Below are 72,089 nucleotides of genomic sequence, written 5' to 3' on the forward strand. Positions count from 1 at the left end.
GAAATCCACACACACTCAAGAACATGAGATAGAGTTTTTAGTTACTTTTTCTAATATAGTATGCTTGGATTTACAACATGCTAGTATTTCTTTACGTGAATTTTTGTAAGTATACGCTCAACTTACTTTTGGCTAATGCTTGTATATATTTGTGTAAATCCTTTCATTGTTTCGATTGCTTTGTTTGCTATCTCTTGACTGTTTGTTTGAATATACTAATATGATCTTGAGTAAATCTATGGAAGGAATTAAATGCTTCGGATTTGTGATGAAAATGCCATGAAATATTAATATAAGTTTCAGTTTTCACTTGATTAAGGTTGATGGTTTATGCAACATGATGTTTCGGTTTGAACATGTCTTGGAAGTTTCGGACCTTGGTTAAAAACCTATGATTTCATGTTTTGTTTCACTATGTTTTGATTTCTATATTATATGCTTGAAGTTTGGAACATGTTTAATTGATGATTCTTCTTGTTTTTGTGCCTATGAGTTTCGGCCTAAGCAAGTTCTCATGATTCCATGTATGTGTTTTGATATCTCATATGGTTTATGTTATCATGCTATGAAATGAACATGTTATGCTTGGTTATTTCATGCACGACATTTTGCATGTCATATGTCAAGTGTAGGTTCGCATGTTATAAGTCTCATGTCACATGCATTTGGGAAAAGTGTTTTCAAAGAAAAGAGTTTAAAAGTTTTATCACGACCCCAAGTGCTAGGGCGGGGGAATGTCCTAGTAGAACTCCTCTGTCCACTCTGGTGTGCTTAAGAATGGAGTGGTAACCCCTGTGTCGACAAAGTACCATCGATGAGCCTCGAGTGGATTCTTTTCAAAGGATACCAGAGCAAGGAAGTGCCTAATGTTAGTGGGTGCGTAAGGCATGCAATCTGACGAAATAAGGTCGAGTTAATATGAATATCTGTTTATGACGTATTCATCGTAGTGTATGGACAGTTGATGGTGCAGTAACTATCAGGAACACGCGATGCTAAGGGGAATCGTGTTGTGTCCACCCTCTGAATAAGAATATGAGCCTATGTGTTAAGGATCACTCGATGCAAATCTTGTGACATGTTCTGATAAGGCAAGTTCTGATTAAGTTCACGTGATTAAGAAAAAGTTAAGAAGTTTTATGAAAAGCTAAAGTCTCTGTTACAAGTCTCTTGAAAATGGTCAAGTACATAAGTCAAGTTCTGGTCAAAGGCATAAGTCAAGTACATGTCCATGCACGCATTTCATGATATACTTTTTGTATGCTTGTGTTAACTATGCTATGTTGTGTGATTATATGCTGAGATTTCTTAATATCTCATTGTGGTAGTTTCCACTACCATTTCTCAACTGGAATGGTAGAAGTTGTTACAGGTACCCCGGATACCCAGGAAACATGAACCCAGATGGTTCCTTGATAGAGGGCGAGTACACTGTTCAGGCTTGTTATGACTACACTGTTGATGCATTAATACATACAACTAAGCTTCTCAGGGAGATCTTAAATGGTATTAGTGAGACCGAGATCGATGCTATGATCTATCAACCCTCAAAGAATCTAAAGTTTTGGTGGAATATGAACCAGCTGTCTACTTATCTGGAGCGAGCCTCAAAGGCCTCGGTTGACGCAAAGGTCGTGGCAAAGGAATTAGGTTTAATACCATCCGAGCCTTAGCGATCCCATGTGGTCTTTTGGTGTCTGTCTCCTGATGGGACAATGTTTATGAAGAGTACGGGAAGTTGAGTTATTTTATGGAATAAAGAAGAAGGAAAACAAGACGTATGGTTTTAGACCTCAACTTTTGTGGAACTACGTTTTGAGGAGGTCCCGTGTTTTGGGAGTGTTAAACTATATTTGGGATGTTATACCTTTATGATACATGTTTACGTTTTGGACAATGTTTGGGATATGATATTAGTACGGTGCCATGTGCTTTGCAACTGCTTATCGCGTTTCTTAAATTATCTGAATTTTGGTGTTTTTTCACTGCTACGTTATTGCATACTGCTAGTGTACTTAGGTGCATAGCATATTACCTGTCATGTATGAGGGGTGTGTAGTCTTGTGTTACATGTCCTTGTGTCTCAGTCACCATCCAATCCGAAGCGGAGGCTGGGGGTGCCACATGAACCTCAAGGAGTAAGGAAAGCTTGTCGATGGGTGCCTCCTGATCAAGGAATCCTGAAGCTACATGTGGATGGGGCATTGTTTGCAAACCAAAGAAGTGCAGGGGTGGGAGTTTGTTCTAAGAGATGCAAAGGATGAAGTAATCCCCTCGGCTTGTAAACAGGAAAATGAGGTTAGTGATCCTATTGAGATTGAGATGCTAGCAATCTTGAGAGGCTTTCAGATATGCTTTCCTCTTGGGATAACACAATTGGTTATTGAGAGTGACTCTTTGCTTACGGTGAATGGAGTACAGAATGAAAGAGCATCAATATCACTTCATGGAAATCTTGTGCTGTAGATCATGCAACTTATGATGAGACTTTCAAACTGCTTTATACAACATAGTAGCCATTTAGGAAATGATGCAACTCATGGGATGGCTAAACATGCTTGGAATATTGATGATTTGATATTTTGGTGGGGTTCTTATCTTGATTGTATTGTCCAAGTTATTTTGTCTGATTCTATGTTGTAATCTTTTCAAAGTATTGAATAAAGTTTTATGTTATAAAAAAGAAGAAGATATTTACATCCATGAAAGACGAAAGTAACATGCATTGGATAGGCTGAAGCTGTGCCAGCATAAAAGGTTTTTTTTTTTTTTGAAATAGTATACTGCATTGGATTTTAATTGAAGAGAAAGTATAGATTTGATACATATAGGGATCTCATCAGCAGAGATGATGCTATGAGCATTTTTGCTTAAAACATGTGCTAGGGAGTTGAAGGCTTTTGTTGTATGCCTCACAGACCAATTGGTGAAGGAGTTGAAAGTAGATTTTGTATCCTTGATCAAAATTCCAACATATGAATCTGTAGATGTTGTGGCCTTGAGGCAGTTAACTAGTTGTAGAGAAACACCTTCCATGATTAGTTCCTGCCACCCTAGTGACTTACAGAAGAGGGATGCTTGAAAGGCAGCAAAGGCCTCAGCTAGCAAAGAATCTGGGAAGAGTGGATAGTTCATTCTAAAGGTGGCTCTCACCTTACCTTCCCAATCTCGGATCACGGCCCCTGTCCCCACCTTGTAGTTGGTTTTCTCGAGGGCAGCAGCCTAGTTGAGGTTCAGGTGGCCTCTAGGGGGAGCTTCCCACTGAGAAAGGCTACTACAAGCAGTAGAGGATTGGTTGGTTAATTGTTAGACCTGGTTAAAAACTTCAAGTAGAAGCTTGACTGATTGGAGAACATGATGGGGATGGAGGAAAACATTATTGAAAACAACCTCATTCCTGCATTTCCAAAGCTTCTAAGCAGTGAGTGCAAATTCCATCATCTCCTCATCTTCTAAGATTTCAAGAAACATTTCCATCAAGCTTTTGAAAGACTGAGCACATAGGTTGGATTTTTGGATTTTCTTAACACTGTGGCTCCAAACATCCTGAGCTAAGGAACATGTCCATAGAGCATGTACAACTGTTTCAGGATGTAGCTTGCATATTGGACATGACTCATTAGGAATGGCCCTTTTTTTATAAAGATTGGCTTTGGAAGGGATGGCATCAAGACAGGCCCGCCAAAGGAAAGTTTTAATAGCATTTGGGATCTTTATTTGCCTGAGTTTGGTCCAAGGAACTACCTCCTTGAGGGGATCAGAGCACTGACCCCATTTTTGTTGCTCCATCTCCAGCTTAAGGTAGTCAGCAATTTTGATAGTAAATTGGCCCAAGGGGGAGCATCTCCAAATCAGTTTATCTGGGCTTGAGTAGGGTCTGAGAGGAATTTTTCTAAGTAGCTTTGCTTTTGTGCTAGTGAAGATGGCTTTGACTAATGGTAGGTTCCATTGGCTGGAGGACTTATCAATAAGTATAGCAACTTTTGAATCAGCGGGCAAAAATCTGAGTGTGCTCTATGGTTTGTAGGTGGATTGCTAAAGTAGCCACTTGCCATTCCATATCTCCACAAATTCTCCATCACCAATACGCCATATAAGGCCTTCCTCCAATAGATGTTTTGCAGAGATAAAACTCTGCCACAGGAAAGAGGAGTGGTGGCCTTTATGGGCAGTGAGGAAAGAGCCATTCTTGAAGCATTTCTCTTTTAGTACCCAGACAGCAAGAGAGGTTGGGTTGGAGATGATTCTCCAACACTGTTTTTCTAGTAGAGTACAATTGACAATTTCAAAATCCTTAAGACTTATGCCTCCTTTTTTTATTTTATTTTATTTACTCATCTGTTTTCTTGAGGCCCAATGGATCTTGTGTTTTGGAAATTGTTGTCCCCACCAGAAAGACCTCACCTGCTTGTTAAGATCTTGGAGTAACTACTTGGGTAATTTGAAATTTCCCATACTATAGGTTGGAATGGCCTGGATCACTGATTTGAGTAAGATTTCTTTACCTGCTTGTGAATGCAGTTAATTTTCCAGCAACTCAGTTTTGCTTGTACTCGATCTAGATTACCTTTAAAGGATTGTGCCCTGGAATTGCCAACTAGAGTTGGAAGACCCAAGTATTTCTCATACGAGTTAGTACCTCGAATGCCAGCAATATTTGTGACTATCTCTCTGGTTTGTTCTCTGGTGTTTATGCTGAAAAAGATGGAGGCCTTGTTTGTATTGAGTCTTTGGCCTGATGCTCTCTCATAGGTGTCCAGCAGATGGTAGAGTTGGCTCCATTGAATGGAATTTGCTTTGCAAAATAGGAGAGTCATCTACAAAAAACAGGTGGTTAATACGCAAATGATGTTTTCGAATTGGTAATCCTGAGATGAGGCCAGTCTCTTCAACTTTGTTAAGGAGGCAACTTAGAGCTTCTATGCATAATATAAGAGATAGGGAGAAATGGAATCCCCTTATCTAATGCCTCGAGTGAGACTGAAAGAGGGTTGGGGCATACCATTTATGAGGAGATCAGAGTTAGGTTACAGAAGTAACACATCTTATAATGAGATCTATCCAAGTTGTTGAGAATCCCATAACCTGCATGACAGATTACAAAAACTCCAACTCAATTTTATTATAAGTTTTGCTCATATCAAATTTTAAAGCCATATAACCATTATTCCTTTTTAGCTTAGTCTTCATAGTGTGTAGAGATTCAAACGCAACAATGACAGCATAGAAGTGGGATGCATGCGCATTGATATTCGTGAATTGGATTATTCTAGAGTAGTAGTAGTAGTGGAGGAAAATGATCAGAGGCTATCATATTGGAGATCACTTCTTCGGTGCATCAATGTGATTGGCCATTTAGCAGGTGTGCGTACGTACGTCATTACCACGTAATGCATGACGTCCTTTGGTAATGGATCAAGAAATTAAGGCGATCAGGATATATAGTGAAATTAAAAAAAAAAAAAAAAAAATCTATACGTTGTAAACGAACTTTTGAGCCGCTTAACAATCTTTCGCTAATTACTTTCGATTTGAATTGTAATTCCATTATGAATTTAAATTAGGATCTAACTTATGGTTAAATTCTGACTTGAGGAAGCGCTTCTGACCGATTGTCGTCTAGAAAACAATTTTCCGATTACCCTTCCTATACATACATGACACATACAATGCACCAGCTTCCGCGGATCATCTATAGTGTCAGATATTCACATGGACAAGTAAACATCGCCGCCGCTTCAAAACAAAAGCTTATCCACACAAACGAAAGGCTTATCCACATTCTCGTGTGATTGTGTTTTGCTGTGCACCATCTACCTATGTCCTACGCTTTCAGTTTCAACAAAATAATTATGTATGATCTCACTTTTAAAGAGGAATAATGATATTCTCTCTCAAGTTTTCAAGTAAAGATAGACATAAAAACTCTCCAAAAAATATTGCTAACCATATATATTTTTTAGACGACATTATAAATAGTTATGGTATAAATCAACCCATTTATTTTCAAGGTACCAATCTCGATGATATCATGATCAGAAGCTGTTTGCCATCAACCCATATATTTTCCATCATTCTTGTTCCTATATATAGTATAGTAGGAACTAGGAACTAGGAACTAGGAAGAGATTAGAAAATGGCTTCTAACATGGAGGATAGTATGATCCCTGAAATGGAAATGGAGATAATTAGGAAAGATTTGCTCAGAAAGTCTGTGAAAGGCGAATGGGCAGGAGTTATTGACATCTATGAGAAGCACCCTCATGCCCACAAGGCAAAGCTCACAAGGAATGAGGACACAGCATTACACATGGCTGTCTCCAATGACAAACAAGAGACTGTAAAGCAACTTATGAACATAATTTCCAGTCATCATGAAGAAGGCAAAGAGGCACCTGAAATTAAGAACAGGCAAGGGAATACCCCTCTCCATGTTGCTGCATCAATGGGGAGTGAGATTATGTGCGAGAGCATAGCAGGAACATGTCAACTTGGTTCATCATTTATAGCTGCTCGTAATTGTAAGGGAGAGACTCCCCTTTTCTTGGCAGTGCTATGTGGCAAAAAAGATGCATTCCTTTACCTTCACAATCTCTGTCAGAAGTATAAACTTAATGGCTATGACTTTTCATGGCGGAGCGATGATGATGACACTATTCTTCACGCTGCCATTACTGTAGAACGTTTTGGTAGGTATTATAACATCGCATTTAGACATCTGATCGTTTAGTTGTACTTCGTTTATTCTCAGTCACTTTCTTCTTGCAATAGAGATTTCATTATAGAGATGTTAGAATTCACGTTGTCTACATCCTAATTTATATATAATATATATATATTCTAAAACATGTATTTAATTTAATTTGCACATGGCAGATTTGGCATTTCAAATAATTCACTTGTACCCAAAACTAGTAGACTCCATCAATAAGCAAGGATTCTCTCCTCTCCATCTGCTAGCCGACAAGCCTTCCGCTTTTGAAAGTGCAACTATATTTGCATTAATCGCAGATTATATCATTTACAGAGGTAAGGATTGCTAAATTTTTTTTATGCATTAAGTTTATTTTAATCAGTGTATTGAATTCAATCATCTTTAGTAGTCACATCGACTTATGCGTAATATTTTTTAGTGGCTGCATAAGTCAATCACTTAAATGGAAACTCAGTTTAATTAATATATATATATATATATATATATATATATATAACAAATGAACCGCGCAAACGTACAACTTATTAATTAAGATGTTATTGAGAAACAAGGGTAGGAGTTCTTGATTGCTTAATTGCTAGCTGTAATGTTCTAATAGAAGGCCCAAATCACATAGTCTATACTCTAAAAGGACTAGTCAATAATATATTTAGAGTCTTATTGGAACCTTATAAATAGCAAGAACTTCTCATTCGCAAGCAATGTGAGATCCCATACATCACCTATCCTTATCCATATCATATTGGTTATTACACTAGCTACTGCCAAAATGCATTTTACAACAAAAATAGTAAAAGATCTTAGAATACATAAATTAGCCACATGGACAAATATGTAGGATCGGAGCACATGCAGATATTATAATTAAATTAATGTTTAAAGCAATATATATGGCAATTAATATCCGTATTGTAAGGCCAAATTTTGAGACAAAAAAAATAAATCTTCATAGGAATATAGAGAGTTCCATCTTGATTAATTTTTAAAATTTGGATGTACCTTTCGGAAATACACGTACTTCGACTAGGGAAACCGTATGTTCACATGGCCTCCTTTATGCATCTCTTTGTTGTTTTTTTTTTTTCTAAGTTACAAAATTCTTAAGATAGCGGTCTATTATATATATATATATATATATAATATATATATATATAGCTCCATTATCTTGATTGCTCTTTATTCATGGAGTTGGCTTGACATAACAAAGCTTTTCATTATTATGATCATGTGTATGCTATGTGCTAGTGATTAGACAATTAATCTTTTCTTAAATTCTAGTTACTATCAGATCAAAACAGAAACGAGGGCATACAAACTTAGAGAATCCTGAAATACAAAATGTTCCACATGAGCGAGGACATCAAGGTAAACATAGTCTACCGAGAAAATCTATTTGCTTATTAACACATCAAAGACGTTACTGAAGTTGAATTCTTCTACATCAGTTAACATAAAAATGTATTTGCATTTTAAATCTTTTATTACTATAATCGATTTAACAATAAATGGAGTGTTTACTCACAATTTTGTAAATAGGAGAACTCTATTCTATTTATAAGTAGGTGTTTTGATGAAAGGGATTTCTTTATCTTCTTTCTTTAGGGTGGTGGGGGGAAATGTAACTACCCTATTAAAAATAGCTTATCCATTGCTTAAAAAATCTAAGCTAATGATAAATGGTGGATTAGCCATTATTTTAGCACTATCGATCCTTCCAAAATTTCTCAATGAACAATGACATGCATGTGTAATCCAAACTTAATACCACTAGTGTTCATTCGTATGCTTCATGACATTTATTCATGCTATGTGACAGATATTCATGGCATGGCTAAAAAATCCCAAATATAACAATCATATAATTATAGCATGGTTCACTTATATGAAATTTACCATTTTATAGACTGTAATACACTAAGAGTAAGTTAGAAGCTAACTTATAAATTTCTTCATGCACAAAAATAGAACGGGCTGAAATTATAGATATTCTAAGGTTAGAAATTCTCATTTAACGTTGAAAAACAAAACTTACTAGTTCTAGAGCTTTATTTGTAAAATTGCCCATTAACTCTTGGAAATTTACAAATAGATCCCTAAACTTTCAAACATTACCAACGGCCCAAACTTCACCAAATTTCATATACTTCAAGTATTTTCCATTCTAAGTCCATCAATGAACTTAGAATTGGCAAAAACACACATCTAATATAAGACCCCTGCCATGGTCGAAACTTATAAACCCTATTTTCCCTTTATGTGATTTTTGGATCCTTGTTGCATACCATTTACACTCTGATCCGAATTTTATGTTTGACCAACATTAAAATACTAGTTTAGTAACATGTTAAGACACCATCCATACAATCATAATGCCATATACTTGTCATGTGAAGCAAACAACTCAAAACATAAAAATCATGCAACCTAAAACCTTAGTTTGGCATTTCTAGCATCTCTCTTGCAATTGACTTCAAGAACCTTAATAAAATCACAAAACCTTTCTTCTATCATTCTAAGCACTCATCCCTAGTTGACAATATATAACATCAAGCAATAAAAGTTCAAGATAACACAAGATAAAGATCAGTTTTGTGCCCTATACCCTAAACTGATTCTTTCATGCTTTGTTTTAGGCTATATTGACTAGATCCATAGGTAGCATGCATGTTTTCATGAGCTAAATCATTCACACACTTCATATACATGTCCTAGTTAGGTCTTAGTATCATTTTACAACATATCATAACAAATTCCAACATTAAAAAAAGCAACATACCAAGATCCTCAAAACATGCATCAAACAATATATCCTTGCATGTTCATCAAAACTCAACCTAAAAACCAAATAACAAGGCTCAAAATCCAACTCATATCATAGATTCAACTCTCATTAGAAAGAGTTTATAGGATCCAATCAGGGATCTAAGATTCTAGAGTTCAAAGAATCAGCTTAAATAAAGGATTTCATGCTTAAAGGTTTCGGTTTTCATCACCCTAACGAAGCATGCAAACTTTTCTAATAAAGCCTGTTGTGCTATTAATAAATCAAAATATTTTCACTCCAACAAAATACTAACTTTATTAGAACCGATATATTTGGGATCAAACAATACCTCAATACAAAATTCCCAAGGCATACAAAGCATGCTTTGTAATGCCCCGTTCCCGCATGGGGTCAGAGAGTTACCTCTTATCACTTAAACTCACATTCTAATAATATATTTATAGACTCCAAATTCTCAATATCATATAAAAATTTTGATTCAAACTAATTTCCTCAATTTAATCAATCTCCCAAAATGCCAAGTCATTAGTACACAACAAAAATTCTTAACAAAAATCACCAATACTCATGGAAACCATCTTTGCTTAATCCACTATGATTAAAACTATCTCACCTATACTCCATAATCTTGATCCTCAGTTGAAATATCAAAATCATCTGAAAAATATTGTTGAGATAAAGGGTGAGTTATCAACAACTCAGTAAGCAGAGAACATATACTAGTATGTAAACATGAGCATTTATAGAGTTTGGAATGCAAAACAAAATATTTACTTTCAGAATGCAAAATCAGAACATTTGCTTTTAGAATGCAGAATCAAAACATGTTATCAAAATATCAGAGTGAAGTTTTCAAAAAACATCTTATTCAAAAATCCTTTGGCATATCAAAAACTGAAACATCATCGTCATATCATATCAGAGCATCACATCGAGACAGATACCATGTTTAACCCCCGTGATATTGTTATAAACCACCATTATACCTGTGGCAGGGCCGTATGCCACTATTATACCCATGGTGGGGTTGTATGCCATTATTATACCCATGGCGGAGCCATATACCATGTTTAACCCCTGTGGTAGGGTTATAAACCATCATTATACCTGTGACGGAGCCGTATACCACTATTATACCGGTGGTGGGGTCTTAACAGAGATAGAACAGAAGCAACATCAAAACTGGATCATATTCAGATACAAAATCAGAAATTTATGCTAAGGTTTTCAGATGACACATCATATAAAAATAGAGCAATGAACAGATTTAAATCATTTCACATATTATAAAACCAATTCGGAAAATCCTTGCATTACATACACAAATTTTCATAAACTTCATACTCGCTCTTTTTGCATAGTTCAGAAACAAAATGAACAAAATTAGCTCATGTCTACACCAATCATGGCAAAAAATACTTTCTCTTATACATATTTCATGCATATGTAGAACACATATCTGAGATAGTTTTCAGATTTCTTTTCAAAACAAACATGCATATTTTCAAAATCAACATCGTTTCATTTTCTTTGTATGCAAAGTCTATTATAGGAACCTCGCTTACCTGAACTTCTTAACTCTTATGAATCTTTTCACTATTGTGTCGAATGAATATCAATTGTCACCTATACAGAATACTAAACGCTACTAAGCTTCTAAAAACACTTGTTAAACCTCACCATTTACTTAAATTCATATTACGAAAATAGTTTTGAAAAAATTATTTAGCTATCAGAAATCTAACAAATTCTCATCAGTCAAAGTATATTCTTAACTTATTATATTATAATTTTATCAAATATGGCTAAACAACTTAAATTCATTTAAAAAATTATCTCAATCATATTTAAAACTCATATATCTAATAACTATTATTGAAATTATAATTAGTACTGCTAACATATAATGTAGCAGGAAATCGAAAATTTCTTAAACAATAGTAATTCATAAAATATCTTTAATAATACTTATATTAAAAATCATTGCAAACAACTAATAATATCTAATTTAAAACCATACACGATTTATTTCATATAATAGGCTTAAAATGTTTGAAATAAAAGATCAAATACTTACAATTCACTAGCAAAATCAAATTGTAAAAATTTATAATAAGTAATATAATTAAAGTCTTTAAATATTTTCTGTGAAATCAAGTTTATGGCTAATATTTTTATTAGAATAAGATCATGCCTAATTTAAAAATACCAAAAAAAAAAACCTAAATTAAAATAATACATTAATCTCTTAATACAATAAAATAAAGTTCATTAAAAATCGTTGACATAGTTTTTGAAAAATACAACGAATCTAATTTAAACATCAAGCTCATATGAAATCAGCTCATTTAAAATATTTCATCAGTTTCTGAATTATAATTGCCAATCTATACTTTTAATTTACAACCTAATAAAATAATTATATCGAATTTAAATAATATAAATAGCTGCAAAATCATTTAGTAAGATAGACTTAAATCGGTTTTAAAGTATTTAGAATTAAAATCTTATTATTTACTACTGAAATTAGTTGTAAAATATTTAGTAATTTAATTTGAATACATAAATATAAATTCTTATATTTCAAACAAAGCCCACTTAAAACAAGTTTAATGTAAAAACCAGTCCTATATGAAACCATCTAAAATGACAAGGGCGTTATAGAAAAATAAAAACATGAACATGCATGTGCTCTTTGGGTATGGCTGGAAACAGGAAATACGTGAAGCAAAAGTGAAACGAACCTTGGACCAAAACTGTGCAATGCAGGAGACAAACTCACAGAGAGAGGATGAGAGGCGCGACGGGATAGTGAGCTGGGTAGAGGTCGATGGTGGTGAGCAAGGCGACATGTCATTGGAAGATAGAGAGAGAATGATGAGAGAGAGAGAGAGAGAAGTGAGATGTTACCAAGAGAGTGGTGGCTTGGGGTGGCGGCAGATCGTGGAGTGGCACGTTGGTGGCGGAAGGGTTGTTAGTTGGCATTGTTAAGCTTCACTGACATGTCACGGGGCTGCAAAATTGAGGTGGGGGAAAGTGGTTTTATTGCTCTGTTTCAGAGGTAAAAAACTGGGGACATGCAGTGGCTTGAACGGTGGCTTGATGGTGTAGGGGCAGTGCGGTGGATGAGTTCTTTGTTGCACCAAGGTAGAGCGAAAACTTCTGTGGTGGTCTTGCTGGCAATTGGGTTGTGGGGAAGAAATCGAGAGAGGGAGGAGGCGTGAAGGAGACTCATGGTGTCGCAACATGGGTTGGTTCAGGGGTGAGTGGCTGATAGTGCTTGAACAAGGCTGGGCTTCACGGTTGTACCAGTGGCTTCCGTCAAGAAGGTTGGTGGGTATCTCAGGTCCACGTCGGCAGCAACTGCTTCGTAGTGGTTTTCTGGTGGCGGTACATGTGGTGCAGCATGGCATTGCATGGTGTACGGAATGATTGTTGGAGGAGATTCACGGTGTAGAGCTATTGGCTAATTTTGTCGTGCAGTGGCAGTGGCAATGGTAGTGAACTGTGGTGGCTGCATGGCGCTCGGCGTCTCACTGAGTGGCGTTCGTGTGACTTTTCATGGCATGGGCATGCTCTGTTATGTGAGTGTAAAAATAGAAATGTGTTGTTCTGGTTGTTCCGTGCAACAGTAGTTTTTGTTTGGACCTAACGAGGTCGACAGTGCTATTGGTGGGTGCGATGCAAATCGACTTCAACGTGGGGGCTTGTTCCAGAGGAGGTGGTTTGTTGCGAAGAAATATGAAAGGGGCTTCTATGCGTTCAATGCCGACGATTACAAACTGATAACATGCATATCCATGATTTATGAAGAGGAACAATATGACACGGGTATATTCCACTACGTTCATTCTATTAAAGAATAATAGATAAAATAATAATAACAATAATATATGATAAAATAATTGAAATTTGATAAAATTCATAACAGTAATATATGAGAAAATAAAATATTTAAATAAATTACTAAAATAGCAAGCCCATAAAAATATTCGATATCGGCCAAAATATAATTTGGACCCACAATCAATATAAAAGAAATACTTGAAAATTTCTTGGGTTCTTCATTTGTATAAAACCCTTAAAAAAAAAAATTTCAAGAAACAGCTTGGTGCTGGACCTGGGTGTTACAAGCTAACCAAAACATCATGTCCATACCAACAATATTCAGCCATCAAAACTTTGAGGAAAATAAACTAACACACTACTAATAAGATCATGACCTAAGGTAACATAAAATAGAAGAGATGAGGTTAGAAGACTAGACTTACAAGTTTTGAGTATTCAAGAGAAAACCTAGCACCTTCCCCTCAAAGTTCTCACTCTGGTCGTTCTCTAAAATGCCAAAGTATGAAAGTTGGCCTTGTGTGTGTAAGTTAACCGAAATGGTATGAGGGACTGACGATAGGAGAAGAGGAAAGGCTGACTTGAGCTGGTTATGGTAGGTCATGCTAAGTGGGAGAGCTTGCTTGCAAGCTTGGACAAAGTATTGGGCGATTTTGGGCTAAGTGCTGGCCGAATGTGTGGGGTGATGGAAATGAGTGATGTAGCTGGAGTTTAAGTACACTATTTGGGCTGACATGAGGGTACAATTTGGTCATGGAGTGGTCAATCAATGGTGTCTTTCTTGTGGGAGGATCCAAGTGATGGAGGCCATTTGGTTGAAGAAAAGACTCTAACACCCGACTACACCTATTTCGGGTTTAGTTGGGGTTTCTAGCTTCAACTCAATTAGGGTTGGTCAATGGAAGGTACCATGGTATAAGAGAGTGGATGATAGTGTAAGAGAAGTACTCGGAGTGAGATGTAACCCGAGTAGGCTAATTTGGCATTTGGGGTTTCAGTTTCTCTAATGGGGTTTGGGGTCTCAAACTTTTGAGAGCTGGCCAAGAGAGTACATGGTTGGTTGGAAGAGTGTGGTAGGTGTAAGAAGGGCATGGTCATGTAAGAGAGCATGTAGTTTGATTGATTCTGACTCAATCTCTTTACATAAGTGTACTTCAATTTACATGTATAAAGTGAATTCCAAATGGAGGGTGGTGATGATGCCATGTATCCAATGAGATTTCCTAGTGATTCTATGCTAATTTGGACATCCTACATGGCGATGTAATGTCTGATTGGTCACTAACACTCTTGATTGGCCCATGTCAACCGAAAATCTCAAAACTTGTTAATTGCTCCATAAAATCCTAAGAATTCCTACGAGTCTAGTGGTGCAATGTTTTTCATCTAATTATGATCTTAAGTGCCTCAATAAATAAATAAGGCGATTTGTTCTCTTAGCATATCATAATTCGACTAATGCTGACAAACTAAAACTTAACCGATTGTTCGATCCATGAAATCCAACTAGGTTTTTTAGACATACCTCGAGTTCAAAGAAATTCCTTCATCTTATATTTTTTCTTTTCTATATATGATTTTTCTAAGAAATGTCCACCTATCTTTTGAGCTTTATACTCCTACAAAAAATAGTTAGTTTGTGCCCACCACCACCTCCAAGATGAATTTTTGGATATCCATTGCTCCCATAACTTGGATAGGTTGTTTAATGTACCACTCTATTGTTTTAAAATGATGAACAAAGAAATGAACCAACAAAGATTGAGAAAGTTATCATGATTTAATCTTTAATCTCAGATGTCCTTATAACGTAGAACTTTGGTGAAGTTTCTTTTTTAGGTATTACAATGAATTACTTCTCTTGTATAAGCTCCCGAGCAACACATACGCTACAATAATCACTACAAGAAAAATAAGTATTTGTTACAGATTATTTGCGACGATAATAACTATTTGCGATAAAAACAGACTTATTTTAACAGGAAATAGTTATTTTCGTAGGAAATAGCTGACCACAAATAAGTAGTTTTCTTGTAGTGAATATTTCTCATTGTTTGTATAGTCGCCAAACATGGGATGGAAAAAACTTCTTTGACTTATACATATGCATGTTAGTATATAACCCACAGAGCTACCACTTGTACTAAAAAGTAAAAAATAATTCAATATCTATATTTACGATGTGAATTGTGTGGGGTATGGAGCTTAATCACTAAGGAAGCACGCTCACACTATTCAACTCTTTTTATACATCAGACACTAGCCATATATTTTCTTCCACCCATATAACACTCTAGTTTAATTCTTTAAATCCAAATAATTTGTAAAAAAAAAAAGTATATGGGTGTATTGTACAATATACTTGTATGCGATGTGCATTCATTTGTCATTTGTAAAATTATGAATATAGTCTTCACATGGTTTTCTCTATATCACAAATTCTAACAGTTCCCAAACAGAAGCATAAATGGGTCACCCAAGTCATGAACGAACTTGTAGAACGTACTTTAGTATATGAACTAGCAAGAGGGACGAACCCCGACATGATTATTAGGTTTGAGATGCTGGGGGATCGAAAAACTCCAATCTTTGGGAATAATAAAGGTATTCCCCTATCCTTCTTAATCCTTTTTCATTAGCTCATAAAGTTTACTATCAAGTGATGTGCAAGGATATTTATTTAAAGATAGGGTAAAGGGTTTCTAGGATACTAAATTGCTAGTTATGCATTGAAGAATGACGGGATGCATAAGATCATTGACAACATATATGACAAGACATTTACATATACGCATATTGTCAATGGATACTTATGTTTGTTAAAATAAATAAATTTCATTGTTATTATGTCCATTTTAGTCATTTTCATGCATGTTTATGTAGTTGGCTTAATGTTGGACTAGTGTAATGTTATCATTGAGTCATTTTGAGTGCTCACTAAGGTAAAACATTAAAGATGGAAGGTTCTAGGTGGCTTCGTTGATAGACCCACAAATTTTCCCTTCTTGCTCTCTTAGACTCTATACATTTTGAGGACTTTTCCTCTTCTTTCTATGGGGCTGCATCTTCCATGTGTTACACAAAAAAAATCCGCTTAAACAAAATTCTCTCTATCTTATTTCATATGTTAACATAGTGGTATCAAAGTAAGGTTTGGATCAAAAGTTGGCTAGGTGTGAAGATTTGAAGTGGGAAAACAAGCATTGAAGAAGACAACAACAATGACACGTAGAGAGAATCAAAATATGAGAGCCCAACACTATCATTTATTCTTTTCAATGGAGAAAAATATGGTTTTTGTTATGTGAATATGAGAACTATTTTTATTTCATATGATTTTTGGGAATATGTGGGAAGATGGGTACGAAGAACCGGTGGATGCTACAACTTTGACGAATGCTCGAAAGCAACAATTGAAGAAGCATAGGAAGAAAGACGCAAAAGCCTTAGGCCCTATTTGGATGTTGAGATGGTTTCATTTCATCTCATCTCATTTTATCTCATCTCAACATCTAAATAATACTCAAACACTATTTTCAATTTCAAATTTTTAGCTTTTTCTTCTAATCATTACAACTTTCCTAAACTTTCAAACAAAACACAAAAAATAATTCAGGTTTTTCAAATCACAAAACAAAAATTGTATTAAAAATTATATTATAACAATATTTTAGCTTTACAATATTTTTATTTAACCTTTTCTTTTTCCTTTGCCAAAACCCCATAAAACATCTTAACTCAAATTATTTCATTACTATTGATAAAGTATTTCACTACTATAAACATATTTCTCATCTCATCTAAACATTCAAACGAGGCCTTAACCTTGATTAAACAAGGTGAAAATCTTTCTAAGGATCATCAATGCAATCAAAGAAAAGGAGCATAGAGGCACATTGAAGGTAAGAACTATAATACTTCAATCATTGAGAACATATTTTGAAAATATAAAGATGGAAGAAATGGAGTTGTTGAAAGTCTAGTTTCTTTAGACTTATAGAAGTTTTGAATCAAATGAAGATATATGAAGAAAATATTTTGGCCAAAAAATTGTAAAAAAAATTAATTAGTTTGCAGGATAAGTGTGAAGAAATTAATAAATTGACTAGTTGAGTGTTGAAGAGTTGATGGATTCAATTAAAACATCTGAGCAAAAGATGAGTAGGCGCTCCAAAAAATCAATTAAAAATGCATTTCAATCTAAATTCAATGTTAATTCAAAAAATCAACATTGAGTTTAGATTCATTTAAAAGTGAGTCTTCTAGTAGTGGAAGACATGAAAGAGGAAGATAAATGAGTAATTTTGATAGAAGTGGAAATGTGGAGTCCACTCAACGAAAATGTGGAATTTGTAAAATAATTAATCATATTGATAAAGATAGTTGATTTCCAAAACAACCTCAATGCCATAATTATAAAAATTTTGGACATATTAAAAAAAGTGTCGGCTTGAAAACAATGAACAAGCAAATGTTTTTGAAGACCAAGTGTGAGGACTGTGCCAAAGCAAGGGAAAGAGACCCCTTCCCATGGGCAAGGTGCCATGGAAGATTAGGCAGCGGTCAGGCAAAGTGTAGGTGGTCAAAAATAGGGCGAACAACACTATGTAGAAAGTCTGGCTGACACATCCCAGCACATAGTGATAAAGGACATTTCACCCCATGATTAACAAGTAAGGATTGTGCTCACCATACTCGAGCGAGAATGAAGAGCTGAAGATGCTGGTAGTTCTGGAAAAAGACGATCCCTAGTAAAGAACGAGCTACGGACGAAGGGTGGGCAATGGTCAAAGGACGACTAGCGATCAAGGATGGGACCGATTCAGATGTGAGGAATTTTTGGGATTATGAGGAGATGCTCAAAGGTGGCAGGTGTTGTATGCTGAGGTGCATACTCCATTTGAGACATCACGTTTGGAGTGAGCCTACAAATGAAAAATATTACAAACCTACAAGCCATATCATTTGATCTCAAAGGTATGATCCGGCGCTATTTGAGAGACCCTTACTAGAGGAAGGCTGCGGGATTGGACCCAAGGAAAGCCATAGGAATGTGCATGCCTTGATCCATTAGTCATTCGAAATATACCATTCTTCAAGTCTAGAGGACGAATGGACATCTAAGATCAATAACTCCTATTCAAGCGTATCAGAATAATGTCAGAAGGACACCTGATGGTCTCGTCCTATAAAAGGATTTGGACAATGGACAAAATCTCACTTTTGAGATCGTAAAGTGTTGGATCTTCTTTGGAGCCAGATCTTCAAAGAAAGCATGTGACTTCAAGGGTGTGACTGAGGGCAGCGCTAGCGCCAACACCACCGTAGTATCTTTTAGGTAGGTTAGTTATAAAGATTGTACGTAAAATGTAGGATAAATGTTTGTGAGTGTGGTTATAAGACTAGGCTTTGCATATTCTGTGAATTCCCTTTTCTACATGAAAATAATATATATTTTCTCCATTATGTTCATGGACTATCTTCATATTGTGATTTTGAGATGATAGGTTAATGCTATTTGGGTGTGTGAGTCTTACTGTGTTTGGTCATTGTAGATGGGTAGAGAAGTCCATGCACTATTCCTATACATGTTACCACGAGTTTCATAGGGTAGAGGGAGTCCCCGTGAAGATTGGAGTGGAACGTTTTCATATTTGTCTCACTTAATAAATGGGTAGAGAGATTCCCTGGGTTGATCATGTGTGGTGTCTTCGAGTCGATTGAATGGGTAGACTGATTTCCCAGGTTAATCATGTGTGTTATCTTTGAGTGTGTTGACCAGGTTGAGCAGTTTCACATGTAAGATGATTTAAAACTGGTGGATCTGGTTGCACATTAGCCGGGTAGAGAAATTTCTTGCATCGAATAGTGGAGTGATTTCCTTCTTTATATCATAAAATGAGATATGATGAATTTTATGTGTTTGATAGGAGGGTGATTCTTCGTCTTGGTGATAATAACACATACTTAAGATCTGCTTAGAGGGTAATTCCTCACCATGCTTATATATTGTGTTTTACTCAGAGGATGGTTTATCGCCATAACTATGAATACATGTGTTTTTGCCCAGAAGGTGAAGCCTTGCCTTGAACAAATATAATATGTGTTCATGGACTATTTACAAGAAGCGGTGTAGGCACATTTATTTGCATTTTCTCTGATTAGTGGTATTGTCTTAAAAGTATAACCTACCTATGGTTTCGTTTATCGCAACCGTAGGCCTTGATGCAAACATAGCCCAAGAGGAGTTTCCCGAAAAACAAAATTGATCACACCCAAGTTCTAGAAACTGAGGCCTGTCTTCAGTAGTTGTTGTTTATATTTTGATAAATGTACTATTTAGTTAGGCGACAAACCATGTTCAGTTTGTCATACCTGGACATAAGTGATGAACAGATGTTGCTGTATAATATTATTTGAGAAGTAACAGTGACATGTGGACATTATTATTATTAATGGACGAAATTTTTACTGCTTTAGACCTTTGGTACAGAAAGTATTTAGTCTTTGACTAAACCTTTACTTATTTAATTTGCTACGACTTAACCTTCTTACAGTGTATTTGGTCCATTTGTTGGAAGTTCAAATAAAAATGAAAAGTCAAAGAAAGATATTTGTTAGGTAGTAACTTTATTAGACTTTGTGATTTTTAGATTTATTAGCTCTGATACAAACCCGCGGGAATGGAATCCCTTGAACCCACAATCAATTTGAAAACTCACCCAAGAAAGCCAAAATCAGGTCAATGGATGGAAAATCTAGACCCGATGAGAACTCGTTTCAAGAACCTAGATTATATTAAAATCTAGATCCATTGAATAACCTGTCTCAAGAACCCAGATTACAAGGAGGAACGCCACAAAGGTTGTGATTTATCTTTGATAAGTTCAAAAGTTCAATCAAGAACAAGAGGAGTGAAATTCAACTCACAATGAATAAATTCATTAAATTTCATCAACTAATTAAAAAGAGGCTACAAAGAGTATTTAAAGCAAAACCTAATTAAAACCCTAGACAAAATAAAGCCTCTTCTTCCAAAACTACCCCTAGATGAATAGTGTCATGGCTGCAGTAACTCAATACAGTACCTCTTTAAACCCTAGTTCCTAAAAAGTAACTTTCTGAATAAGTCCTTGACCCAAATACAAGGCCTTCCCAAAAACCCTAGTTCATAACAAATAAGATATATGTGGGCTAAGCATCCTCAAGCCCAATTATTTTAGACAAATTCCTATAACTAATAAAATAAGCCCCTTTAAAGAAATAAACATGTCCAAGGCCTTCAATCACATAATCATAATAATAGGCCCTAATTTATGTTGCATTCTTCCATAGCCTGTATCCCGTGGATGATCACTGGATCTCCTTCTCTCAAGCCCATCTTGAATATTAGACTCGTCCGAAGTGAATTGCACTAATCCTTGCATTACTTCCTTGATCTTCTTAGCTCTTGATCTTGTAATTGGCTCATCTGGAACTTGCGAAGGATCTTTAAGACTAGATCCACCTTGGTTCCCATCAATCTCTTGAGTGCTATGTGTAGGGTGATTGATTATTAGTCACCTTTGTGCATTTTGTAATAATAGCATTGAATGCTGTGATGACTTTTGTGTCGAGAATTCCCTACATAAGGGATCATGCTATGTACGTTTGATACAAGCTAGAACCAAAAGAAATCCATGAGCTTATCTTTCTCTTCAAAAGGTGTTTGAGTAAGAGGGGTGATATAGTTTGTAAACTTATCACCCGTTTATTTTGGTATTAGTTTGTAAACCGAATACCAACAAATTGGTATAAGAGCTAGTAAATTCCTAGCATTGCAGTCATGGCCTCAAATATGGTGCAAATCCAAGTTCCTAAATTAAAAAACTGAAAAATTATGAGAAGTGGTGCATCCAATTCAAAGCGTTGTTTGGATCACAAGATCTCTTAGAGATTGTTAGTATTGGGTTCGTTGAGCCCACTTCAGAGCAAGAAGCCACCTACACTACAGATCAGAAAGCCACTCTCAAGGACCAAAGAAAGAAGGAAAAGAAGGCTTTGTATCTCCTTTATCAAGGATTTGATGATTCAACGTTTGAGAAGGTCGCTGAAGCTTCAACGAGCAAAGTAGCTTGGGACACCTTGAATGCAATTTTCAAAGGTGTTGATCGAGTGAAGAGAATTCGCCTTCAATCATTAAGGGCAGAATCTGAAACTGCCGGTATAAATAAAAGAGAAAATGTCTCTTATTATTATTTTGGATTACTTGTAATCATGAATGAAATGAAGAGAAATGGCAAAAAACTTGAAGATGTCCGTGTCATGGAAAAGATACTTCGATCCCTCACACCCAAATTTGAGCACATGATGACGACAATTGAAGATTCAAAAGACTTGGAGACTATAAGTGCAGAGGAGCTGCTGGGATCTCTCCGAGTTCATGAACAACGCATTCTAAAGAATGCAAGCTCCACATCTCTCAAGCAAGCTTTGGAGGCAAAATTAAATCTTGAAAAACTCAAGGGAGGTCGTGGACAATGGAATTCAAGACATGGTGGTGCCAGTTACTGTGGTCGAGGTCGAGGACGCGGTGACACAAATGATCATGGTTCGTCTCAAGAAAGGAGAGATTTCTCTGATCGACGAAAGCATAATGTCCAGTGTTACAACTACGGAAAATATGGACACTATGCCTCAGAGTACAAGCAAAAGAATGATGACCATGTCAACCTTGCTGAAGCATCAAGTAGTGAGAGTAAAAATTCTACTCTCTTATTGGCACATAATGATTCCAGTGGTCAACATGATACTTGGTATCTTGACTCTGATGCAAGCAATCATATGTGTGGAAGAAAATATTTTTTTGTTGAACTCAAAGAAGTAGTTTGCGGAAACGTGAGCCTTGGAGATTCCTCAAAACTAGCTGTTGTAGGTAGAGGAAAAGTCTGAATCTTCCCGAAAAATGGCAAGGAAAAATTCATTTCTAATGTTTACTATGTCCCAAGTATGAAGAGCAATATCCTAAGTATTGGCTAGCTTCTCTAGAAGGGATATATTGTACAAATAGAGAATAATTCTCTCTCTCTCTCTCTAAGTGATACAAATGGAAGGCTCATTACATGTGTTCAAATGATGAAGAACCGTATGTTCCCTTTGAACCTGAATACGAAGATCGAGAAATACCTCATTGGACTCATTAAAAATGAGTCACGGCAGTGGCATTTACGCTTTGGCCATCTTCACTTCAATGGCCTGAAGCTATTATCCTCTGGTAAAATTGTGCATCGTCTACCACAAATTGTTTCAGCAAACCATGTCTATGAAGGATGTGTACTTGGTAAGTAGTCTTGACTCTCTTTACGAAGTTGTACGACAAAGAGGGCAAAAGCACCATTGCAATTGTGCACATTGATATTTGTGGGCCATTGGATCTCATATCATTTGGAGTTAACAAGTACTTCATTACCTTCATAGATGATTTCAGTAGAAAATCATGGGTTTATTTTCTCAAGGAGAAATCTTCATCCTTAGCTGTTTTCAAGAACTTTAAGGCGCTTGCTGAAGCGGAGAGTAATTGCAAGCTTGTAGTTGTTAGATTTGATCGAGGGGGTGAGTACACATCAAATGCATTTCAAGACTTTTGTAGAGAGAAAGGGATCATACATCAACTCACTGCTGCCTATACCCCACAACAAAATGGGATAGCGGAAAGGAAGAATCGCACTATTCTTGACATGACGAGATCCATGCTAAAAGAGAAAGGATTGTCAAAGCAGTTTTAGGCAGAAGCTGTAGCATGCTCGGTGTATTTGCTGAACCGGTGCCCAACAAAGAGTGTCAAGAACATGACAGCTCAAGAAGCATGGAGTGGATAAAAACCTAGTGTTGCACACCTTCGAATTTTTGGATGTGTTGCATATGCTCAAATTCTTGAAGCAAAAAGAAGGATTGATGGTCGAGGTGAAAAATGTATTTCCGTCGGCTATAGTGAGGAGTCAATGGCATACAAGCTCTATAACCCACTAACAAATAAAGTAGTGGTTAGTAGAGATGTTGTCTTTAGTGAAGAAGAAGCATGGAATTGGAGCAGTAAAGATGCGAACAAAGAAAATGTTGTCTCAGATGAATCCGAAGTGCAAATGCCAATTGTGACACCGTCTTCCCCACCAACATCTCCTCAACCTGTTACACCCTCTTCAACAAACAATAGTCCTACATTTGGTTCTTCATTTTCTAGTGACAATAGTAACGGAGGAATTCCAACTCCTATCAAGATGGGAAGTCTCAGAGATGTCTATGAACGTTCAAAAGAATAAGAAACCAATCTTTCTGTTTCTATGTAGATCACGAGCCTCTAACCTTCCAAGAAGCTGTTGAAGAAGATTGTTGGAGATCAGCAATGGAAGAAGAAATCCATGCGATTAAGAAAAATGACACATGGGAGTTGTCGGGACTCCCACCAAAGAAGAAGACGATTGGTGCCAAATGGGTGTACAAGATCAAGCAAATTGCAAATGGCAATGTTGATCGATTCAAGGCAAGGATTGTAGTTAAAGGCTATGAACATAAATATGGAATTGACTATGAAGAAGCCTTTGAGCCAGTTGCTCGACTTGGCACAGTGAGATTGTTGATCTCACTTGCAGCTCATCATAGTTGGAAGATATACTAACTGGATATTAAATTAGCTTTTCTCAATGGAATAATTGAGGAAGAAGTTTATGTGGAACAACCAGAAGGTTTTATTTCACAAGGAGAGAAAGATAAGGTGTATCGTTTGAAGAAGGCTTTGTATGGCCTAAAGCAAGTACCATGAGCTTGGAATGCTCGTATTGATGATTATCTTCAACAAAATGGATTTATCAAATGTCCATATGAGCACTCTGTCTACATGGTTCCATTCAAAAGAACAAAGCAAAACTTGTAAGAAAAGGGTATAGTCAATAACCTGGAATTGATTTTGAATAAACATTTGCACTGGCGGCTCGGCCTGATATTGTTAGTGCTCTTGGTATTTTGACAGCACTAAAATGTTAGTTTTTGCATCAAATTGATGTGTAATTAGCCTTCTTAAATGGAGTTTTAAATGAGAAAGTTTATTTAGAGCAACTACAAGACTTTGTAGAAAAATGAGAAGAGACAAAAGGTGTACAAGTTGAAGAAGGGTTTATATGGCCTAAAATAAGCATACGAGCATGATATAGTGAGATTGATGCTTACTTTAATGAAAAATGCATTGAAAGAAGCAAAATTAAGCCAATCTTATATGTCAAGACACAAGGTACAACCGGTATTCTTATTGTCTTTTTGTATTTTGTTGATTTGGTGTTTACCCGTAGTAATGAAGAAATGTTTAATGATCTTAAATTGGAGGGGGTGAAAAATTATGAAATGAGAGATTAAGTTTATTGCATTACTTCTTGGGCATTAAAATTTATCAAAAATAAGAGAATGCTTTTATTTGCCAAAAGAAGTATGCAAAAACTCTTCTTGAAAAATTAAAATGATGAATTGCAAATCGGTTGCAACTCCTTTGGTTCTAAATGAAAAATGGATGGAAAAAATGGACGTAAAGAAGTGGATGCATCTATTTATAGAAGCTTATTGTATTTGATGGCTACAAGATTAGATATTATGTATGCTACAAGTGAGAAGAATGTTGATGCAAAATTGATTGGATTTTGTGATAGTGATTGGGTCGTGTATGTTGATGATAGAAACACTTATGAATCTGGATTTTCATTTAGTTATGGTGTATTTTTCATGGGTATCCAAGAAGAAACAAAGTGCAACACAATCTTCCTTTGAGGTCGAATATATTTAGGCATCATTAGCAACTTCACAAGCACTAAGAAGAATGTTAGAAGATGTTAGTGAGGAAAGTAGAAGCTAGTACTCCACTTTCTTGTGATAACAAATTCGCCATTGCTATGACAAGGTCAGACAAAGTATATTGCAATCAAGCATCGCTTTATTAGAGGGGCCGTGGATGAAGAAGAGATTCAACTGAAGTACTATGGCAGAACTAAAGATCTACAAGCGGATATTTTCATCAAGCATCTTCCAAGAGATAAATTTAATTATTTGAGAGAAATGTTTGCTATCATAAAAGGCATTAAGGGAGAGTGTTAAAATAAATTAATGTCATTGTTATCATGTCCATTTTAGTCATTTTCTTGCATGTTTATATTGTTGGGTTAATATTGGACAAGTCTAACGTTGTTATGCAGTCAGTTTGAGTGCTCATTAATGTAAAATTACATTAATGGTGGAAGGTTCTAGGTGGAGTGGCGGATAGACCCACCAATTTTCCCTTCTTGCCCTTTCAGAATCTATGTTTTTTGAGGTTTTTTTCTTCTTTGAATGAGAGTACATCTTCAGTGTGTTAGACAAAATAAATTCCCTTAAACAAAATTTTATCTATCTCATTTCATATGCCAACAGTTTTTGCATATGGAGATCCTTATTCAAAGTGGAATCTACTATAACACCATTGTTTAGTTGATATTGCTAAGATTAAAACAGAAATGATATAACCTAAAATATCATCTGTTTATGATGGTTTCACTTGTAAGTTACACATGTCTTTGTAGTGGATAGTTCTATATGATATTGTACGAGATAAAAGAAGAAAAGAAATATTCCGACAATATTTTTGTACAATTAATGAAGAAAGTGAAGATGATAAAAATAATATAGAAACTCTCTATAATGACATATGAACCAAATGAAAGTGATCTTGTGCAGCATAGTAGCAAGTTTTATGTGGATAGAAAAGTCACGGTTAATCCTCTACCAATGGTGGATAAATATAGCAATACCTTCACCATCATTTATCACTAAGTCTACTTTAACCCTTATTCTATTGATTGTGCGAGCATAACACTAGTTAGGCCTGATTTGGTTATACAGTTCAAACTATCTCATTTTATTTCATATAATCATTATAATTTTATCAAATTCCCACATAAAACATAATAAATAATTCAACATTTTTAAATCTCAAAGTAAAAATAATATTATAACAATATTTTATTCAACTTTCAATTTTTATTTCATCTCATCTCATCTGTGTAACGAAACGAAGCCTAACACAATGAACATAGCTATACCATGTCATCACAATTAACATTTGCTTGTTGAGTGTGCTGACGTGGTAGTGTCCCACGCCACGTCAGCCCGTGCATTTATCAATTCCTTACGTATAATGACTTTGTGGTTTATATAGTTTCAATCGCAAGGGAGACACCCATACTAATTGCAGCAAAAAATGGTATTACCAAAATGGTTGAGAAGATCCTCGAAAATTTTCCCGAGGCTGTATATGACTTGGATCCAAGCATGAAGAATATTGTGCTATTGTCAGTGGAGCATAAGCAATGTGACGTTTATGAGCTCTTACTCAACAAGAAGAAGAAGAAAGTTATTCCCGACAGTGTTTTTTGGGAGGTTGATAAAGAAGGCAATACTGCACTGCATCTCGCTGCAAAGGTAGCAAATTCTAATACATGGCCAGTTCCAGGAGCCGCATTCCAAATGAATTGGGAAATCAAATGGTTTGAGGTACGTATGGGTTCCAATATATTGTGTCTGGCCAAATAGTAGTAATAATTCTTGCTATGATTATGTGTATATGTAATTAATACACAATTTCTGTCTCAACCTTTGATTATCCTTAATGATTGAAAAGAGATTCGTAATAACACTCATTTCCCAAGATTCATATTTAAGTTACCTTTCAATCAATGCGTGCAGCATGTACAAAGGTCCATGCCAGAATGGTACCCTTTTCTCTGCAACAAGGCAGGTGAAACACCAAGGGAGGTCTTCACCAAATCACACGAGGGTCTTGTCAAACAAGGACAAAAGTGGCTGACCAGCATTTCCGAGCAGGCATGCCCGATTGCAACAGGTCTCTTTGTCGCTGTTGCATTCTCCACATCATCCAATGACGGATTCAATTTTAAAGACCCTAAATTACAAGGAGTAGTAAGACCGTCTGCATTTAGTTACTCACTCCTCGTACCCGCAGCCTCCTTCTTCTTTTCAGTGGTAGCAGTGTTCTGTTTCCTACTGATGATCTGCTCGTCTTACAGTGAAAGCAGCTTTCGCACAGGCAACAGATTGATGGTGTTTCTTCTGGGGTTAGCTGCCTTTTACTTATCTTTGCTTAGTACTTTGGAATCTTTCTCTCTTGGACATTTCTTAACGGCCATAAAAGAGCTAGACACATCTAACTATTTACCTCGCTATATGACATTAGCGGTGGGGTACTATACTCTAGTACTAATAATACCGATGCCATTCTACCTTCACATGGCATGGGCATTCTTTCGCGGGCCGCATACTATGAAATTAGTGATTCCTGGATTTTTTCCTACCAAGAATTAGTCAGTAATTCCATTTCTAGCTAGCAGCTTCTTCAAGAGTTTGGTGATTCGGGCTTAAAAAAAATCGATAGATCAACTCCTTTATGCAATTCCTAATGATTAAGTGGATATGTGTGTTGTATTTCATTAATCTATACATCTGGTTATTTTGAATGATCATATTCTCTCATCTGCTTATGTAAGTTGTTTTCCATGTTAGATCTCAAGAACTTATTTTAATTATGTGTTCATCTCCATACGTGGCCATTGTGTGTTTATCTTGATCTTATTTTCTCGAGCTCTATTGTTCATACCACTAACTAATTTAAGTGATTATAAGCACTTCCTTTATTTTAGAAAATACTTATCTCTCTAGTTTTTCAAATGGATGTAGGTATTTTCACAAACATGGTAGATTGGTGCGATTTACAGATGATTATAAGCACTTCCTTTATTTTCACAAACATGGTAAATCTTTCTTATCATAATTAGAATTTGCATTTGTTCTATTGTGATGTAGGTATCATAACTCGTTTAGTAAACACGATAAGTAGACATAAGTTATAACTCATTTAGCACATACCACATGCTGAGATTCTTGTCAAGTGATATCAATACCGACTTGACTTATCATGAGTTGCAAAACCTATTTTTTCTAACTATACGGCTAGCTTTTTATCAAATGGTAACACATCAAATTTGACTGCTAGGTTAGTCAAGTCATGTAAATTCCCAACTTAACAACTAGGTTTGTCAATATATGAAAAGGCAAAAAACAACGATTAAAAAAAGTAAATGTAAATGTAATCATGTAATCATTTTATTTGCGTAAAACATGTAAATGTAAGAGTAACATTAATTGTAACACCCAGACCCAAAATGGGTATAGTTGAACTTTAGATTTTATTTATTTATTTATTTATTGGAGCTTGATGTTTTAAGTTTTTATTTTACGGACTTGAGTAGTGATTTTTTTTATTTTATTTTTCTGCACACGTTTATTTATTTGTTTTATTTATTTTTATTTTTATTTTTTTCCGCATGTATCACTTTGTGTTTTTTTTTTTTTTATTTCTCTTTCGGTCTTTATTTTTTTCTGTAAGTTTGTTTTTCTCGTGCACGTCGTGCATGCTCTCGCTCAAACCATCTTCATCCGCGCTCACGTCTCCCTCTCTCGGCTCTCTAGGGTTTCACCTCATATATATATAGACACTCGTAGTTTTTTTTTTTCCATCCTATTAGAAACTGCCCAGACTCTAGCCGCCGCACCACCTTGGAATCGCAAGCCCAGCCTCCATTCCCTCGGTTGCATGCACTCCCATACCGAGAGTTACCCCACGTAAGCCAACCCTCCGTCGTCCCTTTTACCGCCACCAGTGCACCCTCGTAAGCCTCTGATCAGCTAACCATCTCCACCGTGCACCGACCAGAATCCAAACGAAATCGACGCAACCGTGCATGCTTTGCATCTCCACGGATCACAACTCCACCTTGCCGTGCATCACCTTCTCTTGGCCATCACTGGAGTCCAGCTTCTCCGCCATACTCGACCTGCACCACCACCAGAGTGCTGAGAAACAACCATCTACAAAGTGAGTCGAAACTCCTCTGTTTTGAGTCCGAAAAACAGAGCATTTTTTTCCAGCCACCTTGAGCAGCTGAAAACACCCTCCACCGAAAGCTCCTCCGCGCTGTGCCCCCTCAGAAACTGCCAGGGGGGACGTCTCATCACCCCTGTCCGCCGCACGCTGCCTCTGTTTCCCCGGTAAGCTCATGCCATTTCGGGTTGGTGTCTCCGTTCTCTCGGTATCTACCTCACTTTTCCCTCACCGTGTGCCTCTCTCACTCGTCTCCCTCTCTTGCTCTCGCAGCCAGTGACCAGGTGCCACCCCCCTTTCGCCGTAGCCAACCACCAGCTCCACGCCGTCGTGCCCCCACCTCTCCGTAAGTGCTTCAGCTGCACTGTGTGGAGTTTTCTTTTACGGCGTGTATATATATATATGTATTTGTATGTTACGTGAACTATAGGATGTATTATTACATTTTTACCCCTTAAAGCATAACTCTAGATTTATTGTTCGGGTGTTTAATTTTGTGAGTTTATATTATGTACTTTGGATTTTGAAATCATGGGTTTACAACGTGAACTGCATGTATTTTCATAACAAAATATTTTTTTTATGAAAATATTGATAAATTCTTGGAGTAATTGGTAAATGCAAAATCTTATTTTAAATCCTTTTAAAAGAATATTTTTTTGATTTAAATAAAAGTATGATCATCTGCTTATAATGATTTCGATATAGTTACGTTATTTTTAGTTTTATAATTTATAGATAAATTGGAATTTAATGTTTTAGTCGGAGTTATTATGTTGGATATTGATGAGTTAGAAAGTGATGTTGGTATATTAGGAATAATGAGAATTTAGGTTTTTGAGGAATTAAAATAGGTTATTTTAGCATTTTAGGTTTAAATATTAAGATACGTAATTAATTGGAAATTTATGAGAAGTACGTGATTATTTTATAGGTGACGATTAATTATTATCCGACGCTTTTGAGGAATTTCGAAAAAGCTAAGAAGTCCAGGTAAGCGGGATTCCTATGCTAGACTTTGCATTTAAAATAAAATGAGCTGAGGTTATTTTTGGAAAATGTACATATTTGATGTTGAAAAGAAATTTGAACTGCCTCAGTTATTTGTTCTGCATTACTCATGAGATTCTGTTTAAGAAGAAATTACTTTCTATCATGACTGGTGTAGACATGAGCTTATTTTTGACATTCTGTTTCTGAACTTTGAAAAAGAGAGCGAATATGAAATTTTGTGCATAAATTATGTTGTGTAATAATTTTGTTCTGTTCTGAAGATTTTCTGTACTCTGAAATGATCTGATGTGATTTCTGAAAACCTCTGGCATAACATTCTGTTTCTATTTCTGTTTTTGTTCCGTTCTGACCTCACCACGGGTGTAAAACTATGGCCTCTGTTCGGGTTGGTACCAACTTTTCTGTTTCTGGTGCACCCACTTTGGAAACAAAGTGGTTTTCTGCTTGGTCTTTCCTATGTGCACACTCTGGGCTCCGAGAATGAATAAGGGGAAGATTCACATTCTGTTTCTGCTCGGTTAGCTACCGGGGTTTGCACAACCCTACCACGGGGGTTAAACATGGTATTTGTTCTGATTTGATAAGATAAGATATGATGTTTCAGTTTATGCTATGCCAAAGGGATTTTTGATTATGAATATTTTCGATCTTTCGCTCTAATATTTTGATGACATGTTATGACGCTACATTTTGAAAACATTATTCTGTTTCTGCATTCTGAAAGAAAATATTTTGTTCTGCATTCTGTTTTCTGTAAATGCTCATGTTTACACACTAGTATATGTCCTCTGCTTGCTGAGTTGTTGATAACTCACCCCTTATCTCCATATATTTTTCAGATATTTTTTATGGTTCAGCTGGAGAACAAGAGTAGAAAGTTTTAGCAGGTGTGATGATCAGAGTGGAATAAGTGCCCGAGGGTACAAGTGCTTATTTGAGAGTCGTAGTTAGTAAACCAAATTTGTGTTTCAGATATTTTGATTTGATGAGTTAAGGATAATTTCGAGTTTTAGAGAGTTTTTAATTTATGTTATTGAGTTTTTCTTTATCGTCCCCATGGAGGAATTTAGATATTTGGATTGATTAAATTGATTAATATTTTATTGGATTCTTCGGATTTTATAGTTGTACTATTTAAGTTGATTTGAAATATTAAGAGTTAACTCTCCGGACCTCCGGGAACGGGGTGTTACAGTTGGTATCAGAGACAGGTTTGAATTCTGCATACTATAGACCTTGGAGGTTTAGATATCTGTGGGTTCATAAGATGTGAAAATTTCAATATAGGAATTGGAGGATTATAAGGATAGCCATGTAGATATTTAAGTTTGAGTTCCAAGAACCTTATGTTTGATTTTGATGGGATTTGAGGTTTTAGATTTTGCTGATGTTAGGAATTGAATTTGGAACTTTGAGGGTATAGATTCTAGTGATATACGTGTGTATTAAGTGATGTCAGATTTGCATAGTTATCTGATATATATATATATATATATGTATATGTGTTTATATGCATATTTTATTTATCCTCTTATTTTATTCTATTTACCTGGTATTTTCGTTTTTTTTCATTTTAGAACGTTTCACCGAGTTTAGACTTCCAGGATGGCTGCTCGTCGTAGAGTTCGAACTCTTGAAGATTTGAACGAAGATGACAATGGTGGGGGTTGCACGTTCGAACAATTTAATCGAACGCATCCTCCCATATTTGATGGAAGAGGCGATGCGAACGCTGCGGAAGATTGGATACAAGACATTAAAGAAATATTTGGTGTTTTGGAGTGCACCGATCAGCAAAAAGTCAAGTTCGCAGCTTTCAAACTATCTGGAGAAGCAAAGAGATAGTGGAATTCTGAGAAAGTTATCAGGGAAACTGAGGGGACTGGGTTAATTGTTTGGGCTCAATTCAAGCAGAATTTCTTTGATCGATTTTTCCCTAAGGCTGATAGGGAAACAAGAGCTCGTGAGTTCACTAACTTGGTGCAAGGGACCATGACTGTGCGCCAGTATGCTGCAAGGTTTGCAGAATTATCACGTTTCGCCGCATACTTGATTCCCAATGAGGAGAAAAAGACTAGGAAGTTTGAGGAAGGTTTGAACTACAGGATTTATGAACGAGTGATGATATTTCAGATTCAGAATTTTTCGGAATTAGTACACAAGGCGATGCTAGTTGAGCAGAATCTCAAGAGGGGTGCTGAATTGCAAGAACAGAGAAAGAGAGCTACTCCACATGGATCCTCTAGTATGGATCAAGGGCCATGGAAGAAGAGAAATGATGGGAGCAGCTCGGGGCAAAAGCAAATGCAAGTAAATCAATCGAACAGCCTCTGTAAGTTTTGTAATCATGCACATACTGGAGAGTGCAGAAGGGAAATGGGGGCATGTTTTCGATGCGGTAAGACCGGACATCTTATTAGGGAATGCCCTTTTCTGCTGACAGACAACAAGAAGCCTAACCCACATCCAGGTTCCCAACAAGCGAATCAGGGTAATAATCAACGTAGAATGGGACCGGCCCGAGTGTTCGCACTAACATCTGAAGATGCTGAGAATGACAACAATGAGATCACAGGTACCTCACTCTATTTCTCCTTGAAATCTTTTTAATTTAGTTGAGATTAGTTATGCTTGTATGGAACTATTCTTATAGGGTAAATTAGAATATTAAAGTTTGGTTGAGAGTAGATTTTCTAAGGATTTGAAATTTGTGAATCGAGGTTATTCAGGACTTAAGCTTGGAACTTTTGATTATACTACTTTGTTTTAAGAGTTCTCTGTTAGTTAGTTGTAAATGCGGGGTTTAGTTCTTTTCCGAGGTATGCGACTCAATGTTTTTTTTTTTAGGACTATAAGTTGATAGAGTGAGCATCGGAAGCGTGGTTTGGTGAGTGATATGATAGTTTGAGAGTTTATTTTCGTCATTTATTGAGGCTTTATATTAGGTGGAGATTTTTAAAATTTATTTTTGGATATTTAATTGTATTATTGAGGTTTATATTCTCGATTTTAAAAGGCAGTGTATGCGAATGTGTTCGGCTAGAGAAATTATGGGAGAATACGATCGACAATATGGGAGGGTTAGAATTTGAAATATTAGGTTCGACAATTGCGGAATATTAATTAGGTTTGACATTATGATTAACAAATGGGTTAGGAATGGAATTGTTGTAGCGGATAAATATTTAGGCCTTGTTTGTGGTACTAGCAAATTTTGAGGACGAAATTTATTTAAGGGGGTAGATTGTGATACCCCATCTGATATGGATAAGGGTAGGTGGTGTATGGGATCCCACATTGCTTGGGAAGGAGAAGTTCTTGCTCTTTATAAGGTTCCAACGGGGCTCCAATTGTATCATTGACCAGTCATTTTGGAGTATAGGCCATGTGGGTTGGGCCTTCCATTGGGGCATTACAAATCGGATAAATATTTAGGCCTTGTTTGTGGTACTAGCAAATTTCGAGGACGAAATTTTTTTAAGGGGGGAGAATGTAACACCCGCACCCAAAATGGGTATAGTTGGACTTTAGATTTATTTATTTATTTATTTATTGGAGCTTGATGTTTTAAGTTTTTTATTTTACGGACTTGAGTAGTGATTTATTTTATTTTATTTTTCTGCACACGTTTATTTATTTTTTATTTTTTATTTTTTTTCCGCATGTATCACTTTGTGTTTTTTATTTATTTCTCTTTCGGTCTTTATTTTTTTCCGTAAGTTTGTTTTTCTCGTGCACGTCGTGCATGCTCTCGCTCAAACCATCTTCATCCGCGCTCACGTCTCCCTCTCTCGGCTCTCTAGGGTTTCACCTCATATATATATAGACACTCGTAGTTTTTTTTTTTCCATCCTATTAGAAACTGCCCAGACTCTACCCGCCGCACCACCTTGGAATCGCAAGCCCAGCCTCCATTCCCTCGGTTGCATGCACTCCCATACCGAGAGTTACCCCACGTAAGCCAGCCCTCCGTCGTCCCTTTTACCGCCACCAGTGCACCCTCGTAAGCCTCTGATCAGCTAACCATCTCCACCGTGCACCGACCAGAATCCAAACGAAATCGACGCAACCGTGCATGCTTTGCATCTCCATGGATCACAACTCCACCTCGCCGTGCATCACCTTCTCTTGGCCATCACTGGAGTCCAGCTTCTCCGCCATACTTGACCTGCACCACCACCAGAGTGCTGAGAAACAACCATCTACAAAGTGAGTCGAAACTCCTCTGTTTTGAGTCCGAAAAACAGAGCATCTTTTTCCAGCCACCTTAAGCCGCTGAAAACACCCTCCACCGAAAGCTCCTCCGCGCTGTGCCCCCTCAGAAACTTCCAGGGAGGACGTCTCATCACCCCTGTCCGCCGCACGCTGCCTCTGTTTCCCTGGTAAGCTCACGCCATTTCGGGTTGGTGTCTCCATTCTCTTGGTATCTACCTCACTTTTCCCTCACCGTGTGCCTCTCTCACTCGTCTCCCTCTCTTGCTCTCGCAGCCAGTGACAAGGTGCCACCCCCATTTCGCCGTAGCCAACCACCAGCTGCACGCCGTCGTGCCCCCACCTCTCCGTAAGTGCTTCAGCTGCACTGTGTGGACTTTTCTTTTCCGGCGTGTATATATATATATATATATATATGTATTTGTATGTTACGTGAACTATAGGATGTATTATTACATCTTTACCCCTTAAAGCATAACTCTAGATTTATTGTTCGGGTGTTTAATTTTGTGAGTTTATATTATGTACTTTGGATTTTGAAATCAAGGGTTTACAACGTGAACTGCATGTATTTTCATAACAAAATATTTTTTTTATGAAAATATTGATAAATTCTTGGAGTAATTGGTAAATGCAAAATCTTATTTTAACTCCTTTTTAAAAGAATATTTTTTTTATTTAAACAAAAGTATGATCATCTACTTATAATGATTTCGATATAGTTACGTTATTTTTAGTTTTATAATTTATAAATAAATTGAAATTTAATGTTTTAGTCGGAGTTATTATGTTGGATATTGATGAGTTAGAAAGTGATGTTGGTATATTAGGAATAATGAGAATTTAGGTTTTTGAGGAATTAAAATAGGTTATTTTAGCATTTTAGGCTTAAATATTGAGATACGTGATTAATTGGAAATTTATGAGAAGTACGTGATTATTTTATAGATGACGATTAATTATTATCTGACGCTTTTGAGGAATTTCGAAAAAGCTAAGAAGTCCAGGTAAGCGAGATTCTCATGCTAGACTTTGCATTTAAAATAAAATGAGCTGAGATTATTTTTGAAAAATGTACATATTTGATGTTGAAAAGAAATTTGAACTGCCTCAGTTATTTGTTCTGCATTACTCATGAGATTCTGTTTAAGAATAAATTATTTTCTGTTATGACTGGTGTAGACATGAGCTTATTTTTGACATTCTATTTCTGAACTTTGAAAAAGAGAGCGAATATGAAATTTTGTGCATAAATTATGTTGTGTAATAATTTTGTTCTGTTCTGAAGATTTTCTGTACTCTGAAATGATCTGATGTGATTTCTGAAAACCTCTGGCATAACATTCTGTTTCTATTTATGTTTTTGTTCTGTTCTGACCTCACCACGAGTGTAAAACTGTGGCCTCTGTTCGGGTTGGTACGAACTTTTCTGTTTCTGGTGCACCCACTTTGGAAACAAAGTGGTTTTCTGCGTGGTCTTTCCTATGTGCACACTCGGGGCTCCGAGAATGAATAAGGGGAAGATTCACATTCTGTTTCTGCTCTGTTAGCTACCGGGGTTTGCACAACCCTACCACGGGGGTTAAACATGGTATTTGTTCTGATTTGATAAGATAAGATGTGATATTTCAGTTTATGCTATGCCAAAGGGATTTTTGATTATGAATATTTTCGATCTTTCGCTCTGATATTTTGATGACATGTTATGACGCTACATTTTGAAAACATTATTCTGTTTCTGCATTCTGAAAGAAAATATTTTGTTCTGCATTCTGTTTTCTGTAAATGCTCATGTTTACACACTAGTATATGTCCTCTGCTTATTGAGTTATTGATAACTCACCCCTTATCTCTATATATTTTTCAGATATTTTTGATGGTTCAGCTGGAAAACAAGAGTAGAAAGTTTTAGCAGGTGTGATTATCGGAGTGGAATAAGTGCCCGAGGGTACAATTGCTTATTTGAGAGTCGTAGTTAGTAAACCAAATTTGTGTTTCAGATATTTTGATTTGATGAGTTAAGGATAATTTCGAGTTTTAGAGAGTTTTTAATTTATGTTATTGAGTTTTTCTTTATCGTCCCCATGGAGGAATTTAGATATTTGGATTGATTAAATTGATTAATATTTTATTGGATTCTTCGGATTTTATAGTTGTACTATTTAAGTTGATTTGAAGTATTTAGAGTTAACTCTCCGGACCTCCGGGAACGGGGTGTTACATTAATATTAATTTTTTTTTTTCAAGAGTGACCCCTTCCCAAATTTATTAATAATAAAAACCCTCACTTGTGGCGAAGGAATACCATGATAACAAAACAAGCATATCGGAAAAAAATACATAACAAGCAATATGCCACAAAAACACCCAAAACTCCCCAAAATAAAACTAAAAATCAACAATGATATAAAAGCCCAACGACTCAAAGACCTCTTAGATATGGTAATGACAATTTATTCGTGCGAAGCAATCCTTTCAAATACTTTGGAACTCCCAACAAAGAACGCCAAACATAAGTCAAACCTTGAGCTTCCATTTTTGCTAAATAATCCGCCGGTGCATTTCCTTCTCGATAAATGAGTTATGCCATAATATCCACCTTCAAACAAACCCATAACCTCCTCCCAAAAATCTTCTAAATACCACACACCACAGCTCTTTTTCTGAACCCAAGATACACAAACCAAAGAATCAGATTCAATATCCACATGACACAATCCCAAAGAACGGCAATATTTTAACCCAATTAATAATGCCTTCAACTCGGCAAGATTATTGGATCCCTCCCCAAGATAACATGAATAAGAAAGCACCATATCACCCTTAAAATCCCAAATTACTCCTCCTGCACCTAATCTCCCCGGGTTACCAAGGCTACTTCCATCAATATTTAATTTGAATCTATCACATGAGGGCTTCACCCAATAAACCACTTTAACCGGCCTCAATTTGATTTGGCTAAGCGGAATATTCAATTCTTTCAACCTCTCCTCATCAGCAAAAGCCATCTTTGTAAAACTAGACATTCTACTTAGCATTTTACTTATCCAGATACAAATATACCTCCAAAGCACTTCCACCGAAAAGCATTTGTCTTCCATCCTTGCCTTACATCGATGATGCCACAACTTCCAAATAATAAGAGAAGGAAGAAAACCCAAAATACAACCCACCTGCGACTTATTAGACGCACGTCGAAACCAAAGAAGCACCAACTCAAACCAACGTTTATTTGGGTCGTAAGGGACCCCCAAAATATTCGAAAACCTCTTCCAAATCCCAGCAGCAATGTCACCTTCAGCAAAGACATGATTCAAATCCTCATATCTTCCCTGCAAATAGCAATTACATTTAGAAGTAATAGGAATACCAACTCTCCTCAATCTATCATCCACACTTAAACCATTATGAAAAGCCTTCCACATAAGAATGGAAATTTTTTTTGGTATAGCTTCATGCCACACCCATTTAGCCCAAGGTACTGCTGGTGCCGTGACCCTCACACATTGCCAAGCACTTTTGGTGGAAAATAGTCCATTTTTATTATGAAGCCAAACCAATATATCTTGACCAGATTTATGAGCACCCAATAAGCTGCCAATCTCCTCCGCTTTTTGTACTCCCACTAGCCTCTCTAACAAGTCAAAATCCCAGCCATTAGCAACTTTTAAATCAGCCACCATCAGTCTTGGCACATCAATTACGGGATAAGAATTAGCAAGAGGGCCTTCACTCAACCATTTATCCCACCAAAAAGAAATATTACCATCCCGCACCCTCCATTTGGAATTATCCAAAACCTCCGGGATACATTTTACCACCATCTTCCAAAACCTCGAGCCTTTTTTAGGATCTAATAAAGATACATGTTTATCCCCAATATATTTAGCCCGAAAAAATTTTGCCCACAGATCCTCCCCAGTCAAAACCTTCCAAGCAAATTTAATATGAAGAGAAGTTTGTACCTCATCAAATTCCTGAATCCCAATTCCCCCCTCATCAGTTGGCTTACACATCAACTTCCAAGCAACCCATTTCTTCTTTTCCTTTCCATCTTTTTCCCCCCAAAAAAATGAACTCAAAAGTTTATTCAGATTCTTCAATACTCCTTTTGGCAATTGAAGAATAGACATAATATGGATCGGCATACTTGCTAACACATGCTTCAACAAAATCAACTTTCCCCCAGCCGAAAGACATTTTAATTTCCATCCCCCAAGTTTCTTCCTCACTCGGTTAAAAATAGGCTCTAAATGTAACTTCATAAGACGCCCATTAATAATAGGTGCACCAAGATAAGTAAATGGAAAAATACCTTCACTAAATCCCGTGATATTAAGCACCTCCCTCTTCCTCCCTGCAGTAGCATTTTTTGCAAAGTAGATGGCTGATTTTTCTTTACTTACCCGCTGCCCAGACCAAGACTCATAAGTCTCAATAACCTTCATCAATTCTTTCAAAGAACGCTTTCCTCCATTAGCAAAAATCACTACATCATCAGCATAAAGAAGGTGAGAAACAAGAGGCGCACCTCTTGGATGAGAAAAATTTTTAATATTGCCAAATAAAAAATTTTTCTTTAATAAGCGAGAGAGCACTTCTTCCATGATGATAAAAAGATATGGTGATAATGGATCACCCTGTCGCAATCCTCGACTTCCTTGAAAAAAACCTCGACTCGTACCATTCATCATAATCGAATACCAAGGTGAAGCAATGCAATTCCTGGTCAAACCACTAACAGAGGAAGAAAAACCGAAGGCTGTCAAAACATGTAAAACAAAATCCCATTCCACCCTATCATAAGCCTTAGCCAGATCCAGTTTCAAAATAATATTACCCCCCATCGCCTTTTTATTAAGCGATTGCACCATCTCCTGTGTAAGACTGATATTATCAAAGATACTCCTACCTGGAATAAACGCACATTGCTCATAAGAGATCAAAGAGGATAATAAAGGAGCAAGCCTCGCCACCAAAACCTTAGTGCAGATTTTGTAGAAGACGGAACATAAGCTAATAGGCCGAAACTTATCAAATCCGGTCGGCTGATCCATTTTTGGAATAAGTACTACAAAAGAAGCAGTGTAGAATCTGGGAAGAGGAATCCCTCGAAAAAATTCTTGAATTGCCTCCACCACCTCCAAACTAACAATATCCCAACATGCTTTATAAAAACCCGACCCAAAACCATCAGGCCCTGGACTACTCTCAATAGGAATGCTGAACACTGCTTGTTTCACCTCCTCTTCTGTAGGAACCGAACATAGTCTTAGATTATCATCATCCGAAATCACAATAGAAACATAATCACTCAGCTCCGGAAGTACTACTCGAGACGACTGTCCCAAGAATTCCCGAAAATAATGCACAGCACCATCATGAATTTCTTGCGGGGACTTTAGCATTAAACCATTCGGGAGCCTCATCTCCGTAATCTTTGATTGCCTCCGTTTATTCAAGAGAGCATGAAAATAACGCGAATTTTGATCTCCATGACGCCACCAACGAACTTTCGCACACTGGGCTAACCGCATTTCTTCACGATTATTCCAGGTCTCTAACTCCATTTTGGACGCCAGCAAATCACTTTCCACCTCTTCATCATAGTTCAGCTGCAAGCTCTCCTCCAGTCTCTCTATTCGATCCTCCAACTGCTTAATATGCCCACTTGTCCATCCTTATTCCATCCTTTCAGCACAGTCTTCAATTTCTTTAATTTCACCGCAAGCTTGATGAGGCCAGTACCAACCACCGGTTGATCCCAGACCTCTCGGACGCATCTAAAAAAATCCACATGATCCACCCACATCTGTTGAAATCGGAATGGAGATGGACCATAATATGCAACATTATTTACCATGGAGATAACCATAGGCGCATGGTCTGACGACGTACGAGACAAATACCTCATGAAAGAGTCCAGAAATGCTTGAACAAAATTCGGTGTAACCAACGAACGATCCAACCGAGCCCAGCTACGAGAACGCCCAGCCTGCCCATTACACCAAGAGAAACTTTTACCCCAGAATTTTAACTCCAGTAATCCACAAGAATGAATCCAAGAGTTGAACTCCTCCATCGCCAACAAGGAACGTGAACGACCACCTCTTCTTTCCACATCAGAAGCAATAATATTAAAATCCCCTGTTATTATCCAAGGTTCAATACCGTTACTCTCCTTTTCAAGATCAGCCCACAGCTCCCGCTGTTGAACATACGTACACTTAGCATAGACAAAGGAAGCTTTACATTTCAACAGACCAGTAGACACAATAACTGTAACATGTTGAGAACCGCAGCTCACCACATTCACATCTACATCATTCATCCAAAATATCCACAATTTACCATCCCAATCCCCATTCGAGAAACCATAATCAAAACCCAACATCCTTTTTACGTCATCCAATACTTCATCACGTAGAAATGGCTCTGCTAACACAACAACTTTCGGCTTATACATACTCAAAATCTTTTTTAGCCTGCTCTTAGAAGATCTCACCTCTATAATGTTCCAAAATAATATTGGACTTATCATAAATTTAATTTAGAGGAACGGGTGATCACCCGTTTACTGCTTCGAACTTTCATTCCAATTGCCTCGCCCCTTTTCTTCCCACGTTCCTGTGTATCAGAATTAGAACAAACCTCCTTACTAGTCAAAGCATTATCCACCAATATTTCTGTATCAGAAAAACTGGCCACCGAAGCAGCCATAGCACATTCCTCCTCTATCAACACACTATCTGTACCCTGTGCAACAAAATCTCCACCTTGTAATACTTCAGATTGATTCACAACAATAGCTAATAAATCCTCCTGCGCCACATCCACCATCCTCAATTTCATATTGTTCTCTAATCCCTGTTTATTTAATTCCTCAGGAACAGAGCACCCCACGTCATTCACAGGAAACTCCACCTCCGTAATAACAACCGTCTGGAAATTATTCAACACATTATCTTGCACTTCATGCCGAGTCCCTAACCCCACACCAAAACTCTGCACTGTCATCACCTCAGATACCACTGGCGCCATCTCTCCCAGATTAGCAGATACCCCCTCCGAAACATTACTTTCCGTAGGGATTTGAGGCTCCACCTCCTTAGACCTCTCCCCAGATACCATACCATGCGAACCCTCGAACTGGAAAATAACTCCTTCCTCCTCTTCCTGCATAATAGGGCGAACATCACTAACCAGCACCAAATCACTCGAATTCTTTCCTTCCTTACATAAAGCCGCCGCTTCTTGTGACTCTGTATTCGCACCATTTGGAACCGACGATTCCAATTGTTTCGGCTTTTCTCTATATTCCAGACGAACATTTTTCTTCTCCTTTTCCTTCCCTGTCTTCCCTCTTTTACACGTCTTCAAATTATGCCCCTGTAATCTACACTCATTGCAAAAAGCCGGTAAAGTTTCATAAATCACCTCCTGTCTACGACTTGCAGAGCACGAAGGAGCCCCAATCCAGAATGAAGAGATCGGCGATTTCGCAGCATCTAACTCTACACACACTCTCGCCCCGTCAGTTCTGGTTGCACACCGCGTAGAGTTATCACACCGTATAAACTTCCCTATTGGTGCCGTGAGACATTTCAGGATTGATGGGTGATAAAAATTTGGAGCCAAACCTGGAAGGAAAATCCAAACAGGAACCACCGAAGGCTCTTCTTCTTCAGAAAAATCCGGAGACCAATGAAAAGGACGATAAGCCACGCCGTCAACGTCACAAACTTCCCTCGAGAAAGCCTTATTGAAATCCTCCTCCGACATCAATCGGACAAACACATTCCGCGGCTTTCTCATAGACGAAACAACAGCCAAGCCAGACAAACCCCATCTGTTCTTAATAAACATTCTGATCGCATCCAGTGATGGCCGCTGTCTAAGAAACTTCAGGACCATTGAATATCTAAATGGTTCAGCAGACTTCAATATTTCCTCCTACAAAAACAAGAAATAGACTTCTCCCTCCATAGTTTTTGGAGCCCTTGCTGGCAGAAGCACATCTGGAAACGGCTGAGGGGAGGTAGAGAAGAGCTCTACGAACGACCGAGGGGTGGTCACCGGCATAGAGCCACTAGTACCCCCCGCGGCAGCCATGCAAATCACACGTAAAAACCCTAGCAGACAAAAAATCGCCTAAGGGTATTTTCGGAACATTTTTTCAACATATTGAAATCTCGTAACATTAATATTAATGTTTAAGAATAAATGAACATGATTAAATGACAAGGCACAAAACCAAACGCAAAGGTATGTTAATATATGCACCTATAATATCTTAGTTGTGCAAATCTCTCGCATTCATTTTAAACAAAAGTTGATGAGTTAGGATTTACATGAAAAAATAATTTTTTAATGGTGAACCTAACTTTTTTAAAAATGAGTGCATGAGACTTGCATACTCTAATAATGTATCAAAATTCGCGTTATTTTCATGCTCTCTTGAATAAACGGAGGCAATCAAAGATTACGGAGATGAGGCTCCCGAATGGTTTAATGCTAAAGTCCCCGCAAGAAATTCATGATGGTGCTGTGCATTATTTTCGGGAATTCTTGGGGCAGTTGTCTCGAGTAGTACTTCCGGAGCTGAGTGATTATGTTTCTATTGTGATTTCGGATGATGATAATCTAAGACTATGTTCAGTTCCTACAGAAGAGGAGGTGAAACAAGCAGTGTTCAGCATTCCTATTGAGAGTAGTCCAGGGCCTGATGGTTTTGGGTTGGGTTTTTATAGAGCATGTTGGGATATTGTTAGTTTGGAGGTGGTGGAGGCAATTCAAGAATTTTTTCGAGGGATTCCTCTTCCCAGATTCTACACTGCTTCTTTTGTAGTACTTATTCCAAAAATGGATCAGCCGACCGGATTTGATAAGTTTCGGCCTATTAGCTTATGTTCCGTCTTCTACAAAATCTGTACTAAGGTTTTTGGTGGCGAGGCTTGCTCCTTTATTATCCTCTTTGATCTCTTATGAGCAATGTGCGTTTATTCCAGGTAGGAGTATCTTTGATAATATCAGTCTTACACAGGAGATGGTGCAATCGCTTAATAAAAAGGCGATGGGGGGTAATATTATTTTGAAACTGGATATGGCTAAGGCTTATGATAGGGTGGAATGGGATTTTGTTTTACATGTTTTGACAGCCTTCGGTTTTTCTTCCTCTGTTAGTGGTTTGACCAGGAATTGCATTGCTTCGCCTTGGTATTCGATTATGATGAATGGTACGAGTCGAGGTTTTTTTCAAGGAAGTCGAGGATTGCGACAGGGTGATCCATTATCACCATATCTTTTTATCATCATGGAAGAAGTGCTCTCTCGCTTATTAAAGAAAAATTTTTTATGTGGCAATATTAAAAATTTTTCTCATCCAAGAGGTGCGCCTCTTGTTTCTCACCTTCTTTATGCTGATGATGTAGTGATTTTTGCTAATGGAGGAAAGCGTTCTTTGAAAGAATTGATGAAGTTTATTGAGACTTATGAGTCTTGGTCTGGGCAGCGGGTAAGTAAAGAAAAATCAGCCATCTACTTTGCAAAAAATGCTACTGCAGGGAGGAAGAGGGAGGTGCTTAATATCACGGGATTTAGTGAAGGTATTTTTCCATTTACTTATCTTGGTGCACCTATTATTAATGGGCGTCTTATGAAGTTACATTTAGAGCCTATTTTTAACCGAGTGAGGAAGAAACTTGGGGGATGGAAATTAAAATGTCTTTCGGCTGGGGGAAGTTGATTTTGTTGAAGCATGTGTTAGCAAGTATGCCGATCCATATTATGTCTATTCTTCAATTGCCAAAAGGAGTATTGAAGAATCTGAATAAACTTTTGAGTTCATTTTTTTGGGGGGAAAAAGATGGAAAGGAAAAGAAGAAATGGGTTGCTTGGAAGTTGATGTGTAAGCTAACTGATGAGGGGGGAATTGGGATTCGGGAATTTGATGAGGTACAAACTTCTCTTCATATGAAATTTGCTTGGAAGGTTTTGACTGGGGAGGATCTGTGGGCAAAATTTTTTCGGGCTAAATATATTGGGGATAAACATGTATCTTTATTAGATCCTAAAAAAGGCTCGAGGTTTTGGAAGATGGTGGTAAAATGTATCCCGGAGGTTTTGGATAATTCCAAATGGAGGGTGCGGGATGGTAATATTTCTTTTTGGTGGGATAAATGGTTGAGTGAAGGCCCTCTTGCTAATTCTTATCCTGTAATTGATGTGCCAAGACTGATGGTGGTTGATTTAAAAGTTGCTAATGGCTGGGATTTTGACTTGTTAGAGAGGCTAGTGGGAGTACAAAAAGCGGAGGAGATTGGCAGCTTATTGGGTGCTCATAAATCTGGTCAAGATATATTGGTTTGGCTTCATAATAAAAATGGACTATTTTCCACCAAAAGTGCTTGGCAATGTGTGAGGGTCACGGCACCAGCAGTACCTTGGGCTAAATGGGTGTGGCATGAAGCTATACCAAAAAAAATTCCTCATAATTTAATACTAGATGGTAGATTGTGAAGTAGAAGACAAACCTTGCGGGGTACTGCCAAAGCCTGTGGCTTGGGCCAGGTGGCTGGAAACCCGCTTGTTCATGTAAAAACTGAGAAAGCAGGGCTATTTGCATTTTAAAGTTCTAAGCTCGAACTTTAAAACCTGCAAATTATCTTGTAAAGAGCCTTGTACGTGTATGAGACATAGGAAAAGTGTGTTCCCAAAAAAAAATATGGCGATATACATTCGGTTTATTTGTATTTCCTTGCACAGCTATCCCTTGTGATGGAGAGAGTATCAAAGAAAGACACATGGGCTTGATTCAGAATCAAGCTTGGTTCATCCAAAAGGAGTTAAGTGTGTGTAACATGCATACCCAAACACACTTAGAAGAGTATATGAAGTAGAAGACTGAAAAATACCATCTCATAGATAAGATTGTTCATCCGGATTTTGGATCGGGTATCCGGGTATGGCCCGAATATACTTGGGTTATGACCCGGGCCGAAACCCTGATGAATCTAGGTTTTAAAAATCCGAAAATCTGGGTTCCGGGTTTTACCTGGATTGTTTTTTTTTAAGCTAAAGGTCCATATTTAATTAAATTCAAAAAAATAATTCCTTTTGAATGCATAATTATTTTTATGTAAAAGCCCTTCATTTATTAATTTGTTTTTAAAGAAGTCAAGTTGGAACGCATAATATGTTCTATATACTAAATGCATAAATTCCTCTATGCATGCATCACATTGCAATTCATTACATATTACATTATTTGTTATTTATACATTACATTACAAATTACAATATATGAATTACATAATCAATAACATGTCCATAAATGATTTAATCGATCCACTCCAAATAGCAACTTCAAGTAATTGGACTGAGAGATCCTACAAAACACACAAAGTTTTGAACAATGATTATATAACAAGGATTAAGACAAATTCCACTGAATAAATTAAAGATTAAGGACCCGTTTGTTTTCAGAGATGAGATGAGATGAGATCTTTTGAGATATATGTGAATAGTATTGAGATATATTGAGTATAAATGAGATAAGATAAGATGAGATAAAATTGTGTTTGTTTATAGAGATGAGATGAGATTAGTTGGACTTTTTTGTACTAAGAATTGATTGCCGTGGGACCCACAACTAATAATATTATTTTTAAACACAAGTCAGCCGCCCAAATGACCTGCAACCCGTGCATGAACAGTAAATCCGGAACGGCCAAATCTGCTAGCATTTGTCAAGTGCCCAATTGCGACATTCATGTTCATTTTTATTTCCCACGCACGCGTGCATGCTTCCTTTATTAAATCAAGAAAGTAATAATTTATGACTTTTATCAAATATTAAATTCAGTTTGGTGGAAATATTTGTAATGTAAAAAAAAAAAAAAACAGCAGTTTTTTATAAAATAATGTGCAAAAATCTTTTGTATGCAGTACCTATTTTATCAAATATTTGTGTCACTCATTCCTAATATTTTAATATTAATTTTTTCATTCATTGTTACTACAGTAGACACTCGTTAAAAACAAAAAGAAGAAAATATTAAAATAAATGTGATGCATGGCTGTGAAAGAATTTATTATTTTTAATATTTAAAGGTATTTCAGCAATTTTTTATATACGTTAACACGTGTGTTAATAAAGGAAGCTTCGTCAAACCTATTTTAATTTGAACGAAGATTAAAAACACTAATCATTTGGAAGGGACCAAATAAATAAACAAAGAAATAACCAAATCCAATAACGTAATTCATTTACCATTTGCCATTAAATAAATAATATGTCCACCATGATCAAATGTTTAGCAATCCACATCGAGAATTATATCATGTTTAAATTCACATTTCGCATAAAATACATCAATTCTCGAAGATAAGGATACATGCAATCACAACAAAAAAATATCAGTATTAAATATACACGTAGATGCCTTAAATAACACCATCAATGACCACCCCTTGCTTCCCACATAGAAATGGCAATCTCATCTCTAATTGCACCCATATTGTTTTGGGCCTCAGTTGACAAGTCTACATGACCAGGTGAGGATCCCCCGTCACCAACCGCAGGCTCAATAACTGGTAGATGCATCGTACTCCACGTCTGAAATATCCAGTCATCGGGGGTGACCGTTCTAATATAGTTGTGCAGTGCACAGCACGCTGTAATAATAAGTCCTTGTCTACCAACTGAATATGGAGGCATGTTGGAGAGAATGGTGAATCGTTCTTTTATAACACCAAATGCTCGTTCTACAATATTACGAACTATTGAGTGATGATAATTAAAATAATCTTTATACCCATGAAAACCCTTGTCATTGTGACGATCACTCCGGTGATAACGTTCTCTTGGATAGGGGGGCAGCAATCCCGTAGTGCATGGATAAGCTGAATCCACAAGATAATACTAACCTGAGCGTCAATTTATTTTCAAAGCACAAACTTCAATGAATATAACAACAATCACAAAGAAAGTTCCAACTTAATAATATTTGACAAAGTTGTTTGGAAAAAAAATATTACCCTCTGGTGGCCATGGAAAACGAGCTTTTGGATCACTGGCAGCATGGTGGAACACACGTGCATCATGCGCGGATCCCTCCCATCCAGTGTAAACAAATATAAACTTCATATCGAAATCAACTATTGCCAACACATTTTGGGCAACTCTACCCAACCGATTTCGATATGCCTCGCGCAACTCAGCTGGCATCGTACCGTCCATCGCGCCAATGCATCCCTATAATACCAACAAATCAATCCCAACTGCCTAACACAACCAACTAATGCTAATAATACTATTGTTACATTGTATGTTGTAAAACAAAGTTTGAATTTCAATTGTTACCTGAAACCAAGGATAATTACGATTGTTGCTTGAAATATAAGGGTGCACGCTGTTCCTTAGAGTTGGCACAATCAAATGCCTCCCAACCTCACATAATGCATTAATGACTTTTCTAACGTTTTTATTGATTGTTTGCGTCGAATGTTGAAACCTGTTCCCAACAATTCGCTGGCCTTCCGCATGGCCCACAAGAAGACAAAACATACCCACAGCTTCCTCCACCGTCACTTCTCTTCTAGAATCACGTATCAAGTGATTGGTACGTAACAATCTGCATAAACAGCGGAATGTAGGTACCTCCATTCAAAACATAATCTTGCAATTATCTGGATGGCCATTTAGAATTCCTAATATATATTGATGCCCTCAGAGGCCGATATTATGTTGTGGCCTTGGGGGATTCCTTCGCTGTCTGTGGGACAGTATCCTAATAGTATTCATGATATCTATGGTCTCCATCGGATCATCACTATCACTCTCGTCGGTCCAAGAATTGTTATGCGCCATTCTCTACTATATGATGTCGAACTAGTCTAAAAACTCAAGACAAGTTCGGGAATAGACCAACAGGAGGGACCTATAGCATTGTGAAGTATTTTTTATGAGTGTACGTTTCCATTATAGAGAAGAAACCAAGAAGCTCAATATATGCAAAGAACCATGCATAGTTAATGGATTCTTAACGATATCCCATATCTTTAATTTTCATGTAAATGGAACTTACATTATTATTTCAGCAAAACATAGAAAATATATGCTTGAAAATATATTTATAAATTCTTATGAATATAGTATATATATATTCTATATTAGTTCAGCAAAGACATGTTAGTCGATGTGTTTGTGTCTACTATTCATACTAACATCATGTGTTAGTGAGCCCAAGTAATGGGAAGCCCAAGTTTCAAACTCGGCCCATCAAAATTGGCGGTCCAATTTAATGACATTTCATGAAGTTACACGATGGAAACAACAGAATTTCAGAGTGAGAGAGGGTGAGGAAAGGGATGACGGGCAAGGCACGGAGAAGCAACAAGGGAAGCAACGGGACATTATGAAAGGGAATTGGAAACAGAGAGCATGTGCTTCAGGTAAGAATTCAGAGATCTCTCCTCATATTTTTTGCAAGAAACATGATCGCCTAGATGAGAATTTGTTGTGTGATCAGGCGAAGAAAAATAAAGTGGGAGATGAAAATTTTGGTGATGTTGAAATGGGTTTCTATTCCCAAGTTCCTTAGAAGGGGGGGTAAAATAGAAAGTCTTAAAAATTTATCATCGGTGGAGGTTGGAGTCCAACCCCGCCGAGAACCATGAAAATAATCAGATGGAATTCCTGTGGGCTTGGGAACCCACAGGAATTCCGGAAGATCCCAAAATTCTCTTCTCACAAGAAACCAATTGTATGGAGGAAAAGTAGAAAAGATAAAATATTTTCTGGGCTTTGAGTGTTGTGTGGCAATAGACAGTGTAGGTAGAAGTGGTGGGTTGGCATATTCTAGAAGAAGGAAGTGGATTTAATGGTGACAAATTTCTCAAAATACCACATAAATTCCTGGGTTAAAGAAGAAGGAGATGAGGAAAAGGAATGTCAGCTTACGGGTATATATGGGAATCTTGATGCATCCAATAGGATGGAGACTTGGAACCTGTTACGTTCTTTAAAGGTTCCCAAATATAAAACTTGGTTAACGTGTGGTGATTTTAATGAAAGTCTAAGCTATGATGAAAAAATGGGTGGAAAAATGAAGCCTAAGAGGCAGATGTTTGATTTTCGAACTGTGTTGGATGACTGTGAAATGTATGATTTAGGTTTGTCCTATGTTCACTTGGTGTAATAGAAGGAATAGTGATCACAGTATAAGTGAAAGGCTGGATAGATTTGTAGCAAATCTGGAGTGGAGTAATCTTTATACTCGGTGAGTGAATACCTACAGCTGCATATTCACACTGCAATTACAACCATATTTCCATAAGGTGTCTATTAATAGTTTAAGTCAAAACAGTCCACTTGCACTAGTTTTTCCAGAAACAAACTAATATATGCGATATATATATATAGCATTGGTCCAGTCACCTAGTTAATATAATTAATATACATCTTATTCAAAGTAAGATGCAGTGTAAACAATATATTAAAGACATCGTATTCAGCAATATATATGGAATATATTTAATCACAATAACCAACACAAATATATATATATGCACAAGCTAAACATGTTCCCATGGACAAGTTGTTTGCAATAACATCACAATAACAAATCAGCAGCTCCAACAGCCAGTTTTAAAACACAGTAATTTGTAAGAGAAGTCAATCTTTAATTAAAAACATGTAATAGGTCCTACCACATAATGAACCAACCAAATATTTCAACTTAAAGAGTATTTAAATAGTGTTAAAATATTTAACATCAAAATTCTGGGCTTTTTCCTTCCATCCATTCATCGACAAGTGGGTATAAAGGGGATGATATCCCTCGTGACAGAAATATTTAAAGTTTGAGAGGAAGCATAATCTAGGGGGCAGCAACCTCTACCTTTGGGGCGTCGAGTAGATGCCTTTGTGAAAAGTTGATCACGTTCACAACAACCTACAGCTGGTCATTGGGAAGAGCACGAAATCAGACATAAATTCAAGAGGCAGGAAAAAAATGATATAAACAAACTCAATAACATTAGGAAAAAACCATCAACACAATTTTGTTGATCTACCCAACACATAAGACAATACTATTAATAACCAAACCATCATTCCGCAACATCACAACTAGATTTGAATTAAAAAAAGTGCATGGAACTGGTCCAAAGATATCCATCAAACGAACAAATGTAAACAAGTATTCAGAAAACTCAAATTACATAACGCCGATGAAAAATTAAAACGAAGCAAAGCTACTAATCAACCACTCAAGACATCCTACTCACTAATCAACTATGCATAGTTCGATCACTCAACTATGCGATGCCCACGCGTGCCTATGCTCATCATCCAATACCAAAAATCCTTGTTGTGCCATGGGATTCATTAAGCAATCAAACGCACGAGAGAAAACATCGGGAGGCAGTGGGGGCTGAAGTGCTTGTAACAAGGCCACACAGTGGGAAAAAGAATCGAAACCGTCATCACTTTCCATGCAATGTGTGGAGGTCCTACTCCGCTTTTCCCCTGACGCTTCTCCTCTGCCCTCATAACACTTTCGGCGTGTCTCATAGGAACGCGTGATCACTGCAACCATGTTCGATATCTCTTCGTCGTGCTGGTTGCGTTGCCCTCCCTTCTGACGTCGTCGGGACGAGTGAGTCGATGGTGTCTCCATGTCCATGGAAAACTGGGACGGGCCATTAAAGACAAAATCAGAGTTCCCTTGGGTGCCAAGTGCTGGGCCCCAACGGCACATCTTAGCATCAAGACGCTCCTCCTCGTCGGAAGATGGTGGTGGTTGGGTGGAGGCATGGTGGAGTGTACCGATGGCAACAGCAGTGCCACAAATGGTATAGAGGTCTACATATGGTGGGCAATCCGAGGTACGAAACTTCTTTACTTGTGGTTTGGCCTGGATAAGGAATTTTAAATTCAACATATTAGGGAGGGATTACCGCGGGAAACAGTGACATATAATAAAGGGATAATTTTCGTAATATGAAAATATGGCATGCTTAGAGAAGTATTACCCTAATGGCATTTGCCCAGTGTTCGTCACTCCCTATAACCGTTTTCGTATCGGGGTCCCATCCCATACCAGTTTGGTGCATGAGGTCTGTGAAAAGTCGTTGCATCATCTTAAGCCGATGTATTTTCCCCTTGATTTGGCTCGCTTCGTACGTCCTTACGCCCACTGCCGTAAGACGTGCAGCATAGGAAGCATGGTCCCTAGAAGTGATCTTCCCAGCCCTCAATGCACCATTAAGGGCTTCCGCTAACATCATGTCAATGAAGACATCCTCCATTCCATTCGCCCAAATCATTGGATCAACGTGTGAAATGTCGGTATCGGAGTCCATTTGAAAATGCTAATAATATGATATTTCAATCCAAAGACATTTATATCATATCGCCAAATAAATGATAAAATGAAATCCAAATTGTTTAATTTAGAAGTGGGTCATACCTGCCGAGGGTGAGGTAATCGAGAGGAGCGTAGGTAGTAACGCTAACAAATTAAAAATGTTGTTAAAAACAGTTTGTTGCCAATATGGAATCCAAAATAATGAGCGTGTGCGTCCAAAACATTTTCACGTGATCATATACGAGCTTGACATATATTACCCACATAATCAATGAAGATGTTCTATAATATTATTTTTATTATTACATACTGAAATGAGATGAGAATGTGACTAATATAGTACACACAAGTGATTTTTTTTTTCTCCCAAATACCATGTAGAAAGACCGATTCCTTTCAACTAATGCACCCATTTAAGTCCCAATTAGTCCTTCACTTATTGTTAATGGCAGCCAACCATTTAGATTAAAGTTGGGTTCATATATAGTTTGAATTTCAAGTTTCCAGCTCTTGATAGTAAGTCCACTAGGAATTTTTCCTCTACCTCTGAATGGTGTCTAGAAAGTACACCATCAAGTTACCTTCATTTTGTTGCATCTAATATGAGTAGTTTAAAAAAAACACATTTCCACCCAAAAAAAGAAGCTAAGATTAACCAGATTTATCAAAACTAAACTACAATTATTAGCGTTGCTACTGATCAGGTTAATTCACACTTACGCGTGTTCTCATCAAGTAGCCATATAAACATACAAAAGAAAGCAAAGCAGAGCTGATCTAAAGCCTTTTTAGAAATTATTAATCATACAAGGATGGGGTTATATATTGAATAATGGAAACTGGTTGATAGACAATATGATATTACTTATTAGCACAGAATAATGAGAGTAGATTATATAACTTTATATTTTATAATTTGTTTAATTTCTAGTATTAGATCATTTTCTTGCTCAATAATTTATTATTATATTAAAAAACCAATGAGCGTGACAAAAGGATGAGACAAGTCTCGTCAACTTTTTTGACATCAAATACAATTTACCATTATATAATTTTACTGATCCTAGTAAAGTTTGACTATTCTTTGGGGGTAATCATCCTGCAGGAAGAACTAATTTGTAATATATATATATATATATATAAATATATAATGATCACACCATTTCCCTATTCTTATTTTGTCAAAACGTACGTGACTATTATCACGACCTAACTATGGATGCACTACCACGGATAAGAAATCTCAAAGAGCCCATGCATTGATGCACACACATGACATGATCCATGCATAAATTTTGTCAAAATAAAAATAAAATTTATTAATGCTCTTGCCACAAAGCTTATTTTTCTAAGAAACTTCACAAAACAAGTATAGATTAAAAAACAATATATAAAAGAATAAAAAATAAATTGGATTTGAATTTCAAATCAATTATCATGATTTCAAATTCAAAATTTCGAGAAGTTTAAAAGCTTATTTGACTTTATTGCAAATCTAACTCTGAAATCTAAGATCCCATCAAACTAAAGAGATTAGATTTTAAATACCCAAAGATTATTTAATCTCAGTCCCAAAGCATTAATCACCAACAAAAATGCAGTTCATTTACACAAATTATTGATATAAAATAAATAAATATTAGAGGGGAGCAACCGCAAGCTCACCTGGTATGACCTCGTTCTCGGACCCGTGCTGCCTTTGGAGATGATGGTGAGGGAGCGTTTATGGCAGTGGTTTTTGAGAGCTAAACCCAGGTTGCAGCACCGAACCGTGGTGGACGAGCGGGGGGTTTTGGCAGCTTTCGGCATTTTCCTATATGTAGGGTGGTTGGAGCAATGAAAGGGGAGAAGAGGATTTCGCAGCAATCAGTTCAGTGATGGGTGGGGGAATAGGGGAGATTCACACGGCAAGAACAGATTGGACACAGAGTCTGATTTTTCTTCGAGATGAGCCTTCTCGGGATGTCGATTGGAAGGCAATCAGCTTGGCGAGGATGAGTGACTGCAGCCGAGGGATGCACTAGAATCAGTTCTGAACGAATATCAAAGGGAATCGAAATCTTGAGATGGGATGACCGTTTTCAAAGATTCGCACGGCTTGAAGTTGGAAATGGGCTTACGGGATAGAGGAGAGAGAGCGTTTGAATCACGGAAGAGAGGAGACAGAGCATGTGAGATTCGCACGGATGTGAGATGGAAACCAGTCAACAGTGTTGAGTATAGGAGAGAACAACTGAGATGAAAACTTTGGGATAAAATTGTGTTTGTTTTCGGGAACCCATCTAACCATACGAAAACTGGTTTTAGGTTTTCAAAGTTTTCGGATTACCTCCGAAAACAAACGGGCCCTAAGATGAGAATGGATTCTTTTTTTTTTTTTTTTTTTCCAAATACACTCACACTAACAAATATTTTGTAGAGTTTTCATTCAAATAGATATCACTAGACAACCACTTCTCTTAGCAAAATTAATAAACAAGAACATAAAACAGAGTAGTACTCAACAATAAAAAAGCTACACGTTCTCTCTGTCCTCACTCTCTTAACAATATGAATATCAAAATGCTTAATATAGTAGTACTTGTGCTAGTACGTACTCAACTTTGTTTCATTGAAGCATGCAACAAAATCTTACTGAAGCACATCTTTGTTTCATTGAAGCATGTAATTTCAAACCTTTCTTTTCAATTATTTTTATACAAACTATAGTTCAAATAGTTGGTGTAACACCCCGTATTTTAGTGTATTTTTACTGAAGGATTATTTTTATTTATTCAAAAATTTATCCTCTTATTTTAAAATTGGTTGGATTTTTAGTGAGTTTATTTTTATGATTTTAATTTTGTGAAAATTATTTTTATGTGCTTTCTTAATATTTATTTATTTTTATACATTTAAATTGCTTTTAATATTTAATTAATTACTGCGAGATTTAATTATTTTAATTTCACTTTACCATTACGTTTAAATTATTTTATTTAACTTGTGGTTTTGAAATTGTTTCCGTTGGATCATTTTTATGACCCAAGATATGAGGATTGGACCTCATTTCTTTCCCTCCATTTTCTTTCCTCTCTTTTTCTTTCTTCTTTTCTTTTCTTTCTTTTTCTTCTTTTCCTTCGTTTCCCCTGGCTTCCTGCGCGACACCCACCCCCTCTCCCTCTCTCCGTCCTTTCCTTCTTCTCCACCCAGCGCGCCATGCGCAGGCGGTGGTCGACACCACCCTGCTCCCCAGCTTCCCCAGCCACCGACAACGCCACCCCTCCGTTTCCAGCCCTATTCGCGCCGCCGATAGCCACCACGAGCCTCTCCAAGCCGCGGCACTCTTTCCACCACTGTGCCGACGTCGCACCACCATTGGCCGCCATCTTCTCACCACATCATCCTCGACCTCTTGGCAACCCGTTGGACCTAACTCCAGCTCTGATCCATCACCGGTGAAGCACAACCAACTCCATTTCCGATTTGGGTGTTTTTGGTCTTCTACCGCCGCCCACGCCGCCACCCACGGCCAACTTTCACCACCACTAGCTTCACCGACCTCCCTAGGCCATACCCTATCATTTTTGGTTCTTCGTTTCTCTCTGTTGAAAAGTGGGTATTTGAGACCCACGGCCACAGTGTATTTTGCACTGTTACGTTGCTCAGATGTCACTTCTTGCAGCTTCGTGATCTTTCAGAAATTGCTATATAGCGCTGTAAGTATTTTCCAAAGAATTATTGTGAATTTAATGTATTTTTACACTAACACATTATATTGTATTTGAACTGTTGATTGGTTTTGCCGGACTGAGTCCAAAGAGTATGGGGGTTGGATGGATTGGTGATTGAAGTTGTTTGGTTGGATTTGATTGGGTTGGTTATTGATGGTTGTTGATTAGTGTCGGTACATGTACATTTCATGATTTCATGCATGATCATGTTTGTAAAGGAAATTGGGTTTTCGTGTATTGCATTCATGTTCATGTGTTTATTGAAAAATGGGTTTTCATGTGAAATGATTTATTGGGTGCTTGTGTATCACGAACCCCAAGCCGAGATGGGGTATTATCTCGGTGGAGCTCCTCTGGTCACTCGGGAGCATAATATACTGAGTGACGTCCCCTAGATTGTCGCAGGGCGACAATGGGATCAGACGAGAGATTCGTGCCGACTTCGTGGTCCTTCTGCTGGCGGGGACTAGAGGATGCTTGGCTACGTACGCGCTGGGCGCGGAACTGGGCATTGCTCGTTGTGAAGTTGATGTTTTACCACGAACGTGTTGGGCGCAGAAGTGGGCATCGCTACGAATCCAGGGTGTGCGGATGACCCATAGGGGAGATCGTGGTGCATACGTTAAAAATGGACTATTTTCTGGGAAAATAGTGTGTGTTGGATTTTATGTAAACCATTTTCTGGGAAAATGTTTTATGGATTATTTTTGGGCCAATTGGGATTTTGGCGTGTGTTGGAAAATAATCATTTTCGGGAAAAATGATGTTTTGAGGGAAATGCATATTTCTTCATATGCATGCGTGTTGGTTGCATTAAATGCATTTTATTCCTAAGGATTGCTTGGTTTATACTTACCTGCGGTACCATTTTGTGGTAACGCAGATTTTGATAGAGATGAAGATGAGGGTGAGCGTGAGGAGTCGGCTCCGCCCGAGGAGTGATTTGAGATCACTCATTTGTATTTTGGGACATGTGTTAAAGTTTATTTTGGGATGACTATATAATTACTTTTTAAACCCTTTTACTGATGTTTAGATTGTATTTAAATTTTGGTACTTAGTTGACTTATCCGCTGCGTTGTTTTTGTACATTGTTGCATGTACGCACACTGGCACTATTGTTGGGATGCGTGACCGTGTTGTCATCATCCCGGCATCTCGATTCCTGTGTTTCCTTACATGGGGGTCGGGGGCGCCACAGTTGGTGCAGTACCTTGACCCTGAAGAAATTGTTGTTGATCCCCAAAGTTGGCCTCAAAGTGGAGAAAGCACCACCACATGTCATATAGGATATGACCAATCAAAGGTGAATAGATCATGCTCCCACATAAAAGAAAATAAAAATTTTGCCCAACTTTCTAGTTTTTTATATATGAGAAAACATATATGTACCTAATAACTATCGTAATTAACCTAATAACAACATAGTGCACGGTGGCTTGGTATATATTAAGCATTAACCACTTATAGTGCATGCCAATATAAAACCGAAAGGCCATGCAAATCTCATCAACATTAATGTCTATATAGTTTCTCTAGCAAAGACGATGACTACTCCATGTTCGCATAAAAATATAATCTACAAGTGCACACAATCGTAACAAGTAGTAAATTGTTTTATAGAAAACGGTTATCGTACCTATAGAGAATAATTATACTATTGAGTATTGAAATTGGCTAAATTAATTACTATTTGGAAAACTGAAATTTGAAGAATGGTTTATCTAAAGTAAACTGAAAAAAAGAACATTAAAATTAAGATTTTAAAAATAATGAGAATAGATCTAGAGCGTTTGACTTCACCTAACAAATCCCACACAATTTATTATTCCAATCATCCCAAATTGATGATAAAAATCCCTTAAATATTCAATATTTTCTCTTGAACAATGAAAAATATCTCCAACTAATAACTCCATATCTCTATATAAATTTAAATAATTGAAGGCTCATTAAGGGTACGTTTGGGTAGTGAGAAGTGTTGAGAATATTTGTGAATAGTTATCAGTAGAGATTGGAGTGAGTTTGTGAGTCCCATTGAGAGTATTTTGAGTTGTTTGGATATGTGAAGTATGTTGAGTTGTTGACTTTTGAGTAGGTAGTTGAAAAATGTGTGGGTCCCATAAATATTATAGTGATTTTATTTTTAGTAATAAATATTATAATGATGTTATTATAGTGATTTTTTAATATTAATAAATATTGAAGTGATTTTATTTTACTTTTATATATAATAATGATAAATATTATAATGATTTTATTTTTAATTTATATATAATAGTGATAAATATTATAATGATTTTATTTATATATTATAGTGATTTTATTTTTAATTTATATATAATAGTGATAAATATTATAGTATTTTATTTTTTATTTATATATTTTAGTGATTTTATTTTTTATTTATATATAATAGAGATAAATATTATAATGATTTTATTTTTTTTATATATATTATAGTGCTTTTATTTTTTATTTATATATTATAGCGATTTTTTTTTATTTATATATAATAGTGATAAATCTTTTTTATTTATATATTATAGTGATTTTATTTTTTATTCATATATTATAATGATTTTATTTTTATTTACATATTATAGCAATTTTATTTTTTATTTATACAATATAGCGATTTTATTTTTTTATTTATAATGATTTTATTTTTTATTTATATTTAATAGTGATAAATATTATAGTGATTTTATTTTTTATTTATATATTATAGTGATTTTATTTTTTATTTATATATTATACCGATTTTATTTTTTATTTATATATAATAGTGATAAATATTTTTTATTTATATATTATAGTGATTTTATTTTTATTCATATATTATAATGATTTTATTTTTTATTTACATATTATAGCAATTTTATTTTTTATTTATATATTATAGCGATTTTAGTTTTTATTTATAATGATTTTATTTTTTATTTATATTTAATAGTGATAAATATTATAGTGATTTTATTTTTTATTTATATATTAGAGTGATTTTATTTTTTATTTATATATTATAGCGATTTTATTTTTTATTTATATATTAGAGTGATTTTATTTTTTATTTATATATTATAGAGATTTTATTTTTTATTTATATATAATAGTGATAAATATTTTTTATTTATATATTATAGAGATTTTATTTTTTATTCATATATTATAATGATTTTATTTTTTATTCATATTATAGCGATTTTATTTTTTTATCTATATTTAATAGTGATAAATATTATAGCGATTTTATTTTTTATTTATATATAATAGTGGTAAATATTTTTTATTTATATATTAAAAGGTATTTTATTTTTTATTTATATATTATAGTGATTTTATTTTTTATTTATATTTAATAGTGATAAATATTCTAGTGATTTTATTTTTTATTTATATATTATAGTGATTTTTATTTTTTATTTATATTTAATAGTGATAAATATTATAGTGATTTTATTTTTTATTTATATATAATAGTGATAAGTATTATAGAATGTTTGTGAATAGTTATGAGTAGATATTGAAGTGAGTTTGTGGGTTCCATTGAGAGTATTTTAAGTTGTTTGGCATGTGAAGTATTTTCAAAAGTACGAGAATACTTGGAAAGTGTTGAGAGTAGTTTGATACTCAAACATACCTTAAGTGTTTTGGATTTTTCTTGAAAATCACACTAGTCGCGGTAAAGCTTTTCTGCTTTCACTCAACTAATGGTGTTTAATCCTAAAACTTTAATCACAAATCACCTATCGGTCTCATTGCAATCCAAAAGATTGAACAATAGTTAGCTACAAAATTGTCAACATTAAGAACAAAGAATAAACACTCAATCATGGAAATATTGAAAATAAAATAACTTGGAATATAACCTATGTTCAATGCTAGGCTACATCAAAGTTCTAGAAAATAGAATTAGTTCATAATAAAATAAAAAAGAAAAAGAATAAAATTGATGTTCTTTATTGAAGTCGGTCGTTGAAGCATTCGGCTCTCGCCACTGTCTTCCAGTTCTGCCTTCTCGAAAGAGTACTTCAATAATAAAAATTAGGACTCTCAACTCAAACTCTTTAAAACTCAAAACTAAAACTAAGATTACGAACCAAGACCCCCCTATTCATCCCATAAGACAGGATTAAAAATGATGTCAAAACCCAAACCCGGAAACAAAATAAATGCGGCTACAATCTAGCCTAAAAATCTGAAAAATAGTTTCTAAAGATAGATATTAACATTAATGGAAATTATCCCAATAATATTAGAATTATCTAAAATGGAAGATTCAGTGATATGTGGCTTGATTTGTGGAGATCGGGAGGATTTGATAGTTAGTAAATTGATTACAGAACTCGAGAAGATCTCATTGGGTAGATGTTGTGTGCGCTGAATAAAAATGGCGGGTGTGGAGGTCACAAATGAACGGGCATGAAGGTCACAAATGAACAAGCATTGTGGTCACAAATGAATGTGCGTGGAGGTCACAAAGATCACACGACCCTCTTCTTGCTTACCGAGTTGAAAGACTCCTCGCCTTTAGGTGAGAGAAATCTCTTCAGATCTTGCTGCCTCTCATCGGTCTGGATTTGTAGTCTCTTCTTTTGTACGAAAATGCTCTCATTTTGCACTAAATCTTCTCATTCATTCAAATCCAAGAAAATAAATAAAAATATATAGAAATAAAATAAAATCAATAGTACTGAAAGAAAAATGATATTTTTCATAAATGTAAGAGTGATAAAAATCACATAAAAATAACACTTATCAAATACCCCCAAACTTAAGCTTTGCTCGCCCTTGAGCAAAGAAGAAAGAAAAACAATTAAAACAAGCATTGGTTTGATTCACAATTAAAATAATTAAAACCGGTACCCGGTTGTCAAAAACCGCATCCGGGCTAGATATGCCTGGTTTAAAAAAGCGGGTACCGGCTTGGATTTATTCCTGGCTGGAACCCGTAACTGAAATATCTGGATTATAATCGGGTTTCAGACTGGATGAACAGTCTTATTCATAGGACAACTTGCCATGATGAATGAGAGTTGGCAAACGATTAATAAGGAACATTGCTCTGTTGATGGCGTTTGTAAAAAATTTAGAAGGCACAGAGGAGTGCACCAATAAGGTGTGGCTGGTTTCAATAATGTCCTTGTGATGTTGCTTAGCCAGGCTATCTTTTTTCTAGAGTCCCGGGGCACAAAAATTGTTAAAGAATTCCTTCCGAATCAAAATACTTGTTTAACATTTTGTTGATGTATTTGCCACTCCCATCACTTGGAACAATTTTTACTCGAAGTATGAAATTGGTTTTCCATCTGATGTCTCAATGTAGCTCACATCAATTTCATCAATTTACCATTTGATTTTCCATCAATTCCATCAATGGGAGCTACATCTGATTTTCGAGACATAGGAAAATGCCAAATAAAATGCGAGTATTTATAAAACAATTACAAGATAAAACCAAAACCCATCATAAAAAGGCATCAAAGTAGGCCCCCACACATCAATATGAATAACATGCAGAAAAGAAAAACCATAAGCACTTCGGTTTTGAAAGGGTAATTTGGATGACTTTGAGAAAAACCAGCAGTGTTACTAAAAAATGGTAAACAATACATAAAAACTTCAATGCACAAGAATTGCGATGGCCTAAACGTGTGTGCCACAAATTGCTAGAAACATTATTTGTTGTAAGTCCAATGGGAGAGGTAGGAATTTTGCTTGGAGAAACTAGATACTGGCCATATACAATTGATCCTTTATGCACCTCTATGTGTGTGCATGTGTGTGCACGCATTGCATAACCTTCTCTACCACACAACACCTCACGCCACTCCAGCCCATTCTCCATCATCCCTTTCTTCACCTATTGCAGCACTTCACCCCAAGTAAGCCTCGCACACGATCTCCCTCCCTCGCTCCCTATATATTTCTCACTCAGTTTCCCTCCCTCTCCCCATGCTTAGCTGGTCTTTCTCCACGCCATTTGTCAACACTACCCACCTTGCGCACCTAAGCGCTGGTAAGCCCTTCTCCATCCCTCTCTAGCCTCTTAGTTCTCTGTATCTATCTCTCTCTCAACTACGTATCTCTCTCTCTTGTCTCTATGCAAAAGCTCAAAAGATTGACAGCATGAGGCTCTGTTGAACCGCTGCTCGCAACATCTACCCTTCTTAGCCCCACCTCATGACGACCTCTCTCCATTAGGTTTTCTCAATGTATTCTCCTTTCTCTTTGTGTGCATTAACTCTAAAACCTAGATTATTACCCCTGATTTTTGCGTCTAAGAGCACCATGGACCATCTCTAGGAAGCATTGCCTAACCAACCACCGCTTTGAGATTGGGTAAGGTACCTTTGAGTTCTAATCTCGTGGGCACCCTTTAATTTTTGGGACTCATATGTTTAGTGCCTAAAGGAAGTTTGGGTTGTCTATGTTGGACGTTAGAATTATAGTTGTGACGCCCCCAGATTTCCGCTTGGGATTAGACGGACATCCTAAGCGTCGGGATACGCAACACAAGGTTACCTTCTCCCGTTCATGACATACAAGGTTACCTTCCCCAGTTCATGACATAGTTGTGACACCCCCAGATTTCCGCTTTGGAGAAATACTTACAGTGCTACAGAACAGTGCCAAATGCACTGTGGCCGTGGGTCTGAAAGACCCACTTTTGAACGGGTGTGAATGAAGACCCGAGATTGATAGGGCAGGGCCTAGGGATGTCGATAAAGCTAGTGGTGGTGGTGGTGGTTAGCTGTGGGTGAAGGCGCAATGGGTAGTTAAAGACCAAAAACACCCAAATCGGAAATGGGGTTGAAAGTGCTTCACCGGCGACGGATCGGAGCTGGGGTTGGGTTCATTGGGTTGCTAGGAGGTCGAGGATGAAGTTGTGAAGAAATGGTGGCCGGAGGTGGCGCGACGGCGGCGCTAGAGCAAATGGTGGCCGCGGCTTGGAGAGACTTGTGGTGGCTAACGGCGGCGATGGAGGAGCTGAGATCGGAGGGGGTAGTGTCACCAGCCGGTGGGGAAGCTAATGGGCCGGTGTCGATCACTGCCGGCTCACGGCGACGGGCTGGGTGGATGAAGGAAACGGACGGAGAGAGGGAGAGGGGGTGGGTGTCGCGCGCGGGAGAGAAACCGAAGGAGAAAAATGAGGAAAAAGAAAGAAAGAAGAAAAAAAAAGGATAGGGAAGAAAAATGGAGGGAAAGAAATGAGGTCCAATCCTCATATCTTGGATCACAAAAATGATCCAACGAAAACGATTTCAAAACCACAAGTTAAATAAAATAATTTAAATGTAATGGTAAAGTGAAATTAAAATAATTAAATCCCACAGTAATTAATTTAGAATAAAGAGATTTTAAAAGTATAACAATAATTAATAATAAGAAAGCACTTCAAAATATAATTTTTACAAAATTAAAAATCATAAAATAAACCCACTAAAAATCCAACAATTTTAAAATAAGAGAATAAATTTTTGAATAAATAAAAATAATCCTTCAGTAAAAATACACTAAAATACGGGGCGTTACACTAATAAGATATCCACTAAAACTAAACTCAAAGATGAACAACTTATGTGAAGGAATCATCGTGCGAATATACTTAAAAAGGGTCGAAAATGGCCACACAAAAAGACACAGAAATCTGCCCGAGATATCTCTTTTGGGTTTCTTTCTAAGAACGGGGAAATAAGTGATAAAATGGAGAGAAGTGTGTCTTGCACGACTTTAGACTTCTGGAGGGGGAAGTTATGGGCTTGAATGACCCTTGATTGAAGTTGCCTATGTGACATAAAGTGAAGAATAGAGGGGAGCAAGGACTGCCTGTAGCAGCTGTGAGAGATGTAGGTTGATGGAGTGCATTTCTTCTTCACATCAAGGCACCATTGGGTGTAGCCAATGGCAGTGGATGGTCTGCCATGTGGGGGAGGAAACTTCTCCAAGAAGCTTTGCCAAGGTGGCCCATTTCGTTGGCCTCGGTGGGCCCCAACCAAGGGGGCTTCAATTTGGGATTTAAATGGGGTTTGGTTAGGGTTTGAGATGCTATCATGCCCAAAACCACTTTTTCTTGGCCCAATCAAATTTCCAAGGTTTAAAAGGTTGGATAATGATGTCATAACAAGGATTTGATTAATTAATAGCATGTGGAAGTGGTTTAATCAAGTGATTAAAAGCAATGCTAGAAATCGGATTAAAAAGTGTTTGGAGGCCAACTTTAGGGTTTGGGAAAACCATTTAGGGTTTTGGTTTCAACCAAGCTTTTGGGGTTTCAATTGGATTCTAGCCATTTAGGGTTTTGATAGGGTTGAAACCCTCTTTGGTTTGGCACAATTTAGTTGATCAGATAAAACAGAGCTTTGCTTAGGTGGCATGATCTCACACCTTGACTTCCTTCACAAATCCATCTAATGGTTCCTCATGGTGCCAAGTGTCTAATACTATTCATTATGTGTGGCTAAGATCTTGCCAAGTGTCCAAATAAAACTCCTCCAACCTAATTTGGATATTTCACACTGTGATTTTGAAAACACTGCAATGGGTGCGCTTATCGTGGTTATTATTCACTCCAAAAAAATACATAATAAACTTAGTACTGAAAAATTCTAAATATTCATATTAACCTATAGGGAAAATCGTTTACCGAAATTCAACCCCGAAGTGCCCCTAAAAATAATTTCACAATTTCTAACAGACGTTTTGTTTGGAATTATGAAAATAGGATATTGTGCAATAAAATCCTAAATAATCTACTGAGTCTAATGGCGATGACCATAACGCATTCTGACACTTCTAACTACCTCAAATAATTAAACTCATAAATCTAACACCATAGTGAGTAATAACACTGATTATGATGACAGACTAAAACCTGAGCGATTGGTCGATTCGTAAAAACTTATGGGGTTTTCACGAGATTCCTAAAGTCAATATAAATTCTACCAATGAATTTTTAGCGGGCTGTTACATCCTCCCCTCCTAAAAAAAAGATTTCTTCCTCGAAATCGACTCAAGTATAAACATAAAACACACTCAAAAGAAGAAGTTGTTCACCAACCTACTGTCCATCACCAGATGCCTCATCACGCTCATGGGGCAGGTAACGTTGTTCTTGATGTAACGCTTTCCTCTCGTAGTCAACACTATTCTTACCTATAACCATCAAATGGTTACACAATAAAAACTACCACTATAACATAATGGTATAACACTCCCAAAGGTTATTGCCTAAACTTAATGACTTCTAGGTTGACTTTCTAGGATACTGAATCCTTGCTTAAATGAAATCACCATTCTCCTTACTATTCAAAGAATTATCCACAACGTATATATGTATATACCATTCTTAACTCTCTCTCTCTCAAAACATATCAATTTGGACTGGAAGCCTTCCACAAGGTAGGTCAAGTCGTACCAGCATACTCTCTACATCTAAAACTTCAAGTATTCACGCAGTTCAATTTGGAAAAATTTAATCCATACACAACTGAATTCACTTTCTCTATTTCCTCAAGGAGTTCTATCTGCCTAGGCTAGCTTACTCCTTCATAATCACAACAAATCGTTCCTCCTCCTAGGTGGTACCTTGATAAACGATCAACTATTAACCTCAATTCAAGACTTTCTCTCTTATGATTGGCATAACTCTTCTATCCATCATGAGCTGCCTCTCATTCTGACTCTAAACGAAAGGATCTGTTCCTACTGTTCACGTATGTCCTCAAGACCAAGATTTACTATCCATATAAAAATCTCCAATATAATGATGATCTATGTTTTCCACAGACACAATGCTTTGTCAATAACACTTAATGGCGGCTGGATAAAACTACCATCACCAGCGAATCCTACTACGGCCAAAGCCTATCCTAAACACCTTACTCTTCCGAGCACAAATTCCTTTAGATTCTCAACATCAATACAACTCCGATTATGCAGAATACTAATTTTTCAACCTTCAATATCCTTCATCTAACTACTAAAGGGTATTCTACATCTACACTGATATGAACAATAATACTCTTAATGAGAATTGTTACTCTTATCACCTGGGTAACAATTCGACTTCTGAACTAAACTCTTGTGTAATACCACAATCACTAAAGACAGGGACTCACTTGAATCAATAGCGTACAAGTTACAAACTTTAATGACTTGACATTCCCCAAAATGGCAATAATGCAACAATACAATCAATTGCAATCAATCAACCTTACAAAAGCTTAAAAATACCTAGATCTTAGAAACAATACCAGTGACGGTGCCAGCTTCTTCGGTTCCTGGGGTGTCAGTGTCTGCGTCTCCCAGAGTGACAGCAGACACTCTCATGGGAACGTGCTGCCTCGACTTTAGTTTGTACCCACTGCTGAGAGAAACTCCCCTTTCATTCATTCCTCAAAGCAACACTGAGGCAATCTTTGATCATATGACTCCGTTGGCAACACCTGAAACAAGTTCTCAATGCAATTCTACACTTGTCTCCATGGTGTTTACCTCACTCTCCACAAGGTGGAAATGTAATCGACATTGAGCTCCCAGTCTCAATGCATTTTCCTTTATCTGATCTAGTAAACATCTTCTTCCTTTTTGAACTCTCTTCAGTAGTGTACAATGAAGTTTTTTTCGTTCAGTATTGATTTAGATCACCATATCTCTTTGCTCAGTCTCTACTATCGCAGCCATGTTTACCTTGGTATTTCTCAATTCTTAAGCAAGCTACTTGGCTACGGATCCTTGGCTGAAGTCCTGCTTGAAACTTCTGCAGCTACATCCATTTAGTAGAAATCAAGTGTGGTGCAAACCTTCCTAACGCCATAAACTTAGCAGCGTACTACTCTACGGTCAAACTGCCTTGAGTTAAAGTCACGAACTCCTGCGCCTTCAACTGTTTGACAGAATCTGGGAAGAATCTGTTCTCGAACTCTTCCTTAAATCTCTCCCATGACAGTGCAGCCAAACTTCCTAGTTCCCTTAGTAGAAGTTGCCTTCGCATATCCCACCATATTCCAGTTTCTCCTTGGAATAGGTATCCAACATATAGAACCTTTTGGTCCTCACTACATCCATAGATCTCATAGGTCCTTTCGAGATCCATAATCCATTTCTCGGCTCTTAGTGGCCCTTCATTACCAGAAAAATTTAGTTAACGGTGGATCAAGAACTTCTCATACATACAACCCCTGACTTCGGGTCTGGGTACGTACGCTTGCTACTGTTGCTGTTGTCTAAGCATGTAAGCCAGCAGACGTACAACTTTAGCTATTCCTCCATCCATATGGGGATTCTGATTCTCCTGATTTGTAGCTCCCTCAGGGTTTCAAGGTATCCTACTGTGAGTCATGTGTCACTTCCAGAAACACACGAGTACATGTATTACAACCATGTACTATCTCTCATATTTCAAAAATTTCAAGCCTAATGAAGACTAAAATTTTAAGCCTAATATTTGGTGCATTTCCTAAAGACATGTGGATTTAAACCTAGAGACGTATTGCTCTGATACCACCCTGTGACGCCCCCAGATTTTCGCTTGGGATTGGACGGACATCCGAAGCATCGGGACATGCAACACAAGGTTACCTGCCCCCGTTCATGACATATAAGATGCAATGTTCCTAACATGCATCTAGCATTATGCAATATTCGCAGAGGATAATGTTTTTTTGAGCAATACTATTCACCAAACTTATAATATCCCAAATAGTTAAAACATAAACCATGCATACTTAAAACATCCACAATTACAGCACAAGTCTCAGAAGACTATAATCACAAAACAACAGAGACCTGGCTCTATAATTACATTGCCAAAATACACTATTGGGCTAGTTCGTTGAGTAATTCGCGTAACTCGACTAACGATGCCGGAATACTATCCAAAGACCTAACTATGGAGGCTACAAGCTTCGTGATGTGTCTACGGCGTCTAGTCAACCTTCTCGAATCTGCTAGTGTCTGCTCCCTGCTCTGATCCTGACACATCGCCTACCAACTTGCCCTGGAAGCCATTTAATTTCCTTTCTCTGATTATCATAGTCCCTGTAAAATCGATCTTGGGACTCTCCCTTGAAAACAACTAAACACCTTTTACACTTGCGAGACAAATTAAATGGAGAGACAAGTAGCAGTAATAATGGGACCCTAAAAATGTTGTTTTTAATACATACATACAATTAATCCACCAGCTTCCAACGATTATCTACATTGACATATATTTCACGCGAGCAGGTAAACATCACCGCTTCAAACTAAAAGCTAATCCCAACAACCTAAAAGCTTATCCACACGAACTCTAGTTTTAAAGAGGAATAATGATATTATCTCTCAAGTTTTTAAGTAAAATAGACATATAAAATAAACTCTACAACATTTACTACTATTTATTTATATTTTTTAAACAACATTAAATATTCTATGAATATTCAAATGTTCTATTTTATTTATCTCTCTATATCGAACTTAAAATTAAACGTTGGGAGTTTTGTTCCATAAATATGCAGCCTAGGACTCGGTTATGGTATAAACAAACGTAAGTTTTAAGCCAGTATTAGTGGCGATTAGTGATTGCTGAAATTAATCTTTGCCGGCGATTTATATGCGCTGCAAATATACATGACTTCCATTCACTTACTATACCGATGACTAATTAAATCGAGGCGATTGACTTTTTGCGGCAGTGTTATAGTTTTTGCGGCGATTTAATGACTGTTGGAAATAAGTTCACATGCGACGAAAATTAAGATCGTTGAAAAAGGTCGAATTATTTGCAACGATTTTTGTATATTTGCGGCTATAATTATCGCTGCAAATTATGTTAATACCAAAGATATTTAAATATCACTGGAAAAAGAAAATATAATTGCGGCGATTTACATCCGTATTTGCAATGATTTTAATCGTTGCTTTTAACTTTTCCCAACGATTTTGTATCAACCGGATACCATCTTTTTTGGCCTTTTTAGACCTCATTTGCGGCAAAATAAACTCGACACTAAAAGTATGTTTTTGCATCGAGTTTTACTTGTTGCTAAGGGTAATAAAAAATGGCATTTTTATTTTGTCGAACATGCAACGATTTTAAAATTGCTGGAATTGATCAAATGCAAAGATTATGTGGGGTATTTGTGACGATTTTGAGCGTTGGAAAAACCATTTTTCTTGTAGTGCGAATCTACTGTGGCACGTTGAGATAAATGTTTGTAGTTTCTCTTCTTACCGAGAAATACTATAATCTGAGGCGTTCAAAAACAGAATGAGGAAAATATGGCAGACTGTTCGGAAACTTGTTTTCAAGGAGTTAGGGTCGAAGACGTTGATGGCTGAGTTCGAGGATGAACGTGACAGATTTCGTGTTATGTGTGAAGGGCCTTGGTCTTTTGACACAAGCGCTACTCCGTTCAGAGAAACTCTTCACCCATCTGAAGGATCGGCGTCTTGAGAAGCCTGTTGTGGGGCTCATGATGGTCGCTAGACACCGGAGAGCAATTGATCGACCTTCCTCCATACGCTTGACTGAAAAAACACTCAAAAATGAAAAAAAAAAACAAATAGAGATGAAAAGAAGGAGAGATGTGTGAGGGAGGAAGGAGGGAGGAGCTGGAACTCCTCCCTCTACACCGAAGGAGAGATGAGGGGGTTTCTATAGAGAAAAAGAAGTTTGTCTCTCTAAGAAAAACTAGGGTCGGCTTCTTCATTGTTGTGGGTTTCCATGGTAAGAGGATGGAAACAACTTGTTACAGTTTGAAGAACTCTAAGGTTCAAATGTTGACTACCAACTTTGAAGAACTCAGAATGATGGATGATGACACATTTGATGTCTTTTATACAAAACTGAATGACAATGTCAACTCTCGTTTTAATTTAGGGAACAAACTACTTGCGTGAAAATGCTATAATTGAGGAAACTCTTTTACGTTTGATGTGATTTCTAGACTTCAAAATTGACTTCATTAATGCTTTGATCACATAATGAAATATTAAACCTAATTATTGGAAAATTCTGGGATTTCGCTGGAGCTGAAACTTTTTAAAAAGATAAAAAACCCTGCGTCGTTTTCTTTTCCACTCAGACCCGTTTTCTCTTCCTGCGCCATTTCCTCTCCCCTTCTCCATGCGATTTTCTCTCTTCTTCCTTCTTCTTCGTGTGGTCTCCATTGAATCTCCACCATTTGAACTTCACTCACTCATGGTAAGCCCCTTGTTCTACCATTTTTGTTTTATTCTCATTTTGATTTTCATACCATTTCATGGGGGCTACGGTTTCTACATGGGTGAATAGTTTTTAGGTTTTTGAAATGGGGATTTTCTGTTCGACATTTTGTTGGTTTCTGAATTGGGAGTAGAGAATGTTTCTCTCACCATTGTATTTAGGAATTTCGGGAGTTATGCATGAACTACACTTTTGTGTAACAAAACATGCACACCAAGTGCTTGATAAAATGCCTAAGTGGGTCATCTTGTTGCATTTACATTAAATTGCATTTCTCCATAGCTTAAACATGCATACATGTTCATTGTGGAAAAATGGGGATTGCTTTGTTGGTATGGTTGGTATGTTTATAAATGCCTATTGGTAATGGTTGTAGTGTGTGGGAAGAACACCACTCACAATTAAGTGATGTTTTGCGTAGCATGCACTCCACATGGGTTCTCAAACCCAAATGGCACACTTTGTCGCTTACTAGAGTTATAGCACTTGCATTGGGCATGTTGCTCCTAGTGTATTGCATTGGGCATGTTGCTCCTTACATTTTCATGCCCGAATCATTTTGAAGTTGTGCATGCACTATAATCACACACATGGCAGCACACGCACACTAGGTGCTCGATGATAAGTTTGAATCATCCATTTAGTTGCATTTACATGGTTTTTTCCTCATGCATTGGGCAATTTAGTTGCATTTACATGGTTTTTACATGGCATGAACATGCATTGGATATTTTAGATCCTAATGGTCATTGTTCTGTCTACAGCCTAAAACCATATTTTGTCGTGTGCGTCCTTGTAAGGATACTCCCACCCCAGCACAAGCACACTTCCACAATACTAGGGCTCGAGATCTTTATGATGAGAATTTTGGTAAATGCAACCTTATTGTTGAGCATGAGGTCTCCTTAGGTGAGCTAAATGAGACTATCGTGCCCCGCATTTTTGAATCCCGCCAATGGCTTGGCTTAACCATTGGTCTTCCCACTCCTTATTTGGATTTGGTGAAGGAGTTTTACTCCAATATCGATGACATTTCAGATGATGGCTCATTTGAGGTAAGTCTCCGGACCATCCATTTCCGGGTAACCCCTACCATGGTGGCAGACTTGTTAAATGCCCCTCGGGTATCCGACCCGGTCTATCCGTATCTTACCACTCCTGCTCCTCGCATTCCAGTCATCGTTGAATGCTTGACTGGGAGGCCAAGTGACTGGAATGGTAGGATACCCTTGTATACGGTTAGGTTTCCACCTAACCACTTTCTTCTTAGTCGGATCGTCCTGACTAATCTCTACCCTATGGCACATCATTCTGATCTCTGGTATGATCGGGCACTTCTTCCTTATGCCGTGATCAATGACGTCTCCATTGATTTGGGGAGTCATCTTTGACGGGTCATAGTTGAGACATTCCGGTCCAACAAAGTCCGAACTGGACTACCATTTCCTTTTCTCATCACCCGGATTGCCTTGGCACACTCTGTCTCACTTCTTCCTCATGAGCCTATGATTTCACTCAAGGCTCCAATTGGTCGTAAGACCATTCAGCTCAGCCGTGCTCACCTTACCCCTCAACCTTTAGACATTGTGCATCCTCCGGCACCGGCACTAACACCTCAGCCGTCAAGCTCTCGGCCTTCGAGCTCTGCACCAACCACCTCGACATCTCCAAGCGTGATCCCATCGACCGAGCCCAGTCTACAAATGGTGTTGGACTATTTGGTCCGCCTTGATGCTCGTCTTGATGGTTTCCAACAGACTGTCACACAACGCTTCAATGATATTGAGGAGCTCCTCCATAATGAGGATGATAGCAGCCAGTCAGATGGTGGTGATTGAGCCCCTTGCATTTAGTGACAAAAAGGGGGAGTGTTATGTAGGGGAGGGAGCATAATGGAGCACATATGTAGGGGGAGTGATGATATGCTTTAGGCGGAGCACTAGTGAAAGAAAATTTGCTTTGTAAAGCACAATTTGTTTTATCCACTATTGTATTGCATGTTTCATTGAAACTCAATGTCATATTTTCTTAATGAAGAATTGTTTATGAAAAATGTGCTTGTCATGTGTATACTTGAATTTTTTCTTTTAACTATATTGATTACACGTGCGAATATTTTGTGCACTTTTATTTTGATACGCTTACTTGTTTGTCAAGTGTGAAGAAATATCTCAAGTAACTTTATATGTATTTGGTAATCCTGAGTCGATTGTGTCAGGATTAGGTCCAAATGTATAGGTTAGAGGTTTTGTCACAAAAATGCCAAAT

At 37.0% G+C, this 72,089-nt stretch overlaps 2 protein-coding genes across 5 annotated transcripts; one reads left to right on the forward strand and one right to left on the reverse strand.

The window, feature by feature from the left end:
• Window positions 1-5,991: 5,991 nt before the first annotated feature.
• On the forward strand, window positions 5,992-30,266 carry LOC109022261. Of its 4 annotated transcripts, XM_035693049.1 has the most exons (8): window positions 5,992-6,689; window positions 6,877-7,029; window positions 7,994-8,081; window positions 15,784-15,950; window positions 26,557-26,891; window positions 27,084-27,472; window positions 28,092-28,165; window positions 30,230-30,266. In XM_035693049.1, the coding sequence occupies exons 1-8, from the start codon at window positions 6,137-6,139 to the stop codon at window positions 30,238-30,240; spliced, it is 1,770 nt and encodes a 589-aa protein (XP_035548942.1). In that variant the 5' UTR covers window positions 5,992-6,136; the 3' UTR covers window positions 30,241-30,266. The 4 variants fall into 4 exon arrangements, with proteins under 4 accessions (XP_035548942.1, XP_035548940.1, XP_035548941.1 ...); XM_035693047.1 differs by lacking the exons at window positions 28,092-28,165; window positions 30,230-30,266 and having other exon boundaries at window positions 27,084-27,878; XM_035693048.1 differs by lacking the exons at window positions 28,092-28,165; window positions 30,230-30,266 and having other exon boundaries at window positions 7,994-8,080; window positions 15,795-15,950; window positions 27,084-27,878.
• A 9,893-nt stretch (window positions 30,267-40,159) lies between these two features.
• On the reverse strand, window positions 40,160-40,987 carry LOC118349189. The gene has a single exon (XM_035692776.1). The coding sequence runs from the start codon at window positions 40,985-40,987 to the stop codon at window positions 40,160-40,162; it is 828 nt and encodes a 275-aa protein (XP_035548669.1).
• Between the last annotated feature and the right edge of the window lie 31,102 nt (window positions 40,988-72,089).

Source organism: Juglans regia, chromosome 8, assembly GCF_001411555.2.
Source record: "Juglans regia cultivar Chandler chromosome 8, Walnut 2.0, whole genome shotgun sequence".
NCBI classification, from domain to species: Eukaryota; Viridiplantae; Streptophyta; class Magnoliopsida; order Fagales; family Juglandaceae; genus Juglans; species Juglans regia.

What these genes read in the sequence shown, in the direction of transcription:
- LOC109022261 (XM_035693047.1), top strand. Translation starts at nt 6,137, where the DNA reads ATGGCTTCTAACATGGAGGATAGTATGATCCCTGAAATGGAAATGGAG. An exon ending in AATCTTTGGGAATAATAAAG is followed by an intron (nt 15,951 to 26,556) that starts GTATTCCCCTAT and finishes TGGTTTATATAG; the next exon opens with TTTCAATCGCAAGGGAGACA. An exon ending in GGGAAATCAAATGGTTTGAG is followed by an intron (nt 26,892 to 27,083) that starts GTACGTATGGGT and finishes CAATGCGTGCAG; the next exon opens with CATGTACAAAGGTCCATGCC.
- LOC118349189 (XM_035692776.1), bottom strand. Translation starts at nt 40,987, where the DNA reads ATGTATAAGCCGAAAGTTGTTGTGTTAGCAGAGCCATTTCTACGTGAT.